Genomic DNA, 68,152 nt, shown 5'->3' on the forward strand with positions numbered 1-68,152 from the left:
GGAATGTAAGAGGAAGAATTTAATAGCATTCTCCAAGATATACATGCTCAGACTACAACAAAAAGAGGTCTTGAGGAACCTCTTAAATGGCTAAAGTGTCTGTGCAATCTTGCTAACTGGCTACTGCAACAGTGCATGTTTTGTGCTCTTTGGCCCATTAATGGAAAAGGTGAGCACATGTTGTATAGAGGAATGTACATCAGACATGATTTATGACAACATTTCTATATGCCATGAAATTAAACATATTTCAAATCAAATCAAATTGTATTTGTCACATCCACCGAATACAACACATTACAAGCCCTTAACTAACAATGCAGTTTTAAGAAAAATACCACAAAAAAATAAAAAAAATAAAAGTAACAAATAATTAAAGAGCCGCAGTAAAAGAGAAGTATCTTAAAGTAGACATGAAATCAGATCCATATTACTGCACAAACTTTCCATCTACACGTCACTGCCGGATGATTTCATTACAATCAAAGGTGATTTTGTGCAATTACTAATCAGCTTCAACCTGGAGAACAACACGGTCCTTGGAGTGTCTGCTGCTGCCGTTCATGGTGACATGACAAAGGACACTGCACAGAGTAAGATCCAACAATACATCTGTATCGATCTATGTATCGATCACATCTACTTGTTTTGTCTATTCTTTGGGCAGGAATTCCTGATGGTCCGGTGCAGCTGATCTTTATCTCTCCTGAAAGCCTATTCATCGACCAGTGGTGGTCCTGGCTGAGGACCATCAAGGACAGGATATGCCTCCTGGCCGTGGACAAGGTGCACTGCATGACATTTAGAGTAAAAAAATAAATAAATGTATTGATGTCATTTGTCTCTTGCAAGCACATCATGCAACTCAAGTACATGCAGTATCTGTAAACACTTAACACATTCTTTGACACCATAATTCCCACCCCTGCAGAGAACTATACCTAAGCGTGTGACATCTTTCAATAACATACCATTCTTTATTACTATTAATGCAATGAGTTTCACCAAAGTAACTCTGGTTTCAGATAAACGGTAATACTGTATGTACGCACACAAACATAAAAAGGAGAGCCCAACAGCTAAATCATACATCACACTTAAAAACAACATTGGAGAGATGTAATTGTTAAACTATTTAACTGCATCACAGGGGCAAATCCTTAAGGGAGACATATTTGAAGGTGCCTGCCGTCAGGGTCATCTTAATAGCTTGTTGCCCAATTCTGATGCTTACTGTCTCAGCCACAGAGGCAATGGTGGATGACATGATAGAGAAGATTCATCTCACCGTGTAGTCTGGCTGGATTGTCTCGGTTCTTTCCAATTTCCATGAAGAAATGCAATGGCAAAATAAGGAATGCAGTTGTTTAATTGAATGATCATCTCTACAAAGTGTTCCTGCACATAGCCAAAGTCCAGTTTGTAACATGCTCCTTAAAATCTGTGTTTTTATTCGATTTTCTTACATTTGGTGGCCTTTTTCATTTTACTGACATGTACAGGAGTGGCAGATGGCCATATACGCTTCCTCTCACATGGCACCGTTTTACTGTGTAGGAGTGCGAGGCACTCAGGACAAATGAATGTCCCATGGGTAGGGGACACATTTGGAAAAACTAGTTTAGCAGTCCAGGGACTGGCTACTGAACCAAGACTGCACCTTTTAAAAAGCCTGTTTCTTCTCAAATTCTCTGCTTTGGTTGCAGCAATTATTTGAGGAAGACATTGAAGAACACAAAAATACGTATACAACAAGAAATTAAAACACGTGTAAATAAATAGAAATGAGAAAATATGTTATGAGAAAAACTAAAAAAATACTATAATAAATTACGATATCAGTTTGAGTTTGGTCTAGGATGCTATAGGGATGCTAGGATACTCTAATATGCACTAGAATTTAATAGGGACAGGTGCTGCATTTTCTTTTGCCTTTTGTACAGAGTGGTGCAACGTGATGATGTCATTGGAGAAGTTTGCTTCACAAATATCTGGAGGCACCAGGTAGGCACACACGTGTGGATCTGTGCAAAATTGCACAGTAAGTGTATATTTTAAATTTGAAAGATTATTTCTCGCTGATATTAAAGATAAAGGGCATGGGTGACCAATAAAAATGAATTGGTACAATTTAAGGCCAAGTGGCAAACAATAATGCAGGCGCTAGGGATAGGGATATGAGCATGCAGATCTGGGCAGATGAGATGTTATTTTTTGTGTGTCTGTAAGTTGTTGTTCGTATGTATACGTTTGTATCTGGAGTGAAACCTTTTTTTAAGGGGCATATCAGCATATTTTTTGAAAACCAGTTTGAAATGGATGATTATTGACGTTTCTAAACATTAAAACACAGTGTCGGGATTGTAGTTCACATGAAGCCAATAGTGGGTGAATGTAAGGGCTGAAAACCCTACAAACAGAGAAGGGTTTTCAAGAGATAAATCGAACCATTTTTGCGTTCAAACCCCAGTGCAGCTCAGTGTAAACAAGCATAATGATAGGGTCTGTATCTTCTGGTAAGTCCTACAGTACATTATGAAGTTCAATTAATTGTACAGACAGGGTTTCTGTCACAAGCTGCATAAGCGAATAAGTGTTACTGACCAATTATTCCAGGTGTACATAGGTGGCCCTGGCTATAAAAAAAAATACATTTTTGTATCAAAGACTGTCGAATCGATCGCTTGTTGTGAATGTCAATAACCCCAAGAGGACGAAACACGCGCGTCTGCGCAGTTGTCTCTCACGACCACAGAGGAGAGCGACTACAGCAACGCCGAATATCACGTGACCTTGTGCTGGCTGAGTGAATCGTGTTAGCAGGTAATAAAAAGCAAATCTCGTTCAGGCGCTCAATGTTTTTCTTTATACTTGAGCCAATTTGAACCCTTTCATAGTCTTGTCCCTCTTGAAGTGTAATGTCACCGATTCATTTGTCTGTTTACACCAGCTTTTCAGTCTTTATTTCGTTATTTTCTTTTGGCTTTTTCCCGACAAGTAATGTCGGGGGTTGGATTGTGTGCTGTGTGGCCATTTTCGTTAGAATTGATAAAGCTTTGTGGTTAGCTAGCATGTTATGATACCAGAAGAACGGCTGTTTATGATTGACCCTTGGGAAGAACCCCCGTTAGTAACGTTAAACATTCAACGTGTGAGCAGGAATGTCAGCCCGTCGTGTTTTGGTATCTTATCTGCCGTAGATTGCCTAAACTGCATCGCTAACTAGCTAACGTTAGCTAGATACTTCGCTAGCTAGGACAAAGGGGTCCCACTGTCGGTCACTTTTGTGTATTATTTGTCATTTACAGTAGGACTAAAATCCACGCCAGTGGTGTATTTGAAACGCGCGCCGTTACATTTCAGTTAAAAACATTATCAAAAGTGTCAAGACAATTAAACAGTTGAGTAATTGTAAATGTCATATAAAGGCATGCGTTCTTTATCATTAATTATAACTTAGCTAAATATTATGGCAAGCTATCCATAACACCTAAGTCTATTGTTTGCACACATTTGACGGATTCTATACCAGTGTTATATAAACATTTATGCATGTTTACTATTCGAGTGTGTTTGTCATATATTGTGTAGATGAAAAAGGTTTTATGAGTAACCATGCCAAACTCCGTAGCTGCGGTAACTTGTATTATTGGACAACAGCAGGGAAATCTCTGTCGAGTTGACACTATCTCATTACATTGTCTTGCATGGGAATGCGCTCGAATGAGAGTTGTAAACAAAAAAAATACAGGCCCTCGCTGTCTCTTCGGTAGTGTATTGCCTTCGCAAAGTCAACCTGATGTTGATGTTGCTGTCATCTCAGCTACAGATCAATAATCGAGCCCGTGTTTGTTGCATTACTGGAAGTTGCCAATGGCAGCTATGGTCACTTCTCCACTGACCTGCAGCTGCATTGTCCTCAGATATGAACCAGGCAGAGTAATATGTGATCTTCTCAGTTTATATATTGTAGTTTTGGACGTGTGCATACAGTGCATTCGAAAAGTATTCAGACCCCTTGACTTTTTCCACATTTTGGTACATTACAACCTTATCCAAAATTGATTTAAATACTTTTTTCCCCTCATCAATTTACACACTACCACCCCATAATGATTTTTGCAAATGTGTGTGTATATATGTATTTACATAAGTATTCAGACCCTTTGCTATGAGACTTGAAATTGAGCACATGCGCATCCTGTTTCCATTGATCTACAACTTGATTGGAGTCAGCCTGTGGTAAATTCAATTGATTGGACATGATTTGGAAAGGCACACACCTCTCTATATAAGGTCCCACAGTTGACAGTGCATGTCAGAGCAAAAACCAAGCCATGAGGTCAAAGGAATTGTCTGTATAGCTCAGAGACAGGATTGTTTCAAGGCTCAGATCTGGGGAAGGGTATCAAAACATTTCTGCGGCATTGATTGTCCCCAAGAACACAGTGGCCTCCATCATTCTTCAATTGAAGAAGTTTGGAACCACCAAGACTCTTCCTAGAGCTGGCCACTTGACCAAACTGAGCAATTGGGGGAGAAGGGCCTTGGTCAGAGATGGTCACTCTGACAGATCTCCAGAGTTTCTCTGTGGCGATGGGAGAACTTTCCAGAAGGACAACCAACTCTGCAGCACACCAATCAAGCCTTTATGGTAGAGTGGCCAGACAGAAGCCACTCCTCAGTAAAAGGCACATGACAGCCCACATGGAGTTTGCCAAAAGGTCACCTAAAGGACTCTCAAACCGTGAGAAACAAGATTCTCTGGTCTGACGAAACCAAGATTGAACTCTTTGGCCTGAATGCCTAGCGTCACGTCTGGAGGAAGCCAGGCACTGCTCATCACCTAGCCAATACCATCCCTATGGTGAAGCATGGTGGTGACAGCATCATGCCGTGGGGATGTTTTTCAGGGACTGGGAGACTAGTCAGGTTCGAGGGAAAGATGAATGGCGCAAAGTACAAAGAGATCCTCTATTAAAACCTACTTCAGAGTGCTCAGGACCTCAGACTGGGGCGAAGGTTCACCTTACAACAGAACAACGACCCTAAGCACACAGCCAAGAATACCTAGGAGTTGCTTCGGGGCAAGTCTCTGAATGTCCTTGATTGGCCCAGCCAGAGCCCAGACTTGAACCCGATCGATCGAACATCTCTGGAGAGACCTGAAAATAGCTGTGCAGCAATGCTCCCCATCCAACCTGACAGAGCTTGAGGCTCAGCAGAGAAGAATGGGAGAAACTCTCCAAATACAGTTGTGTAAACACTGGTCCAACTAATCGGAAGCCACATTTCAAGATTGTTTTGATCACGCAGACTGAAATATGTTCCAGTCAGCCTCAGAGAACAACATTGACCTACACGCTGACTCGCTGAGTGCATTTATAAAGAAGTGCATTGGAGATGTTGTACCCACTGTGACTATTAACACCTACCATAACCAGAAACCGTGGATGGATGGCGGCATTCGCGCAAAACTGAAAGTGTGACCCACCACATTTAACCATGGAAAGAGGTCGGGAATATGTCTGAATATAAACCGTGTAGTTATTCCCTCCGCAAGGGAATCAAACAAGCAAAATGCCAGTACTGGGCTAAGGTGGAGTCGCAATTCAACGGCACAGACACGAGACGTATGTGGCAGGGTCTACAGGAAATCACAGACTACAAAAAGAAATCCAGACACGTCACGGACACGGACACTGACGTCACGGTTCCAGACAAACTAAACACCTTCTTTGCCTGCTTTGAGGATAATACAGTGCCACCGTCGTTGCCCGCTAATAAGGACTGTGCCCCTCTCCTTCTCTGTGGCTTATGTGAGTAAAACATTCAAACATGTTAACCCTCGCAAGGCTGCTGTCTCAGACGGCATCCGTAGCCGCGTCCTCAAAGCATGTGCAGACCAGCTGGCTGGTGTGTTTACGGACATATTCAATCGCTCCCTATCCCAGTCTGTTGTCCCCACATGCTTCAAGATGGCTACCATTGTTCCTGTACCCAAGAAGGCAAAAACAACTGAACTAAATGACTACTGCCCCGTAGCCCTCACTTCCGTCATCATGAAGTGCTTTGAGAGACTAGTCAAGGATCATATCACCTCCACCTTACCGGCCACCCTAGACCCACTTCAATTTGCATACCGCCCAACAGGTCCACAGACGATCGCCATCACACTGCACACTGCCCTATCCCATCTGGACAAAATTAATTCCTATGTAAGAATGCTGTTCATTGACTACAGCTCAGCATTCAACACCATAGTACCCTCCAAGCTCATCATCAAGCTGGAGGCCCTGGGTCTCAACCCCACCCTGTGCAATTGAGTCCTTGACTTTCTGACGGGTCGTCCCCTAGGTGGTGAAGGTAGGAAACAACGTCTCCACTTTGCTGACCCTCAACACAGGGGTCCTACAAGGGTACGTGCTCAGCCCCCTCCTGTACTCCCTGTTCACCCACGACTGCGAGGCCATGCTTGCCTCCAAGTCAATCATCGAGTTTGCAGGTGACACGACAGTAGTGGGCTTGATTACCAACAACGACGAGGGCACTTGGAGTGTGGTGTCAGGAAAAGGAGATGATCGTGGACTTCAGGAAACAGCAGAGGGAGCACCCCCCTATCCACATCGATGGGACAGCAGTGGAGAAGGTGGAAAGTTTTAAATTCCTCGGCGTACACATCACAGACAAACTGACATGGTCCACTCACACAGGCAGTGTGCTGAAGAAGGCGCAACAGCGCCTCTTCAACCTATTCAATAAAAGACACCTCAGGAGGCTGAAGAAATTCACCCAAAACCCCTGTCGGGCTGTATCACCGCCTGGTACTGCATCTGCACCGCCCTCAATCACAAGGCTCTCCAGAGGGTGGTGCGGTCTACACAACGCATTACCGGGGACAATCTACCTGCCCTCCATGACACCTACAGCACCCGATGTCACAGGAGGCCAAAAAGATCTTCAAGGACATCAACCACCCGAGCTATTGCCTGTTCACACCGCTACCATCCAGAAGGCGAGGTCAGTACAGGTGCATCAAAGCTGGGACTGAGAGACTGAAAAACAGCTTCTATCTCAAGGCCATCAGACTGCTAAACAGCAATCACTAACTCAGAGAGGCTGCTGCCAACATGGAACCCCAATCACTGGCCACTTTAATAAATGGATCACTAGTCACTTTATACAATGCACTCTAAGTAATGCCACTTTAATAATGTTTACATATCTTACATTACTCATATCACATGTATTTTATACCATCTATTGCACCTTGCTTTTGCTGTTCGGCCATCGCTCATCCATATACTTACATGTACATATTCTCATTCACCCCTTTAGATTTGTGTGTATTAGGTAGTTGTTGGGGAATTGTTAGATTACTTGTTAGATATTATTGCACTGTCGGAACTAGAAGCACAAGCATTTCGCTACACTTACATTAACATCTGCTAACCATGTGTATATGATTTGATTTAGCATCATACCCAAAACTAATTGAGGCTGTAATCGCTGCCAAAGGCACTTCAACAAAGTACTGAGTAAAGGGTCTGAATACTTATGTAAATGTTCTATTATATATATATCATTTTTTAAATTATTATTATAATATATATATTTTTTATACATTTGAAGAAAAAATCACCCAGTTTTTGCTTTGTCATTATGGGGTATTGTGTGTAGATTGGTGAGGGGGGGAAAACGATTTCATCCATTTTAGAATAAGGTTGTAACGTAACAAAATGTGGAAAAAGTCAAGGGGTTTGAGTACTTTACGAATGCACTAGAGCTAGCCCATTAATGGAATAAAGGAGCCTAACGTTATTCATTATAGTCAAGGACCCAACACGTTCTGTTTAAAGGCGACTTGTCTCTAAGCCAAAACAGTCAAATACTTAATCTAGCTAAATGTGAATTGATTCTCAATTATGGTAAGGTTCTAGAAACATAGATAAATCCCTCTACTTTCATATCACGTCAAAATAATTTCACCAATGCAAAATACACATTTACTATACACTGTTTCAACAGTTGCAACCGACACTCAGGATTGCACAATCCCTCCAACCGTGTTGATGTGGGGACGTGTTTGATACAGGCTACACATGAGTATACACACACACACACACACCAACACACACACACACACCAGGGAATGCATTTCAGCTCAGAAGAAACTACGAAGGGAATCGGGACTATTTGAACAACCCAGGCCTAACGTATAACAACAGACCTATTTGTCTTATCTTATACCTGCCTGCAGTGAATAGGGCAAATACTGTAAGTGACATTCATTTTTATCCACCCCCCCCCCCCCCCCCCCCCTCTGTCTTCCAGATTTTTCTATTTTGTACATACATTGTTTTGTATATACTGTATATGATGACATCGTTGGGCGGTGACAAAGCCCGGGGCACTCGGGACAAAGCGCTGCCTGCTGCCACACACGCAACTCAACCACAGAAACAGCTCCAGGTGAGTGACACACACGCAACCAGTATTTTCCACTAGCGCCGGTTGTCAGCTATACAAATGATTTGCAGACTCATATTCAGCCGTGTACATTTTCCACTTAACTTAACTAGGCTACTTTTCAATTTGCTTCTTAAAAATAAGTCTGCAGAGCCCTCCCCTGCTAGATCAAATCATACGTTATTTGTCACACGCGCCAAATACAACAGTGAAATGCTTACTTACAAACCCTTAACCAACAATGCCGTTTTAAATACGTGTTAAAATAAAAGTAACAAATTATTAAAGAGCAGCAGTAAAATAACAACAGCGAGGCTATATACAGGGGGTACCGGTACAGCGTCAATGTGAGGGGGCACCGGTCGAGGTAATTGAGGTACAATGTACATGTAGGTAGAGTTAGAGTGACCGTGACTGAATATGCATCTTCTAGCGATCTATTAATAGGATAGGCGCCTGTCAGTCACAAAGTGAGCGATGACAGGGAAACACTGCCTCTCGGCATCTGGGTGTGTGCGCTGTGGTTGCGGTCATATTTATTTACACTGAGGGAGAGGGCGTGAACTTACAGGTCCCATATAATGTGGTGACAATGAGTCAATCCACTTAGACTATTGTTTTTCTGGCACATTAATTTATTGTCTTTCGCGTGCAGGGTCCAAAATTAACAACGCTGGCCAGTAAAAACGTTGGGCCAGTGGATCTCGTCAGTCACTGCCCGACAGGACCAGTAACATTTCAGCACAGTTTTGCATTCCGGTTCAATATTTACCTGCGATGTCGCAGTCTTTCATTGAAGACTACACACACAAATGTCATGCTACACTGAACAAAAATAGAAACGCAACATGTAAAGTGGTCCCATGTTTCATGAGCTGAAATAAGATCCCAGAAATTTTCCATACGCACAAAAGCTTATTTCTCTCATTTTGTGCTCAAATGTGTTTACATCGCTGTTAGTGACCATTACTCCTTTGCCAAGATTATCCATCCACCTGACTACCCCTAACCCTACCAACAGCTCTGCACCCCCTGCAGCAACTTGCCCCCCCCCCCCCCCCCACACTTCTCCTTCACCCAAATCCAGAAGGCTGATGTTCTGAAAGAGCTGCAAAATCTTGATCCCTACAAATCAGCTGGGTTAGACAATCTGGACCCTCTCTTTCTAAAAATTATCCGCCAAAATTGTTGCAACCCCTATTACTAGCCTCTTCGACCTCTCTTTCGTATCGTCTGAGATCCCCAAAGATTGGAAAGCTGCCGCGGTCATCCCCCTCTTCAAAGGGGGAGACACTCTAGACCCAAACTGTTATAGACCCAAACTGCTAAATTGTAATTATTTTGCCTCTGTGGCCTATTTATTGCCTTACCTCCCTACTCTTCTACATTTGCACACACGGTACATATATTTTTTTATTGTGTTATTGACTATACATTTGTTTATGTGTAACTGTGCTGTTGTTTTTGTCACACTGCTTTGCTTTATCTTGGCCAGGTTGCAGTTGAAAATGAGAACTTGTTCTCAATTGGCCTACCTGGTTAAATAAAGGTGAAAAAAAAGGTGTGGCATATCAAGAAGCTGATTAAACAGCATGATCATTACACAGGTACACCTTGTGTTGGGGACAATAAAAGGCTACTCTAAAATGTGCAGTTGTGTCACACAACACAATGCCACAGATGTCTCAAGTTGAGGGAGCATGCAATTGGCATGCTAGCTGCAGGAATGTCCACCGGAGCTGTTGCCAGAGAATTGAATGATCATTCTTTTACCATAAGCCTTCTCCAAGTTTTAGAGAATTTGGCAGTACGTCCAACCGGCAGTGGTGTAAAGTACTTAAGTAAAAATACTTTAAAGTACTACTTAAGTTGTTTTTTCGTGGTATTTGTACTTTATTTTACTATTTATATTTAACTACTTTTACTTTCACTTCACTACATTCCCAAAGAATACGATTGACTTTTTACTCCATACATTTTCCCTGACACCCAAAAGTACACGTTTAATTTCAATGCTTAGCAGGTCAGGAAAATGGTCCAATTCACGCACTTATCAAGAGAACATATCTGGTCATCCCTACTGCCTCTGATCTGGCGGATTAATTAAACACACATACTTAATTTAAGAATTTGTGTTTGAATGTGCCCCTGGCTATCTGTAAATTAAACATTTAAATAAAATGATGCTGTCTAGTTTGCTTAATATAAGCAATTTGAAATGATTTATACTTTTACTTTTGATACTTAGGTATATTTTAAACCAAATACTTTTACACTTTTACTCAAGTAGTATTTTACTGGGTGACTTTCACTTTTACTTGAGTCATTTTCTATTAAGGTTTCTTTACTTTTACTCAAGTATGACAATTTGATACTTTTTCCACCACTGCCAACCAGCCTCACAACTGCACACTACATGTAACCACGCCAGCCCAGGACCTCCACATCCGGTATTTTCTATTTGAAGTCTATCAGGACTTGCCAGACGTTATAGTGAGTTACTCGTCAGTAGCCTACCGAATTGCATCGGTACGAGAACTGTTAATTTAGCAACCTAATTTGCATACTGATAGACTTTTTTGTGATTTTTCTGCAGATAAATTGTGAAAACATTTGATGAAGATGGTGAATCCTAGACTAGTGGAGAGAGAGCATCAGTTTGGATTGATTTAAAAAAAAGCTAATGGTACTTAGTTGTGGCCAAATATATTGGCACCCTGGCACTTTTATTAAATAATTCCCTATTTTTTCTGAAACAAGTTAAAATTGAAAAACACTGAAAAATTGGTCTCCACACCTTGTTATTGGAGTTAAAACATTGCACAACACATTTTATTTTTGGAAACTTAAGTTGGCTATTTTTAATTTAGAAAGTAAGGCATGGACAAGGCTCTCTAGAGGGTGGTGCGGTCTGGTGCGTTCAAGGCCCCCAGTACCAGAGGTAGCAAACAACCCTACAGCATTATCAAACCTCCCCGTGTTTGATTGTAGGGGAGGGGGGGGGGGGGGGGGGGGGGTGTTATTTTGAGGGTATGCTTAATTTGGTCATCAGTAGAACGGTGCAGCAAGCTCATTTGAGGCTACAAGAAGCATTTGTCGGCAGTTAGTACTAGCTCCGAGGTGCCAATAATTTTATCCATGCCATTTGTCTTTATTTTCTAAATGAAACATTTAAGCTGAAGGTTACAGAAATAAAAAATGTATTCTGTAAAATGTAGAAAATCCAATAAAGTGTGGAGACTTTTTTTCTTCAGTTTAAACTTCATTTATAAATAAGAAATTATTTAAGAAAAGTGCAAGGGTGACTATATTTGGCTGCAGTTGTATATGGTATTTTGAAGGTTATTGATATATACAGTGCCTTCAGAAAGTATTCACACCCCTGGCTACTTTGAATAATCTCAAATATTTATTTGATTTGTTTAACACTATTTTGGTTACTACATGATTCCATATGTTTTATTTCATAGTTTTGATGTCTTCACTATTCTTCAATGTAGAAAATAGTCAAAACAAATAACCCTTGAATGAGTAGGTGTATCCATACTTTTGACTGGTACTGTATATGTTTTGTGCTCTATCACTCCCCTATTACTAACTACAAATGATCTATAACTGGGATAATAACTCACTAACCAGCAAAGGATGTGAACAAAGCTCCTACTGGAGCTCTGATTGTTTATGCCGCACCGGTCTGTGTATAGTATGGGCGGAGTAGTACATGTCAATGCAGTAGAATCCTACTCCGATGCGTTCTGCATTCATCAAAATCTCTTGCATAGTTTTGTTTCGCATTGAAAGTGGCTAATATTGTGCTGATTCGATCACAATTGCCACAATAAAGGGAAGCGTTGATAACTCAAAGTGGTCAAGGCGAGATCTACCGCTCAGATTTTTTTTGAACATGACTTAAATACACGTAAGCCTATGCAAAATTAACCAATTAAAAACAGTACTGTAACAATGAGGTTTGTGCAGTAAGCTATAGGCCCAATACATTATCACCGCATATTAGCTTTTCTTGAATTGCCCTGCCAGTGCATTGTTGTTCGGGCCATTTTTTTATTATATGTTTAACCGATCACACCGGTAATAGATCTGTTGTTGTATTACCCTTTTAGCACAGCTGAGTGAGCATACATTTAAATAGTTTTATTTTATTGGACTGATGGTGCCTGCATTTGATGGTCAGTCTCAGCGGAGGGAGAGCGCAGCAGACTGAGGGCCCGCGTCTCAACATCCATCTGTTCTCTCTAACCAAAAAGGGACACCATCTTCCAGATAAGGGCAAAACTCAAGTTGGTGCCCACCACTAGATAGTTGAGCAGTGCTTCTCTCTATGGGCTAATATTTCTACGCGACAGTCTCAGGGCTACTACGCGCGCAGCTTAGAGGGAACATTGACTGTAGGTCTACTGATTTACTCAAAGTGTTGACAATGGAGCAGTTAACTGCTGCTTTCTCTTTAGCAAAGCCCATGTTTAACACCTGCTTCATTCTTCAATCATACCTGTCTTGCAGTTAGCTGAGAAAATACCTCTCAAAAGGAAGGTTGAAGCCGATGGAAGTCAGGACGTAAAGGATTCTTTGAAGGCCCAGTGCAGTCAAAATGACGTTTTCCTGTTTTTGTATCATATTGTACGAGAGCTGATGAAACTAACACTCGAAAAGTGTGAAAATGTGATCAGTGTTATTTCCTGATAGTTTCTGGTTGAAAATGCAATATAGCATTAGAATGTACCAGAGGCCACCAAAATAGAGCTTGTTTGTCAAACATTTCTTAACCCGGGGGACAAGCCCCTCTGGACCCAGCCCGGCTGGCTACTTTTTCTTTGACATGCACACAGTACAACTTGCTCAATGCATGGGTCTTCAAGTGGTAAATCATATCTCCAAAACAATTATTCTCCCTCTCCTTCTCTCCTCCCTCTGTACCTTTCCTTCTTCATATCCTCCCTCACTTCCTTCTCATCCATTTTGCAGGCGACTGCAGAGCAGATCCGACTCGCCCAGATGATCTATGACAAGAATGATGCTGAGTTTGAGGACAAAGTGAACCAGGTGAGTGGGCGGGAATTGCAGAGGCCATTGTGACAGCTCTGAATGATGGCCTGTGTGTGTTGGGGTGTGTTTCACATTAAGAGAGAATACCTGTGACTGCATGTGCTGGGAAAAGGCAAGACCACACTCATAATTTAGGAAAAAAACAAAATATTTTGTCAATTTTAGACAACTTCGGGGTTTTCACCTCAAATCTAAGACCCTCTCTTTTTCTAATACTGACTGTTAGGCTATGACAGATTCCCCCTCCCCTTCTGTGACTATGTACACAGCTTATTGATGTGTGTGTGTGTGTGCTTGTGTGCGTGGCTCAGTGTGTGTAGTGTATTTGTATCAACGGTCTGTATAGACAGTGTCATTGTACACTGATTATACAAAACATTAAGAACAGACAGACCACATGAATCCAGGTGAAAGCTATGATCCCATATTGATGTCACTTGTTAAGTCCACTTCAATCAGTGTAGATGAAGGGGAGGAGACAGGTTAATGGAGGATTTCTAAGCCTTGAGACAATTGAGACATGGATTGTGTGTGTGCGCCATTCAGAGGTTGAATGGGCAAGACAAAAGTGCCTTTGAATGGGGTATGGTAGTAGGCCCACCGGTTCGTGTCAAAAACTGCAACACTGCTGGGTGTTTTACACTCAACAGTTTCCCGTGTGTATCAATAATGGTACACCACACAAAGGACGTCCAGCCAACTTGACACAACTGTGGGAAGCGTTGGAGTCAACATGGGCCAGCATCCCTGTGGAACGCTTTCGACACCTTGTGTATTCCATGTGCCGATGAATTCAGGCTGTTCTGAGGGCAGGGGGTGCAAGTCAATATTAGCAAGATGTTCTTAATATTCTATTATGTTTCATTGGATTTAAATAAAGCACTCAGAGTTATATGTATGTCCACAGCTGATGGAGGTGACAGGAAAGATCCAGGATGAATGCATGGTAGCGCTCCACGACTGCAACGAGGATGTCAACAGAGCCATCAACTTCCTCCTTGAGAGCACCTCTGATACGGTAGGGCAGAGGGGACTGACGTTAACGCTACCTTTTCAATTTCCTTCAGCCACTTTCCTTCGGGTGGCTAGTCATCGCTAGCTTAGCGTCGCTCAGTCACCTCAACTTCCCTGAGACCTGGGTCGTATTCATTAGGCACCAAATGGAAGAAAACTGACTGAAAAAGGGAGGGACTAGCCTACCTGAACTTTTCTGCCTTTGTTTTCTGGTTTAGTGATGCTCATTGTTGACTCATAAGAGTGGAGTGGCTGGTGGTAGCATGGTATGGAATCTAACCAGTTGCTACATAGCTTTTTTGCACTGACTCTCTTGCACAGACTCGATGTACACTCGCTGGACTCTCACACATACTAAGCTGACACTCCAACACACAGACACACACACAAAACACACACACATGCATATTGACGCACATGTACAGTGCATTCGGAAAGTATTCAGAGCCCTTGACTTTTTCCACATTTTGCTATGTTACAGCCTTATTCAGAAATTGATGAGAAAAACAGTTATTTAATCCATCTACATACAATAACCCATAATGACAAAGCGATAACAGGTATTTAGAATTTTTAGCAAATTTATAAAAAATAAACATAACTTATTTACTTAAGTATTCAGACCCTTTGATATAAGACTCGAAATTAAGCTCAGGTGCATCCTGTTTCCATTGATCATCCTTGATGTTTCTACAACTTGACTGGAGTCCAGCTGTGGTAAATTCAATTAATTGGACAAGATTTGGAAAGACACACACCTGTCTATGTAAGATCCCACAGTTGATAGTGCATGTCAGAGCAAAAACCAAGCCATGAGGTCGAAGGGATTGTCCGTGCCAGCATTGTGTCAAGGCACAGATCTGGGGAAGGGTACCAAAAAATTTCTACAGCGTTGAAGGTCCCCAAGAACACCGTGGCCTCCATCATTCTTAAATGAAAGAAGTTAGGAACCACCAAGTCTCTTCCTAGAGATGTCCTCCCTTCTAAACTAAATAATCATGGAAGAAAGGCCTTGGTCAGGGAGGTGACCAAGAACCCGATGGTCACTCTGGCAGATCTCTAGAGTTCCTCTGTGGAGATGGGAGAACCTTCCAGAAGGACTGCAGCACTCTCTGCAGCACTCCACCAATCAGGCCTTTATGGTAGAGCGGGCAGATGGAAGCCACTCCTCAGTAAATGGCACATGACAGCCTAAAAGCACCTAAAGGACTCTCAGACCATGAGAAACAAGATTCTCTGGTCTGATGAAACCAATATCAAACTCTTTAGGCCAAAATGCCAAGCGTCACATCTGGAGGAAACCTGGCACCATCCCTAAGGTGAAGCATGGTTATGGCAGCATCATGCTGTGGGGATGTTTTTTCAGCTGCAGGTACTGGGAGGCTAGTCAGAATTGAGGGAAAGATGAACAGAGCAAAGTTTATTATTTATTTATTTCACCATTATTTAACCAGGTAGGTCAGTTGAGAACAAGTTCTCATTTAAGTACAGTAGGGTCCTTGATGAAAGCCTTCTCCAGAGTGCTCAGGACCTCAGACTGGGGAGAAGGTTCACCTTCCAACAGGAGAACGACCCTAAGCACACAGCCAAGACAACGCAGGATTGGCTTCGGGACAAGTCTCTGAATGTCCTTGAGGGGCCCAGCCAGAGTCCAGACTTGAACCTGATGGACCATCTCTGGAGAGACCTGAAAAAAGGTGTGCAGCGACTTTTCCCATCGAACCTGACAGGGCTTGAGAGGATCTGCAGAGAATAATGGGAGAAACTCCCCAAATACAGGTGTGCCTAGCTTGTCGCGTCATACCCAAGAAGACTTGAGGCTGTAATTGCTGCCAAAGGTGCTCCAGAAAAGTACTGAGTAAAGAGCCTGAAAACTTATGTAAATGTGGAATTTCAGTTTTTTTCTTTTTGCTTTGTCATTATGGGGTATTGTGTGTAGATTGATGAGGACAAAAACAATTGGATTAATTTTAGAATAAGGCTGTAACGCAACTAAATGTGGAAAAAGTGAAGGGGTCTGAATACTTTCCGAATACACTGTACATTCATATTCCTTCACACATTTCACATACGCTGCTACTACTCTCTGTTTATTATCTAGGCATAGTCACTTTATCCATACCTAAATGTGCGCATTACTTCAATTACCTCGACTAACCCCGTAACCCTGCAAGTTGACTTGGGAACGAACGGGTACCCCTTGTATATAGCCTCGTTAATGTTATTTTATAGTGTTAATATTTTTCCTTTAGGTTATTAGTAAATTGTTCATAACCTTTTTTTAAAACTCTGCATTGTTGGTTACGGGCTCGTAAAGTAAGCATTTCACGTTAAGGTCTTCGGAGCGTGTGACAAATAACTGGATTTGATCTACATCTGTTAGAGTTGGAGCACAGATCTGATAGGACGGAAATATGTTCTCACGTTTTGTAATGGACAGATGACATAATGTACCTAATACAATACTTCTATCTACAGTGGATTGAGTCAGCTTTAGGCAATGGATCTCTTAATGACCCTTGCCACATCCCCTTCCAATCAAGCCCAAGGGTGCTGTGCACATTGCTATATCTATCCAAGGAAACGGAAAATAGGGGCTTGTGCCAACTGTGCCAGGGGGACTTGTCCAGTTGGGTGATTGAATAAAGGCATATTGTGATTATTATTATTATTTATTTATTTAACAGAAGGACAATGTGAAAAGTATTATGGCCTCTAAATCTAGGATGTACAACACTTGTCACTTGTTCTGTCAGCACCTGAGTCAGTAGTAAAATAATCGAGGCGTTTCAGAGGAGAGCACCGCAGCACAGAGAGATCTCCACCCCACCACAGTTACGCTGTTGTTGTTTCTTGGAAGTCCTGAAATAGAAAGTGGGTCATTTTGCTCCTATGTATGTAATCCTCCAATGATATAATCAGCTACTGCTGCCTGCCTGCCCTGTGGTCATTCATCCTTTGATATGTCAATGACATTGTGACACTGCAGTAGGAGGAGTACATATCCATTATTAATTTGACGTTGACTAGTTCAAGCAGTTGTAGGATCTGACTTTTACTCCTGCAATCTGTAGGTATTTTCCACTCTTTCCTCTCCTCTCCTTGCGCATCTCCCCTCCCGTTCGCTCACCTCCATTTCCCTTTTCCTCCCCCCCTCTCTCTCAAAGCCAATTAGGATCAATAAGGAGACATCAAAAGTCAGTCGCTCTCCCTCGCAAGCTCTCGCTCTCGCTCTCCCTCGCTCGCTCTCGCTCTCTAGCTCTCGCTCTCTCTCTAAATTTTTAATTCAATTTCAATTTAAGGGCTTTATTGGCATGGGAAACAAATGTTTACATTGCCAAAGCAAGTGAAATAGATAATAAACAAAAGTGAAACAAACAAAACAAAAAAATTATAGGGAACATTACACTCACAAAAGATCCAAAAGAATAAAGACATTTCAGATGTCATATTATGTGCAAATAGTTTAAGTACAAAAGTGAAAATATATAAACATAAATATGGGTTGTATTTACAATGGTGTATGTTCTTTACTTTTCTTGTGTCAGGGCCATCTTGCTGCTGTGATGGCACGCTGTGGTATTTCACCCAATAGATATGGGAGTTTATCAAAATTGGGTTTGTTTTCAAATTATTTGTGGGTCTGTGTATTCTGAGGGAAATATGTGTCTCTATGGTTATACATATTCTCTCTCTCGCTGTCTTTCGCTCGCTCATTCTCTCTCTCGTCCTCTCGCTCTCTCTCGTTCTTTCTCTCTCTCATTCTCTCTCTCGTCCTCTGTCGTTTCTTTCCTCTCTCTATCTCTCTCTCTCTCTCAGACCTCATGGGAGACAGTTGGGAAGAAGAAACCCCTAGCGAAGGACGGCCCGACGGAGGGCAAGGAGAACCGGGAGAAGAGAGGAGGAGAGCGAGAGGGCAGCAGGGGCCGCGGAGGGAGCAATCGGAGAGGCAGGGGGGCCAGCAACCGCAGCCGCCAGGTTGAGAGAGGTTAGGGGGTCACGGAATAAAATTCTATGCATATGTTAATGAACAAGGCACTATAACACTAGGTCTAATTGATCACCTAAGAGCCAGGAAGAATGAGAAGTCAGTAAGCTGTCGAGGATTTGAGTTATTCAACCATGGTGTGGTTAGTACATTTACAGTTAGTGTGTTTATTCTCATTGGCGGTACTTTAGATTAGAGAACACTACATAGAGCACTTACTAAGAATGAATAGCCAGCCAATTTGTCATTAAGCAATTAGTTTGTCATCAATGCACTATTCAGCAGAATTGCTTACTAGGCAGCACATAGCTTTGTACTGACCTTAATCACTAAATCATCTCTCTGTTGATCTCTCCCCACTTCTCTCCTTCTCTATCGCTATCCCTCTCTCTCTGTCTCCCTCTTTGTCCCTCCCCACCTCGCTTTCTCGCTCCTTTGCTCTCTGTCTCCCTGTGCAGTGCGGCCAGAGGAAAATGGTGTGGAGGCGGTCCCTGGCCCTTTGGACAGAGTGTCAGAGCGAGGTCGCAGGGGGGGAAGAGGGGGTAGAGGTGAGTGTCAATTAGTGGCACTTTCTCATATGTTCCAGTCAACACTCCCAGGTAACTTAAGTGCTCTCTTAACTTCACACAATTTTTCTGGTGCCATGCCTACTATGTGTTGACGTTGTGCGGGTCTGTGTGCTTCAGTCGGATCTGGAGGCAGAGGAAGGGGCAGGGCACCAGCGGGTAGCAGGTTCTCAGCCCAGGGAATGGGGTGAGTTCTGTAATACACAAACAAACTCGTACACACACAACTGTCCTTTTCTGGTTCCTTGTACACCAGTTCTTCTTAAACCTAAACTTCACCTACCCTCATCCTCTCTCTCTCTCTTCAGGACCTTTAACCCAGCAGACTACACCCCAGAACAGGGGACAGGGACCACACAAGGTGACGCTTGGGAGTCAGGGGCCAACAAAAGCAACAGCACAGACGGGACAGGTGAGGCTTCACACAGAGAAGGATCATGAAATTCTCTGGGTTCTTCAAAAAGTAGTGGTGTTCTTCATTTTGCTCTACGACCCCCACAAGTCTGAAGTCGGTAATGCCGATCTGCCGACTTCTGTCTATAGCGTCCGAACAGTTTCGGCTACACACGAATATGACCCCTCTACGGAAAGATGAGACTCTCAGGAACACTTACATGTCAGTTGTTTTGCTCTAGGACGCTCACAAGACTAATCTGAAGGTAGCCCGGTACCAGTTTAAAAAGTGAATGGAAGTATACAACGAGTACACAAAACATTAAGAACACCGGCACTTTCCATGACATAGACTGACCAGGTGAAAGCTATGATCCCTTATTGATGTAACTTGTTAAATCCACTTCGATCCGTGTAGATGAAGGGGATGACACAAGTTCAAGGAGGATTTTTAAGCCTTGACAATTGAGACTTGGATTGTGTATGTCTGCCATTATGAATGGGCAAGGCAAAAGATTTAAGTGCCTTTGAATGGGGTATGGTAGTAGGTGCTAGGCGCTCCGGTTTGTGTCAAGAACTGCAACGCTGCTGGGTCTTTCACACTCAACAGTTTCCCGTGTGTATCAAGAATGGTCCACCACCCAAAGGACATCCAGCCAACCTGACACAACTGTGGGAAGCATTGGGAGTCAACATGGGCCAGCATCCCTGTGGAACGCTTTCGACATCTTGTAGAGTCCATGGCCTGATGAATTAAGTCTGTTCTGTGGGCAAAGGGGTGGGGGGTGCAACTCAATATTAGGAAGGTGTTCCTAATGTTTGGTGTACTCAGTGTATATGGAAGTACACTACAAAAGTATATGGACACCCCTTCAAATGAGTGGATTCGGCTATTTCAGCCACACCCGTTGCTGACAGGTGTATAAAATCAAGCACACAGCCATGCAATCTCCATAGACAAGCAGTGGCAGTAGAGTGGCCTGTACTGAAGAGCTCAGTGACTTTCAACCTGGGACTGTCATAGGATGCCACCTTTCCAACAAGTCAGTTCATCAAATTTCTGCCCTGCCTGAGCTGCCCCGGTCAACTGTAATTGCTGTTATTGTGAAGTGGAAACGTCTAGGAGCAACAATGGCTCAGCCTCGAAGTGGTAGGCCACATAAGCTCACAGAACGCGACCCCAGAGTGCTGAAGCGCCTAAAAAGCGTCTGTCCTCAGTTGCAACACTCACTACCGAGTTCCAAACTGCCTCTGGAAGCAACGTCAACACAAGAACTGTTCTTCGGGAGCATCATGAAATGAGTTTCCATGGCCAAGCAGCCACACACAAACCTAAGGTCACCATGCACAATGCCAAGAGTCGGCTGGAGTGGTTTAAAGCTTGCGCACATTGGACTCTAGAGCAGTGGAAACGCGTTCTCTGGAGTGATGAATCGCACTTCGTCTGGCAGTTCGACGGACGAATCTGGGTTTGCCGGATGCCAGGAGAACGCTACCTGCCCCAATGCATAGTGCCAAATGTAAAGTTTTGTAGAGGAGGAATAATGGTCTGAGGCTGTTTTTCATAGTTCGTGCTAGACCCCTTAGTTCCAGTGAAGGGAAATCTTAATGCTACAGCATACAGTGACATTCTAGGTGATTCTGTGCTTCCAACTCTGTGGAAACGTTTTGGTGAAGGCACTTTCCTGTTTCAGCATGGCAATGCCCCCGTGCACAAAGTGAGTGAAGGCTGTTATAGCAGCAAAGAGGGGACCAACTCGATATTAATGCCCATGATTTTGGAATGAGATGTTCGGCAAGCAGTTGTCCATATACTTTTGGCCATGTAGTTTAGTGCACCAAAAAAAGTGTGGGTAAATTTAAATAAATAAAAAATAATTCTTATCTCTCAGATATAGGACAGACACTTCAAAACAAACTTCCTTTTGATAATTGTTTTTGACTATCTGTTTTGCCATATATTAATCTGTTATTTAATGTGTTTCATTTGGCTAATAGCAGTAAGGCCAAATTCAATGGTTACTTATTTATTTTATACCTAAAGGGGTCCTAAAATTCTAAATCCTTGACATGGCCGTCTTAAAACAATTCCAGATGTTAGCTTAGTAGGAGGAAACAATCTCAATTGCATTTCCGTAATTTGTCGCATCCTCTCGTCTCTTTCTCAAAACCCATTAAATGAGAAGGTCAGAGGTCCCTCTAGGGCTGTGGGGGTCACAAAATGTTGTCAGCCGGGGATTGTCAAGCAAGTAACTGACAGTCTCACGGTAATTGACCATTAATCAACATAAACACATTTAGCATATCCTGGCTTCCACACACAGCCTACAAGCCACTGATGCAGACCTTTGGAACATCTACATTTTAAAAAGTCTAATAAATCCATATAATATAGCCTACACCTTCATATTAAATCCATTATTTATTTTAGACAGGTCTAAAGAAGCATGATATGAAGAAAGTGTAGTCTATTTCAGAAGAACAGAATAGCATTATCTGAGTTGTCCTTATGTTGAATAGAAAGGATATTTTCTCCACATGCAGCTATTTTGTATTGAGCTGTTAACAAATAAGTATTCCTATATGCTTAATTTAGAGTTACATTAATAACTTTAGTTGTTCTACAAACGTTGGCCTATATGTTCAGATTTTTAATATATTGTAAGGCCACTCTAATGATGATTTGAAAAAAGTTGCTTGAAAGGCATGAGTTCTACTTTGTTTTTTGTGCAGGCTGTACACACTACATCATTCACAATTTGACAAGCACTTGATAATGCCTAGAATTTCACTGCGGCATCCACTTTGTGTGGCCGTAATGCACCCTAAAAAAATCCATGCCTTTTGCGGCCAGTGGCCGTTGTCCCCTTCTCCCTGAGTGCTACGTGCTCCTAATCACCTCTCACTCACATGGCTCTCCATCACGTGATCGGGTCTTTCTCACAGGCTACAAGTGAAGACAGACACACATCGGGAATGCAACTGCGCACGTCCTTGTCCAATTCCGAGGTGCATATTGAAGATGTTGGAAGAACTGTCCACATTTACTTTTCGTCAGTCAACAAGATGAGTAGGCCTAACGAAGAGCAAAAGCACTAGCCTATGTCAATCTACTATCCCCAATAGTACAAATGTTGACCTATTCTAATCTGTGTGAGAAATAAATATTCCAAATATAGTCTGGGACAGTTATGGGATGTGATAGATCCCAAATTAATACAACCACTAGCATCAACAAAAAAAACTTTTTTTACGCAATGTGGCTTACCCAACAGAGTAAGTGCTAGAGGCGTCACTACAGATCCCGGGTTAGGGAAGGGTTTGGGGCATGTCCTTGTCCCATCATGCTCTAGCCACTCCTTGTGACGGCCGGGCACATGCACGCTGACTTCGATCGCCAGCTGTACTGTGTTTCCTCCGACACATTGGTGTGGCTGGTGTCCGGGTTAAGCGAGCCGTGTGTCAAAAAGCAGTGCAACCTTTGCCTATCCCGAGTCCGTATGGGAGTTGCAGCGACGGGACAAGACTGTAACTACCAATTTGGATATCATGAAATTTGGGGGGAAAGGGGGTAAAAAGTGCTTTAAAAAAATGTAAGAAAACATTGCAAATGGAGAACACTTTTCCAGTGGTTCATTTTCATGCCAGTCAGAGATGCTATTCTCCTGTTATAAATATAAGCAATGTGTTTAATATTAGGAAAAATGATAAATAAATATAGTAGGCCTACCCTATAGAAAGCTGATGGGGTCCTCCTCTTTTTAATAGTGGCCATCCCTCTGTTTTCTCACACAATTGCATAGCCTATACAAATGTTGTTGCAACATGAGCTCATGGGCTCTCATGAAGTTTTTGATTAGATTTGCATTGATGTCAGAGTGATTAGAGGGACAATAGAGTGCTGAGTGCCAGGCAGTTAGCAAGTATGGTGGGCTACTAATGACCATCAGAGCTTGGATAAACCTAAATACCGTGACTAAACGGTCATGTGGAATTTGACTGCCTTCGTAACCGCCAATGTGGCGGTAATACGGTCACCGCAACAGCCCTAGGTCCCTCCCCTCTCAACTTCTTATCCAATGGGTTTTGAGACAAGGAGAGAACGTGAAGATTCAAGAAAATGCAATTGAGATTCTCCAATTGTTTCCTCCATTTCTCACATCCACTCTTCTCCCCCAATGTGCTTTGAGAGGAAGGTTCATCCCTTTGGGCTCCAATGCACTTTTGAGGAGAGGCAAGGAGTGGAGGAATCAAGGACCGAGGAAGCAAGCATTTGCCGGCTAATTTTCAGACTCTGACATGCAGACCAACGCTTAGTGTTTACTGATTAATTTCATTATTGATTATTGTTAATATTGTCAATGATTTTCTTGACAAAACGCATTGTATTATGTTATTATATCAACCGAAATTAAGAAGCTGTTTGTTTAGCATGGCTATAAATGATAGAGAAGTTGACTAAATGCATAAACAGTCCTTGCTTCTAGGCAAGACAAAGAAACTTGCGGTGTCCATATTTCAAGTGACATTTTGAATCACATATAGATGTTTTGTTGTTGCTAGGTGGAGTTATGGTCTCATTGTGCCTATTTAAACGTTTATTTCTGTAACTACACGTGAAGCTGTATATCAAACTATTTTGAAATGTTTACCCTGATGTCACACATTGGCCCCTTTTTATTTATAGAAAGACCCATTTTCTCTTGTATAGTTTTCTGGAACGTTTTGACCGGTAGGTGTTCATTGGTCAGGATGTTTTATTGTTGTATTTCTAATGGGGCCCTGTAGACTGTTGCTAGGGAAATGTCCCTAGCAATGCCGCTGAATTACAGTCCATGTTCACAAACGCCTCTCCAAGAAGCCCTTGTGTTGTTTCCATTCATCTCTGTGCTCTGACCCCTCTCTGGTGTGCTCCCTGCAGTGGCCTGGAGGAGTACTCTGGAAGACTGGGCGGCTGAGGACTGGAGCGAAGAGATGAGTGTGAGTCTGGGTAATGGGGACTGGGAAGTAGTAGTGGTCAGGGGGTGGAAGGAGCTTTTTCTTATGTTCACATTTTGGACATTTATTTTCCAGATGGAACACATACATGACCAGGGCTGTGAAGTGCGACCACCATATGCGAACTCGAATTTTAGAATGGGAGCACCAGTTTTCCTAGAAAAATCACCCACATAATTTGTGTAACCTTTGTATTACCTCATTAGCTAGCTAACAACCTGGTAACATTATCAGTATATCCAAACATTTGAGGGCACAGGAAGGACGGGAAAGGGATAGCTTCTTCAGGAGATCAATGATCACAGCAATTAATGAATGACAGCTCTTGCATGTTGTCGTCACAAATGTTCTTAAAGAGATGGTGTACAATTTTCAATGTAATGCATCGCAATAGGAAAATTGTTATTTTACATAATGTAGAAATCAACTATTCCACAAATGACTTTTTCATTTGAATTACATTTGAGCTTTTTATAATAAAATGTATTTACAGAGTTACATATTCGTTTTTAGGGAACAACATGTGCTTCAGAAGTAGCTGGAATTCATATAGGCTGTATCTCAATCGATTTAACAAAAATGTATTTTTGGGTGCTCCTGAATTTTATGTTCTCTTTACCTTTTTAAAGTGGGGAGCACCAGTGATACCAATTAAATGTTTGAATTTAGAGTCCTGCACAACAGTGCACTAGTTCATACAGTGTGACTTCAAAAGGTTTAACAAAACTATAGTTGGCCTTATGTCTCACAACTTGGTCTATTACATTTGTCAATAACTCTCTGTCTCCCCTCAGCTCTCCGAGACCAAAGTGTTCACCGCCTCAAGTGCACCTGCACCTCAGAACCACCTCACACCTGGGCAAAGGTAACTCCCAGCTCACCATCCGCACGACTAGCTAGGGCACCCACCCGTTACATATCAACACTGCTTTTTAGGCCTCCCGAGTTTGCAGTGCTAGCTGTGCCACTAGAGATGCTGGTTCGAGTCCAGGCTCGTCCAGCTAGCTGCGACAAAGAGACCCACAGAGCAGCGCAAAATTGGCCCAGCGTCGTCCGGATTAGGGGAGGGTTTGGCCGGCAGGTATGTTCTTGTCCCATCACACACTAGCTACTCCTGTGGAGGGCCGGGCGCCGTTCACACTGAGACGGTCGCCAGGTGTACGGTGTTTCTTCCAACGCAATGGTTCGTCTGGCTTCCGGGTTAAACGGGCGTTGTGTCAAGAAGCAGTGCAGCTTGGTTGGGTTGTGTTTCGGAGGACGCCCTGCTCTTGACCTTTGTCTCTCCCGAGTCTGCACAGGAGTTGCAGCAATGGGACAAGACTGTAACTACCAATTGGATACCACAAAATTGGGGAGAAAAAGGGGTAAAAAAAAAAATATATATATATCAAAAATAAAATAAAAAACACTGCTTTTGGTGTTGTGTAGATATGGGGAAAATACCAGCCCAGTGGTACACAAAATAACAGCTTGACCTCTTTGCCAGTTTTATTCCATGGAGTGATATGTTTGGCCCAGCTGCTTTGGTAGATACTTTTGGATGTGCATAATAAGTAGGAAGGACGTATGGATCCTTCCCTTGAGACATGGTCCCCGTTATGACTGTGTTGATTTTAATCAGACTTTCTCCGTAGTGGGTATGTGTGCAATAGAAATAGTATCATGTGTTGTAATAATGATGTGTCTCCTGTAGTCTGGACCTGCCCTCTCTGCTGCAGAAGCCAGTGGGAGAAGGAAGAGGAGGAGGAGGGGATTCCCCCTCTACACAGAGCCTGGTTTTCACCAACTCCCACCATCACCCCCCCCGCAACGGGTCGGCCATTGGCACAGGCAGCACCAGCTATGCACACGCCGCCCTGGTGAGCCATACTCGTGCCCTTTAAAATCTTTCAGATACATACACCATATGACCAAAAGTATGTAGACACCTGCTCATCGAACATCTCATTCCAAAACCATGGGCATTAATATGGAGTTGGTCCCCCGTTTTGCTGCTATAACAGCCTCCTCTCTTCTAGGAAGGCTTTCAACTAGATGTTGGAATATTGCTGCGGGGACTTGCTTCCATTTAGCTAAAAGAGCAGTAGTTAGGTCGGGCACTGGTGTTGGGTGATTGGGCCTGGCTCGCAGTCAGCGTTCCAATTCATCCCAAAGGTTTTCGATGGGGTTGAAGTCAGGGCTCTGTGCAGGCCAGTCAAGTTCTTCCACACCGATCTCGACAAACCATTTCTGTATGGACCTTGCTTTGTGCATGGGGCATTGTCATGCTGAAACAGGAAAGGTCCTTACCCAAACTGTTGCCACAAAGTTGGAAGCACAAAATCGTCTAGAATGTCATTGTATGCAGTAGGGTTAATATTTCCCTTCACTGGAACTATGCATTGGGGCAGGTAGCGTTCTCCTGGAATGCGCTGAACCCATATTCGTCCGTCGGACTGACAGATGGTGAAGTGTGATTCATCACTCCAGAGAACGCGTTTTCACTGCTCCAGAGTCCAATGGCAGCGAGCTTTAGACCACTCCAGCTGACGCTTGGCATTGCGCATGGTGATCTTAGGCTTGCGTGCGGCTGGTCAGCCATGGAAACCCATTTCATGAAGCTTCCAATGAGCATTCTATGCTGGTGCCATGTTGAAAGTCATCTGAGCTCTTCAGTAAGGCCATTCAACTGCCAATGTTTGTCAATGGCGATTGCATGGCTGTGTGCTCAATTTTGTGGCTGAACTGGCCGAATCCACTACTTTGAAAGGGTGTCCACATACTTTTGTATATACATTGCCTTCGGAAAGTATTCAGACCCCTTGACTTTTTCCACATTTTGTTACGTTAAAGCCTTATTATAAAATTGATTAAATAAAAACTAATGACAAAGCGAAAACAAGTTTTTAGAAATGTTTGCAAATGTATTACAAATAAAAATCAGATACCTTATTTACATAAGTATTCAGACCTTTTGCTATGAGACTAGAAATTGAGCTCAGGTGCTTCTTGTTTCCATTGATCATCCTTGAGATGTTTCTACAACTTCATTGGAGTCCACCTGTGGTAAATTCAATTGATTGGACATGATTTGGAAAGGCGCACACCTGTCTATATAAGGTCCCACAGTTGACAGTGCATGCCAGAGCAAAAACCGAACCATGAGGTCGAAGGAATTGTCCGTAGAGCTCCGAGACAGGATTGTGTCGCGGCACAGATCTGGGGAAGGGTACCAAAACATTTCTGCAGCATTCTAGGTCCCCAAGAACACAGTGGCCTCCATCATTCTTAAATGGAAGAAGTTTGGAACCACCAAGACTCTCCCTAGAACTGGCCGCCGGGCCAAACTGAGCAATCGGGGGAGAAGGGTCTTGGTCAGGGAGGTGACCAAGTACCCGATGGTCACTCTGAAGGAGCTCCAGAGGCCTTTTTGGTTGAGTGACCAGACGTAAGCCACTCCTCAGTAAAAGGCACATGACAGCCCGCTTGGAATTTGCCAAAAGGCCCCTAAAGACACTCAGACCATAAGAAACAAGATTCTCTGGTCTGATGAAACCAAGATCGAACTCTTTGGCCTGAATGCCAAGCGTCACATCTGGAGGAAACCTGGCACCATCCCTACATTGAAGCATGATGGTGGCAGCATCATGCTGTGGGGATGTTTTTCAGCGGCAGGGACTGGAAGACGAGTCAGGATCGAGGGAAAGATGAACGGAGCAAAGTACAGAGCGATCCTTGATGAAAACCTGCTCCAGGGTGCTGGGGCGAAGGTTCACCAAGTCTCTGAATGTCCTTGAGTGGCCCAGCCTGAGCCCCGACATGAACCCGATCGAACATCTCTGGAGAGACCTGAAAATAGCTTTGAAGCAATGCTCCCCATCCAAACTGACAGAGCTTGAGAGGATCTGCAGAGAAGAATGGGAGAAACTCCCCAAATACAGGTGGGCCAAGCATGTAGCGTCATACCCAAGAAGACTCGAGGCTGTAATCGCTGCCAAAGGTGTTTCAACAAAGTATTGAGTAAAGGGTCTGAATACTTATGTAAATGTGATATTTCTGTTTTTTTTTTTAATAAATTGCTATAAATTGCTTTTTTTGCTTTGTCATTATGGGTTATTGTGTGTAGATTGATAAGGGGAGGGGAAACAATTTTATCAATTTTAGAATAAGGCTGTAACCTAACAACATTTTGAAAAAGTCAAGTGGTATTTCCCTTACTTGGTTGCCATATTTTGCTTGTATTAACATAGGGCCCCATTCACTCAACTCTCTCCTTCTGTCTGCCAGTCGTCAGTGCTAGGGGCAGGTTTCGGGGACCTGGGCCAGTCTAAGAGGAGTCAGTCCAGTCCGGGGGCCCAGATCTTGGAGCAGCTAAAGGGCCCGGGCCTGGGTCCTCTCCCATCCTCCCAGGCAGCCCCCCCTCCCAGCACTCAGGGGGCCAGTAACACCTCTCTGGGGAGTAGACTCCCAGGGCTAGGAGGAACCGCCCCTGTTCTCCCACCGCCTTCCACTTCAAGCTGGGATATCAAGGTCCCAGAGCCCAGCGCCACATCCTCCTCACACACCTCCCACTTCAGCCGTGAGTAACACAGATTAACCAAAATAATCTATCATTTCAAATACCTGGCATATTTTTTTTGTTAAATGGCCAAGTGTCTGAATGTGGTGGTTGAGTTCGTATGCCTGACTGATCTGTATTTGTGTGTTCGCCCTCCAGGGGACTTTAAGCTGCAGCCTGAGCCATCCCTGGTGCTGAGCCAGCTGGCCCAGAGACACGGCGCCCCCTCTCTGCCCATTGCTCGCCAGCCAAGCCCAGCCCAATCTCCCTCCCCCATCCAGGGAACCCCCCTGGCCACCATCGGTGCCAAGCCTGCCCACAGCGCCGGGCCGGACACTCAAGGCAGCAACTCGCTGCAGCAGCACCGCGTTCCACAGCTAAAGGCCCAGAAACGAAGGATACCTCCCACCTCTAAGGTAAAAGGAACCACAGACAAATATTTCCTCGATTCCCTGTGTGAGGTCAAGGAATCAAGGACAGGAGGAATCAAGGAAAGAATTGGGCTTCACCCAGTGTGTAGGACAGGAATGGTCAACCTTGGCTATCAAGGTTCTTGTTTTAGGCCAGTACAAACACATCTGATTGATCTAATCAAGGTCTTGATTCTTAATTGGTCAATTCCCAGCGTTGAAGAGCACTGCTCTAAATGAAGAAGCTAAGGGTGTTTGAGGGGATTGGCAATCAAGATTAGTAATAATAAAGATGCTGTTTCCCTTCAATGAGTCCCCTCTGAGTAACAGCTTTCCCCTCCACTCCAGATCCCCTCGTCGGCGGTGGAAATGCCTGGCTCTGCCGACGTCCCCGGTCTTAACGTTCAGTTCGGAGCACTGGACTTTGGCTCGGAGGCAGCCCTGCCAGACTTTGGCCCCGTGGAGACGTGTGTCACCGGGGGCTCCAGGGAGTCCACCCCGGCCCCACAGAGCCAGACCAGCCTCTATTCCAATCCCCTCAGGTGGGTCACAATCTCCACCGCGGGTGTATTCTGGGAGGTGAAAGTTACAGACAGAAAAAATAACCAGTTTACATGATTCCACATTTCGCCTTAGACAGTCCGATCTCTTCAGCACAATTTCTTGTGTATATTCTGTTATTTTGCACTCCTGAACACACCCCAGGGGTGGTCAACAGATTGAAGACCATGCTAGCTCACCCTAGAAGTCCATACGAATTCTTCTTATTATACATTTTAAAGTGTCTCGACATAGTTTAACTAAAACCTCCTTCTCGGTTTGTCTCCAGTGAATCTATGAGCACCCCTCTTTCCGTCCCCCTCCCTCTCTCATCCTCTGAGCCTGTCTACCACTCCCCGTCGGTGCCCATGCCCAGCCTGACCCCCTCCTCTATGGGTACAGTCAGCTCCTCCACTCCATCCTCCTCCATCTCCTCCTCGGTGCCCTCCTCCTCTTCCACGTCTCCCTTTGTCTCAGTGGGGAGCGGTTATGACTGTGGGCCTGTGGCCCCTCACTCACACCTGGCCTTCTCCCAGAGTAAAGAGGCACCCGGGCCAATCATGGTGAGTCTAAGTTTGGCTAGTGTAAGCCATAACGAACACACCGCAGGCCAACAGTATTCATTAGGTACCAAATGGAAGAAAACGTCCAGAAACCGGGATAGACTACCTGAACTTGTCCTATAAGAATCGCTTGTTTTTGTGTTCTGTTGCAGAAGGTTTTGGCTATGGTGTGCCCTAATGAACAAGACTCAGGCCTCCCACACAGTGTCCTGGGTTGTGCAATAATGAGACACATCATTTGTTGTGTATGAAATATAAATGATAGATGCATTTCGCAATGTTGGGATAATCAAGTAAAGTTGACATGGGTGAAGAATCCAATGTTTAATTAGTCGTTTGCTCGTCTCAACAGAACGGTCTGAACGGTGTGAGGACGTCTGCTATGGACCGTAAGTTACACATTTCATTCATTCTGTGCTGCTCTTTTTGTCAGTTGACCTCAGGATTTGTGTTTTTTAATTGATTGTTTCCCTCTCTCTCACCAGCTTCGTCAGCCTCCTCTACGCCAAAGCCGGAGTCTCCCTCTCTGAGCATCAGTACCAGCAGTGCCCCTGCCCCCTCTGCCCTCATGCCCTCCTCCATACCCTCCCACAGCTCGGCACTCCTCAGTCTGCCACACGACATGCCCTCTGCCAGCCTGGCACCGCTCAGCAGGTAACACGCACTTGCCTTTACGCACTTGCCTTTACGCACTTGCCTTTACGTGCTTGCATTGACGTGAGTTAGAGACAATTTATACATACAGAATTCCAAGTTTTGCCATTATAGGCTAGAAATGCAGTTACTTTCTTCGGTCAATTTATAGATACTGGATTGTAAATATATCTAAATCAAGAGCAGAAGGCAAATGGGGATATTAAGGACATTCATTAATGTATCTTTCTCTCTCTCTCTCTCCCCCATTGTAGCCATGGCAGCAGTAGTCATTCCTCTCTCACTGTGAGTACTGTTCAACACACAGACACACGCCCGCACACACACGCTTCTTTTAAGAGATACCATACCGAGTACAACCTCCTCTGTAACTAACTCTCTCGGTTTCTCTCACTCTACCTCTCTCTGTGTAGTATACCAGTGTAGACAGTAGTGTGAGCTCTCTGGCACCCTCGTCTGGCTCCTACTCCTCTGCCCAGGCCCCAGCCCAGTCACTCCACCAGGTCAACAGCGGCATGGCTCACATCATGGGCACCATGAGCCACATGAACAGCATGGTCAGTAGCATGGGTGGCAGCGGGCATCACGCCAGCCAAGCACTGGGGCTCAGTGCCAATGGGACCACGGCCCAAGCGAACCTCTCCTCGGCCCCCAGGACCGCACCGCTGCTCTCCTCCTCAACTGGTACACACAAACATGCATGAATATACGCGCGCACGCATACATGTATACACACACCAATACAGTCACTTTCACCTACATATTAAAACACAAACGTAAAGACTATAAGTGAAACTGTAATTCTGTCTAGATAGCAGTGTGTTTTGTTCTTGTGTTTTTCAGGTAAAGCTCCTCCTAACCTGTCTCAGGGGGTTCCCCCACTACTGCCCAACCAGTACATCATGGGCCCAGGAGGCCTGCTGCCTGCCTACCCGGTAACTATTGTGTCTGTTTGTGTGTCACTGTCTCTCCTGGCCTAGTGGTTAGAGCGTTGGGCCAGTAACTGAAAGGTTGCTGGACCGAATCCCCGAGCTGACAAGGTAAAAATCGGTCTTTCTGCCCCTGAGCAAGGCAGTTAACCCACTGTTCCCCGGGTGCCGAAGACGTGGATGTTGATTATGGCAGCCCCGCGCACCTCTCTGGTTCAGAGGGGTTGGGTTAAATGTGGAAGACACATTTCAGTTGAATGCATTCAGTTGTACAACTGACTAGGTTATCCCGCTTTTCCTTTCCCTGCTTTCAAAGTAAAGAAACATATTTTGTTATTTGGGTGTATGATCCATTCAAGTGACTGTATTTGCCATGTGTTCCACAGCAGATCTACGGCTATGAGGACCTCCACATGCTACAGTCCAGACTGCCTATGGTGAGTCTCAATGATTTATATATGCACTGATGACTGACAGGGGGCGCTGTTTTGAAGCCACCTTGCCTCCATCTTGGCACTTGGCACTTCCCCACATATTGTTTTTGTGAGAAATCTATGAAAAAGGACAGGATTTTCATATTAATATGAAAAGTGTATACTAAACTATAAAAAATATTGTATGTCATGTCTCAAAATCGATATCTATCTCACCTCTATATTGTTTTATGTCCTCCGGATTCGAGAAGAAAGATGAGTTCAACAGTGAGCCTGTCAGTTGGCCTTAATTCTCGCACAGCATCCAGCCTAGCTGACGCAAATCTATTTTCCAGATTTGTATTTTTACCACTTTTTTTGTCTGATTTAGTCACCCAATTTTGGCCATCCTACACGGGTAAAAAAAATAAACATAACTTTTGAACGAATTATGATAGAGACATTTTGAACCATTGGTTTTCTTAGAGGATTATCTACACATCATTTTACCAATTGGTCAAAAGATGTGTTTTTGATTGAACACCCTACTCTACTAATTTGTGTACCAGTCTTTTTAGCTAACAGAATGGCCTTTCGACAATCTCAACGTTCAGTATACAGGGGGGGATTTACGGCGCAGTTTCTGATTGGCAGTTAAAAGCAATCTATTTTCCATGACAACGTTATGGAACATGGAGTGCGTGCAAATTTGGCACAATATAGAATTAGAATTTTAAGAAGAACAATTAACAATACCGTTATAACGGGGTGTGGTTATTACCTTGTGAGAAGGCGGTGTCAATGCAAAATCATGTTGTTCAAAGTGGCTAGAAAGGACTACGTATTGAGAGAGAGACAGCGAGAAATAATGATACAGAAAATACTGTATTAGCCCATAAGATTCAATCGAGCTACGTTTGCTTCGGTCGCATCCTATTCACGAGGAAAGAAACGCAAAACTGCCACTTGTCGTCATTCCTCGTGTTTCCTGATCGGGACTTGCTTACATTTTTACAATTGTGTTATGCTCACTTCAGCTATGTTATTTTTCTCTCCTCTAATTAAGAGATGGAATCCAGACAGGATACTTTAGGAAACTTTCTGAATGGACATTAGTTTTTCCAAACTTTCCCCCAGTAATTCAGATTTTTTTTGTTCTTCATTCAATTGAGTCAACGATGAAAGCTTGGTGGTTTTTAATCTATGCGTGAAGATAGTTCAACATGATGTCTGGACGATAAAAGGCTACACTGATCACTCGTGCTTGGCTGACAAACGTCTAGGAAATGTGATCCTAATCATTATTTTTGCGATCCACGTTAGACGTCTCTCCTAATGATAAGGCTACCTGCTGATGTGAGCTGCCGGACAGTGCGCGTGCACTTGAAAATGCGTTTATGGATGAGAACGCGAGTTTGCCATTTCCGATAAGTAGCTCCAGTCCCTGCTTGGCAATCCGTTGCCTAGGTCAACAGCCAGGGTCTCAAATAGGCCTAGGTACTACACTTTTTTATTATTGTACATTTAATTAAACTGACACATTTGGTGATGTTCGTCTTCAATTCATTGGCACATCAGACAGATCCTGTTTTTGTCTCTGGATGAATTGCACAGATGCTGATCGCTTTGATTCAGTGTAGTAGGCAAGGCCTAAAAAAAATATATAACTTACAGATCTGTTCCGTTCTTGCACAATTCAAACTCTGGCATCTTCATTGGCATCTCTCTCTTCCATCCTCTCTCTATTCCTCTTATAGATCCTGAACCAGTAGCCTATCACAATGCATGTCCCAGAAGTAGCAATATATACTGAACAAAAATATAAACGCAACATGTAAAGTGTTGATCCCATGAGCTGAAATAAAAGATCCCAGAGATTTTCAAAATGCACAAAAAGCTTATTTCTCTCAAATGTTGGTGCACAAGTTTGTTTACATCCCTGTTAGTGAGCATTTCTTTTTTGCCAAGATAATCCATCCACCTGACAGGTGTGGCATATCAAGAAGCTGATTAATAAACATGATCATTACAGAGGTGCACCTTGTGCCGGGGACAATAAAAGACCACTCTAAAATGTGCAGTTTTGTCACACAACACAGATGTCTCAAGTTTTTAGGGAGTGTGCAATTAGCATGCTGACTGCAGGAATGTCCACCAGAGCTGTTGCCAGAGAATTGAATGTTCATTCCTTCATTCCATAAGCCACCTCCAACGTCGTTTTAGATCCAACCTGTACTCACAACCGCAGACCATGTGTACCCACACCAGCCCAGGACCTCCACATCCGGCTTCTTCACCTGCGGGATTGTCTGTGGAGGGGTGCCGAGGAGTATTTCTGTCTGAGAGAATGCCAAGAGTGTGCAAAGCTGTCATCAAAGCAAAGGGTGGCTACTTTGAAGAATCTCAAATATAAAATCTATTTTGATTTGTTTAACACTTTTTTGGTTACTACATGATTCCATATGTGTTATTTCATAGTTTTGATGTCTTCACTATTATTCTACAATGTAGAAAATAGTAAAAGTAAAGAAAAACCCTTGAATGAGTAGATGTGTCCAAACTTTTGACTGGTACTGTATAGATTTGGAGGTTTTGCTTGCTGGATATAAAATAAGCTACAGTGTTCACACGGTGAACTGGCGGTGAAGTTTGAATGGCGAGAGCTTCTCTGTTGTGTTTTGATCACATTGGCTGGTGGTAAAAATGCAGTAAAGGGGAATCCGAATCCTTTTTCTCGCACCCAATGTTTATGTTTACAATGAAATGTATTAGGTTAGAATGCCCAATGTTAGAATGTTTCCAATGAAATTGATGAAATAAGTTAGAATGTTTTCCTATCAGTCTAATTTGCATAAACATTGTGATTGGATGATAGCTGTGAGGGTTATCGAATCAGAATCAAATCCTCCGATCTCCTCAAGTTCATTAATGATAAATGTTCATATTTAAAGATAACTGGAAGGCCAGTCTCTTTGGAAAAAAAGAGACAGGAGTGGCAAGCAGTGGAACGTAATAGCTGAACAGAGACTGCAACCAGGCTACTACTCTACTGCCATTCATTCCAATTAGACAGGTTTGGATTTCTATGTTTCTGATCTGGTCTCTCTCTGCGTAAAGCCCTCTTTGCAGGATTACTACGGAATCACATTCCCTGGTCCTGCAGCACTCTCTGGCAGAGATGGGAGCCTCGCCAATAACCCCTACTCAGGTAAGCAACTCTAGCAGCGCTACTGTCAAACCCTTTTTGTCAACTGTTTTGAAACTTTTGGAACTAGGTCCTGGAATTGTAAACTAGCTTGACAATAGTTCCATGACTATGGAGCTGAGGGGGATAAAAAAAAATGGAAAATCGTTCATGTTTATTCTGCTAAAATAGTAACAGGTACGATCACACACCCCTGGGGGACATCTTTACCATGTGTTACGTTTTCCGTAATCTTCCCTCCTCTCCCTTCCTCTGCAGGTGAAGTCACAAAGTTTGGCAGGGGTGACTCCACCTCCCCTGCGCCTAGCAGCTTGTCGGCCCAACAGCAGCCCCAACAGGGCCAGAGCCAAGGGCAGAACCAGGCCCAGCCACAACCCCCCCAGCCCCAGCCTCAAGGCCAACCCCAGGGCCACCACAACAGCCAGCAGCAGCAGGCCTTCCTCCCGCCAGGCTACAGCTACACAGGCCTGCCCTACTACCCCGGGATGCCTGGCGCTGCCTTCCAGTACGGCCACACCATGTTCATGCCCCAGGGACAGGGGCCAGCCAAGCAGCACGGTGTGGGTTTGGGAAACCCCTCAGCCAGCCCCTTCCAGCAGCAGCAGCCCAGCGGCTACGGCCAGCACACCTTCAGCTCAGGTTGGTTACCGTGAGAGAGGGAGACACACACACCAACAATCTAGTTGACCACTGTGGAAAAGAGAGTTATGTTGTTGTTTTGGTCTCAGGGTATGAGGACCTGACCCAGGGCCAAGCAGGAGTAGACTATAGCAAGGGCTATAGCAACTCCTCCCAGAGCCAGGCCAAATCTGCTACTACAGGCCCCGGTAAAGGTACTTCACCCTCCCATTAAATCCCGGTCATCTGACCCCATATCGTTACCATGCTTGAACGGTTCTAACTCTTGTGGTGTTTTTTTAAATGTATTTCTATTATTAAAAATGAGAACTTGCCTGGTGAAATAAATAAATATTGCCATTTCAATGACATCTGATACATTTTTTCATCAGTATTGGGCAAAAGTCATAAGCTGTCCTGATTTTAAGAGGCATTAAGTCATGCTTTTGACTGTGATACGAATGTTTGTCCAACTATTTAAATATTTTATCGTATGCTAGGCGGCATCTCTGTGACATCAGGCAACTCCGGGGTCCCAGAAATCAGTGGAAGTGTTTACAACAAGACCCAGGTGAGATGTTTGTGTTTCAGATTTGTATTTACACTGAACCAAAATATAAACGCAGCAGTTTCTAAGATTTTACTGAGTTACAGTCCATATAAGGAAATCAGTCAATTTAAATAAATTAATTAGGCACTAATCTATGGATTTCACGACTGGGAATATAGATACCCTAAAAAAGAAAAGTATGGATCGGAAAACCACTCAGTATCTGGTCTGACCACTATTTGCCTCATGCAGCGCATAGAGTTGATTGTGGCCTGTGGAATCTTGTCCCACTTCCTATTCAATGGCTGTGCGAAATTGCTGGATATTAGCGGGAACGGAAACGCGCTGTTGTACACATCGATCTAGAGCATCCCAAACATACACAATGGGTGACATGTCTGGTGAGTATACAGGCCATAGTAGAAATGGGACATTTTCAGCATCCAGGAATTGTGTACAGATCCTTGCGACATGGGGCTGTGCATTGTCATGCTGAAAAATGAGGTGATGGCGGATAAATGACGCTACAATGGGCCTCAGGTTCATTTATGTGATCTTTTATTTCAGCTCATGAAACATGGGACCAACACTTTACATGTTGCGTTATTTTTTCCATTGTACATCATTACGATACCCATTAGTCCATATCTCCCCGGGATCATACACTAACACAATACTCTATCAGTTATGATTTCAATTCTAGTCCTTTGCCAGAGCTTAACTGTGTTATGGTATTTTTTTTCCAGATAAATCTAATCACTGACCTTGACTTTGCTCTCCAATTGTCTGTTTCCAGTCCTTTGATAAGCAGGGTTTCCATGCGGGGACTCCCCCTCCTTTCAACCTGCCTTCGGCTATGGGGGGTCCTGGAGGGGCCCCGGGTGGCTACGCTCCCGCCCCCTTCCTCCACATCCTGCAGCCTGCCCACCAGCAACCCCACTCCCAGATGCTGCACCATCATCTGGCCCAGGACGGACAGGTAACACCTCCACCCAGTCTACAACCTTGTGTTAACATGCCACTGGTGGGCAATCCTACCCTGTGCTTGTAGGCTTTTGTTCCAGCCAAGCAGTAACACCTGATTCTACTCAAGACTGATTTGGTTAATCAGTTTTATTTCAACAAAAGCCTGCACCCACACTAGCCATCACTTTGCCTACCTCTGGTTTGCATGTCTATATCAGTGTGGTGACACTGTCCTCTGTCTCTGTATGCAGGGAGGTCCTAGCCAGCGAGGCCAGTCTAGCAGCATGCAGCAGAAGAGCCAGGTCAACAAGTCCAGCTACGGCAGCTCCCCATACTGGGGCAACTGACAGGGCTGTGTGTGTACACACTGCATCATGCCCAATCAGACCAGAGGGGGGGGGGGCAAAGTATTTTACAACACCAGGCTAAAACACACTAACACCCCCCTCCTCACTCATTATTCCCCTTTAAAAATGTATGGCTGTTGTATGTAAAATATATTTATGTATGTATTTGTAGGACATGAAATTTGGTTTAGATTTTTTTTGAAGGATGATAGGAATCAAATATCATGGAAGTAATTATGAAGTTGAATATACAGTACTTGAACAAGCGTGGTGTGGATGATTTTTGTATGCACACACAAACCTGATGTACATTACGGCTAAGCATAATTTTTCACACTTCTATTGAGGGTACTTTGATAGCTTGTAATTCCCACCTTTTATACAGCGAGCTCAAAGTATTGGCATAGAGGAATTGTCTCGTTACTTCAGATTTGAAATGACTACGATTAGTGCAAATTCTCAGATTTAATCTGAGGGTATTTTCCCCCATATTCCTAGCACACATTTACATCAAGCTTGTGATTGAAGCTGTCGTTGTATTGATCTCACTGCAATTGGTTTATAGAAAACATTCCAGTGTGGTGTCACAGGTGAAATCGTGCCCACTTAATGATCTGACCTTATTTTCACCCGAAAGGCATATTCTTGATACCACGTGTAGAACAATGTGCACAGAAATGCATAATTGATTTGCCACTAGATGGCAGCAACGAGCAGTTGACTGAACCATTGCACCAAGACTGCCCAAATGTTCATAAATTGTGCACTCAATAGCATGTTAATTTAAGCTTCCTGCCCATGTCTTGGGAAAATGTGAGGTTAGATGCTTTCATGTCATCATTAGCTGCATTCAGCGAGAGCTCGTTTACATACAGGGCAGCAAGCGGGATCTATTTCAGTGTTTCACCAGTTTCAAACCATTCAGATTGATAAAGTAAGGAACGCATAACTGGTTTAGACAACTATCCCCCTTTACATCAAATTGGCTGGAATTATTTCAGAGACGTGAGAAATGGTTGAAAGCACATTTATATTGAACAGATTTGATAGAAAATGTCCATGAAAGTATTTACATACAAGTGTGATGATTATTACATTAACATCAATGCACTGAGCTGAATATTCACCTCCTGTGTAGTACGTTGAGGCTAGGGAGCCGAAAGACTCAAATTGAGAAACTTGATTACACAAGCCAGTTGGCTTACAACCTCTTACATCCAAAGCTAAAAAATAAGATGGCAACAAAACTGTACAGAACTTTAAAAAAAAACAATAGAAGTTTAAGCCAAATATCGGCTATTCAGTCTTTTTTCTTCCTCTTCTTTTTCTTCTCAGTCTGGGGGGTTTCTGGAGCCTCCTCAGCCACTGGCTCCACCTCCATTGCCTCACACTTTCGCTTCTTTTTCTTCTTGGCCGGAGCATCTCCGTTCTCTGCTGCTGAAGCCTCTTCCTCCATTTGAATGGCCTCGGCTACCGGCTTCTTTTTCTTCTTCTTTGCCTCGCCGTTCTCAGTCGCCTAAAGACATAGATCATTACATTAGGATGTTTCAGAATTACTCCATGGTCTACGCTCATTTCCGTATGGAGAGTTGTAATGTCCGACTCACTTCAGTGATTTGGGCCACTGTAGGGGACCAGCCAATGGTTCGGAGTCAAGTTAGTTTAGCATGTCGTACACTGAGACAGAACCATGTGGAAGGGTCAAATCTCAAATCAAAACATGCCTTCAGTTAGACTGGACAGCTGAAGCAATAATTACCCCTGCCTCGCCATCACCCGCTTCCTCTTCGCCGTCACCAGTGGAGAGGGCTGCCAGCTTTTTCTCCCGCTTCCTGCGTTTCTTCTCCTTTTTTGCCAATTTGATCTTTATCTCAGCTGCCACCTCTCCGGCCTAGGAGGGGGGTAAGCAAAACAGCATGGTTATACTTCTAGGAGACTAGCCACTTAGGGCTGCTAGAAGCAGTGGAGATGTGCTTTAGTGCAGTGTCAGGCTCATTAAATCAGTAAACCCCCACATGTGAGTCAGGGAAAATGTTGTCATCACTCACAGCAAATAAGCTAAACATCTACGGGGAAAGTACTAAAATCATGCTCACAAAACGGATCCCATTTCAATGTCAGCGCACCTGTATAACAGCCTCTTTCATGACGTCCAGGTTCTTGCGAGGCGCTTCTCCGGTCTCGTAGAACGAAAGGCGCTCCTCCACCTGGTCACGCAATTTGTCACCAAACACACAGGTGGGCACATCTGTCAGATTGGAAAGAAATTCAATTACACCATTTGCCAGCAGGGGGAACCAGCAACAATACTCAAGACCTTGGATTTGCTCAGTAGTTAACTCATCACCATCATACACCCGGAGGTGGATTACTGTTGACGAAAAATAAGAACATCATCGCAAATAATGGCAGACGGGACATAGTGAACAGGCCATGAAACAACCCTTTTCCATCACTCACCAGAAAAGGCATCAATTCTTGAGGCGATTGTGCACTTATTGGCCAGGTAACGGGAGATACGCCCCTTGTTCTTGGCTGCAGCACGACCAATGAAGGTTGAGTGGAAGATGAGGCCATACTTGGGGGTGTTGCCACGCGTCTTCAGAGCCCTGTGTGCGGGAAATGGCTGTTGGGTTACCAGTTTAAGTTAACTTCGCTATGGAAACAAATGTTTCCCCAACAGGTAAGTGTTGATTACGCAGTTTGTATTTGGATTTCCTAATTCGAACGAAAGTACAGCCATAACCCATTTATCATGGCCCAAGACTAGAACAAAGTGCCAAGTAATCTACCTCTTAGTGCCCTGGGCGGCTGCTCAGACTGTGGGGGTGCGTAACGGAGAGAGAGATCACCCCGAGGCGGTCACACCCAGTCACCCTTCTCTGCTCCGCCCCAGCCCTGCCATCACAGCAGCCGCCAGTTTCCCCAGCAGGGAGGGGGTGCCCCAGTACCTGAACAGGGCCTTCTCAGCACCCAGGATCTGCACAGTTGAAGCTGGGTACTTGGCCAGGTTGGTTAAGCTGCCGGCGTGGGAGATCAGGCGTGCTCCCACCTAGGGGGAAGAGACGACATGTCAGAAGTTGGCCGGTGAACATGTCACTGGTCGCAGAGGTGTCAGGGACAGTCAGCACCGATGGAAGACTCAACATTACGAGTTCAGGGGATTGACAGATTTGGTATAAACATCATTTGGTCCCGTTAGTGTCAAGTGGACAGTCGTAAGGTCACTACATACCACATCTCCTATGAGTGCGGCCAAGTTGGGGGCCACCTGGCCCATCTTGGAGTGAAGGTACTCCTGGAGCTCCAGCCTGTAGGCAGCCAGTGAGACCACGCGGTTAGAGAACCGCTCAATGTTGATCAGGTCAATGGGAGAGATGTCCATGCCTACAGAAAAGACCGAGCGGCAACGTTGATACCAGGGACACGAGCGTTCATTGTACAAACACCAGTGAAGACTGAAATATACATTTTGTATCTCCCGACAGGATCCACAGGAAGGATTTGAGCCTTCACTACAGGTTTATGAGAGAACTACAATAATCTACCCCTCTGTGTTGGTCATATAGGACACCTCAAAGTCCTAGATGGGCAAAAAAGGGGTTGTTTTTAATACATGCATATAATAGACAGTGTGGGACATGGCTACTGACCCATGGAGCTGCGGGAGGCCTCCAGGATGGACTGGGCCTTGGCACTGTCCATCACCACCTCTTCCATGCTCTCCAGACTTTCTTCACTCAACTCCTTCCGGTTGCCAATCAGCTGGGTCATCTTGCAGTATGTAGAGTTGTCCGTCACTATCTTGATCAGCTCTGGGAAATGGTAGCCATACCACTCACTATAAACCAGAACGGGAATGAGGGAGCAGAAGTTGGGAATGTTTGGAAAATCAAAACCACCAGGTTGAGTGCATAATTTACATTTATACTGAGGGACCGTCAGCACCGATGGAAGACTCAACATTACGAGTTCAGGGGATTGACAGATTTGGTATAAACATCATTTGGTCCCATTAGCAAGTGTGTCAGTGGATGGTTGTTGGTCTACTACTACGTACCACATCTCCTTTGAGGGAGACTTAGTAATCAAAGCAGCTGTACCTACCGCACACGCATGGAGAAGGTGTTGATGTCCTTGTCCAGCTGGTCAAGAAGGGCAATGGACTGGATGATCATGTTGTCGGACCTGTTGACATTGAACTTGACCTTGGCCCTGGAGTAGCTGTGGCCCAGCCCCAGCTGGGCCTTGGAGGCAGCCTGGGCAGTCAGCCCCTTCACCAGGGAGTGGAAGTGGAGACGCACACCTTCAGGTGAGAACAGTAAGTGACTGTGAGTATGCACGGGGTGGTATTTTCACAACCTGGGTCATTGGCACTGGCGGCCGTTCAGATTTTCAGTATAAACCGTCACGAGGGTCAGGGATTGATAATCTTGACATCACCACAGGCCAGACATCCCCAGCTGCACACTGTCTACTGGTCAACATAAATGATGACCCCCCCCCCACCACAATAACTTGTACTGTAGCCCAGTTGAGTACTCACCTCTCAATATCTCTGCCACCACCCCTCCAGTCTGGATGGCCAAGCCCAGCTCTTCTTGCAGAGCTCCTCCTATCTTGGCATCACCTACCCCCAGCATTGCCTTCTTCTTGCCCCCTATTGGAAGGTTAGTCTCCAGGAACAGCTTCAGGTCAGCATGGACCACACCTGAAACAATTACAACAATTTGAATTATAGACTACAAATAAGAGTACTATTTTATAGACTACAAATAAGAGTATTATTAGTTGGGGGTGTGTTAACATACTGGCTAATGCCATCTGGTATAATTAATATAGCCAGGCCCAGAAGTTCAGGTTTGATGATTGGTGTCAGCACAGTCATTCAGAGGATTGACAGATTTTTGTATAACATCATTACATCTGAGCTTGGATTACAATTGAGTAAACGAAATAAAGCAACCAACTCACCTTCTGATATGGCATTAATATTATCTAGAGCAGCCTGGGCCGACTTGAACGGGAAAAAAGCAGCTAGGCTCACCATGCCATTGAATTTCCCAATGTTTAGAACGCAGTCTTCAACCTGGGGAGAGGGCGTAAAGATTAACTCCCCAACCGTCAACGAATATGGGTAAACCTGCGTCAAATGTCATCATATTTGTGGATGAATTGTTTATTCGTACCTGAGGCAAAAGCATGCCAATCTCTTCCACCTCCTTAACAACGAAGAGCGCATACCCTGCTGCATGTTCGAACAGCACATGCAACAGCACCTGTGGAAGAGATACGCATTAGGTTATTAAACTTTATATAAACTAGCTACATATTAAATACGACAGAGAAAGAAAAAAAATCATGACTGAAACCAAATTATTAAATCACTGTGGAGGTAGCGAAACGCGTTATTAACTTGCTTAAACACCAGACGTGGGCGATAAAGCGCTGCTGCACGCGTGTATGCAGCCATGATGGAATTATCCACGTGGTGCGTAAAATTACAGCAAATGGTCAAATTAAACAATGTTAGGCAAGAATAGTCATTCACAAGTGGACGACACAGCCGATGTGATATGATACAGGTAATTGATAGTATTTGCCAAAAAGTAGCGTGAGCCTCGTTTAACTCCCGTGCCAAATGCTTTACCAAGACGAGCGCCAAGCCACGTGTTGTATGGGACCAACACGCAGTAACCTTACGCACTTTGTAAAGGGAGCTAAATTAGACGCTTACCGTGTATCACAAACGTTCATAAACGTGTGTTGCGTTATCTATTTGCTTAATATGTTCATTAATTGATAGTCACCCATTTCCTTTCGCAAAATCAGAATTTTCACTGAGACAGAGGCCTACCATCGAGGCTGCCAACATCCATTTCCCCCACCTCTCTGCTGGGAGCACTAGCGAACGTTACCCACTGTAGTTCGCTAGTAATTACTGCATACAATAGTTACATGTTTTACTATGACACATTACGCAATCACTTAACTTGCTAGCTCGTCAACTTCCCACCCTGAAATTGAATCTATATGCCAAATAAGTTAGCTAGTTAGCTTAGCTAGTTCAGCGCTGAAAATTGTAGTTTTGCCACGAACATCATATTTTCCTAAGCATGTGTAACCACGAATAGTAGTTATTTCTTGGTGTTTAAATGGTTAAACATCCAAATGTCGTGCAAAAAGATCAAAATATTACCATGATTGCAAAATATCAGCTGCGACACGCTGGACGTGTCCTTTCCTCTGCTGCACGACTGTAGAAAGACTTCACTTGCTTTCCAACACCCAGCCACATGACTGAAGTACCGTGGGGTCGACTTTGTATCGCGAGATTAATGAATTTAGCATAATGTCGGGCACCACTTGTTGATTGATTTGTGAGTTGGGATTTATGTATACGGTCTGTGGTTGGGATGCTGCGAGGTTTACCATGGGCTTTATGCATGATTGCAATGGGTTGTTATATAATGTAGTATAGCCTATGTGTACTAAATGTACTAACCATTCTGATTACTGGCTTCCAAGTAGTCCTATATACCCTGTTTATTCCAGGCACTACAGACTTCCAGGTACAGTGCATTCGGAAAGTATTCAGACCCCCTTGACTTTTTCCACATTTTGTTACATTACAGCCTTATTCTAAAATTTATTAAATAAAAACATTTGTCTCATCAATCTACACACAATACCCCATAATGACAAAGCAAAAAACGTTTTTTATAAATTTTTGCAAATGTTTTAAAAATAAAAAACAGAAATGTCACATTTACATAAGTATTCAGACCCTTTACTCGGTATTTTGTTGAAGCACCTTTGGCAGCGATAACAGCCTTGAGTCTTCTTGGGTATGACTCTACAAGCTTGGCACACCTGTATTTGGGGAGTTTCTCCCATTCTCTGCAGGTCCTCTCAAGCTCTGTCAGGTTGGATGGGGAGCGTAGCTGCACACCTATTTTCAGGTTTGATCAGGTTCAAGTCTGGGCTCTATCTGGGTGACTCAAGGACATTCAGAGACTTGTCCCAAAGCCACTCTTGCGCTGTCTTGGCTGTGTGTTTAGGGTCGTTGTGCTGTTGGAAGGTGAACCTTTGCCCCAGTCTGAGGTCCTGAATGCTCTGGAACAGGTTTTCATCAAGTCTTTCTCTACTTTGCTCTGTTCATCTTTCCCCCGATCCTGACTAGGCCCAGCCCCTGCCACTGAAAAAATTCCCACAGCAAGATGCTGCTACCACCATGCTTCACTGTAGGGATGGTGCCAGGTTTCCTCCAGACGTGACACTTGGCATTCAGGCCAAAGAGTTCAATCTTGGTTTCATCAAATCAAATTTGATTTGTCACATGCACCGAATACAACAGGTGTAGACCTTACCGTGAAATGCATACTTACAAGCCCTTAACCAACAATGCAGTTTTAAGATGAGTCAAGAAAATATTTACAAAATAAACTAAAATAAAAAATTAAATATTAGAAAAGTAACACAATAAAATAACAATACTGAGGCAATATACAGGGGGTACCTCTACCGAGTCAATGTGCAGGGGTACAGGTTACTCGAGGTAATTTGTACATGTAGGTAGGGGTTATGTGACTATGCATAGATAATAAACAGTGAGTAGCAGCAGTGTAAAAACAATGGAGGGTTGGGTCAATGCAAATAGTCTGGTAGGCCATTTGATTAATTGTTCAAGCAGTCTTAAGGCTTGGGGGTAGAAGCTGTTAAGGAGCCTTTTGGACCTAGACTTGGCACTCCGGTATCGCTTGCCGTGCGGTAGCAAAGACAACAGTCTATGACTTGGGTGACTGGAGTTGTTGACAATCAGACCACATAATATTGTTTCTCATGGTCGCAGAGTCCTTTAAGTGCCTTTTGGCAAACTCCAAGCGGCCTGTCATGTGCCTTTTACTGAGTGGCTTCTGTCTGGCCTGAAGGGTGGAGTGCTGCAGAGATGGAGCTTTGTCAGAGTGACCATTGAGTTCTTGGTCATCTCCCTGACCAAGGCCCTTCTCCCCCTATTGCTCAGTTTGGCCGGGCATCCAGCTCTAGGAAGTCTTGGTGGTTCCACATTTCTTCATTTAACAATGATGAAGCCACTGTGTTCTTGGGGACCTTCAATGCTGCATACATTTTTTGGTACCCTTCCCCAGATCTGTGCCTCGACACAATCCTGTCTTGGAGCTATAGAGACAATTCCTTCGACCTGGTGGCTTGGTTTGCTCTGACATGCACTGTCAACTCCGGGACCTTATATAGACAGGTGTGTGCCTTTCCAAATCATGTCCAATTTATTGAATTTACCACAGCTGGACTCCAGTCAAGTTGTAGAAACATCTCAAGGATGATCAATGGAAAAAGGATGCACCTGAGCTAATTTTCGAGTCTCATAGCAAAGGGTCTGAATACTTATGTAAATAAGGTATTTCTGTGCTAAAATGTTTTTTTTTTTTTTGCTTTGGTTGTGTGTAGATTGATGAGGAAAATGTTTTATTTAATCCATTTTAGAATAAGATGGTAACGTAACAACATTTGGAAAGTGATAGGGTTGGAATACTTTCCAAATGCACTGTATATAACCCCCCAGGACAGCGACAAAAACTGTTGAATTTCAGCACCATGCTGGACACTGGGTTGGGTTAGTGGGAGCTAAAGATTCTGCGATTCTAACACTGTCTACTGATTGTCAACACTTGAAATGAAGTGGATAATTCAAATAGAAGCAAGTGTCTTTTAATCCATTAAAAAAAATCTTAATATGCATTTTGACAAACATGCAGAAAAGTTACCTAGTGCTTTACACTGTGCATATGCTATGAGATAACACAAATATTTATTTACAAACAGACATGGCCAAATCATGGGCAAATTAAAACCCTTGTCGCTGTCATATGAAAGAACTTTACACCACCGAATTACCATTTCATTCATTACATTTCTATGACTGCAACAACCAACAGTTGTTCTTTATTTTAAACCCAAAGTTACAAGCTAACTGTCAATGATGGAAAAAATAATGTCCCATTCAACTTTTCCATCATTCAAATTCAGTCATGAAAATGTAATAGAAAAGGCTGTGAAACAAAATACCCTCCAACATAAGGAATTGTACCTTATCCAAGACTATGCAGGATTTTCAGCTGGCACTGGACTACTAGTAACCGCAAGGGACACGGATGAGTCCATTAATGAGTCCATTACCCCAAAAGCTGGGTAGAGGGGCTCAGTGAATGTGGCCTGGAATGTGTACAGGTGGGTCATGGTGTCAGAGGAGACACTGTAGACGGACAGAGTGCCATCTGGCCAGTCCAGATACACTCCTACTCTTTGGGGATCAGGTCTGGTGGTTGGGTAAAGAATATGATTCTCTTTATTATTGTGGCGGGCAAGGTAACGGTTCTTTTCTTCGAAGAACATACACCAAGACCTGTCATTGGCTCCCAGCTTACAATCTGTTGCCTTTCCCCACCTGCTAATACATTTATATGCCACTCCTATGTCACAATTCCCAATGAAATCTGCCTCCCAGTAATGCCGTTTGGTCAGAGGCGCTCTACACAGCACCTGTGGCATTTCCTCAAATCTCTGTGGGTTATCAGGATATGTCTGTTCTTCATCCACCCATGTTAGCTTTCTGTTTTCTTCAATCAGTGAGAAAAAATTGTTTGCTGTGTTTGGGTCCAGAGTGACTTCAGTGGCATCTGGAGAAGCAAGAGAAGTCAAAGGAGAGAGAATCTTATCATAACCAGTGGGTCAATAGCAGTTGTATTGAATTGCAATATCATTAGCAAAGACACTTACACTTCTTAAGCAGCTCCGGTTTAAACCACAAATCTATTTCAAATATATTGTAATTCTAGGTAATATTTCATAGAAATCTGGAGAGAGTGGGACCCAAGACAAGTTTTGCACATTTAGCATACTTGAGTTTATCCAGCACACAGCCATGACAGCGCAGGGGTGGCTTCGGGACAAGTCTGAATGTCCTTGAGTGGGCCAGCCAGACCCCGGACTTGAACCCAAGCTAACATCTCTGGAGAGACCTGAAAATAGCTGTGCATCAACGCTCCCCATCCAACCTGACAAAGGTTGAGAGGATCTGCAGAGAAGAATGGGAGAAACTCCCCAAATACAGATGGGTCGAGCTTGTAGTGTCATACCCAGGCCCTTCTCCCCCTATTGCTCAGTTTATCCGGGCAGCCAGCTCTAGAAAGAGTCTTGGTGGTTCCAAACTTCTTCAATTGAAGAATGATGGAGGCCACTGTGTTCTTGGGGACCTTCAATGCTGCATACATTTTTTGGTACCCTTCCCCAGATCTATGCCTCAACACAATCCTGTCTCGGAGCTCTACGGACAATTCCTTCGATCTCATGGCTTGGTTTTTACTGTGGCATGCACAGTCAACTGGGGGACCTCATAGACAGGTGTGTGCCTTTCCAAATCATGTCCAATCAATTGAATTTACCAAAGGTGGACTCCAATCAAGTCGTAGAAATGTCTCAAGGATGATCAAGGGAAACGGGATGTACCTGAGCTCAATTTCGAGTCTCATAGCAAAGGGTCTGAATACTTATGTAAATAAGGCATTTCTGTTGTTTAAAAAAAACTTATTCTAAAAACCTGTTTTCGCTTTGTCATTATGGGGTATTGTGTGTAGATTTTTTATTTATTTAATACATTTTAGAATAAGGCTGTAACATAACAAAATGTGGAAAAAGTTAAGGGGTCTGAATACTTTCCGGAGGCACTGTATAACACAAGTTTTAAAAAGTATTATTGTGAATATTATATTTCTGTAAATGTAGGCATCTCTTCCTTTGTCCCCATGTATTTCCCACCTCAGTATCTCCAGTTTACAGTGTGGATTTCCCAGTCCAGCAGAGAGCATCTTCATTCCTGAATCCTGTAGATCATTGCTACTTACGTCCAGCTCTCTCAGGGGAGAGGAGTTTGAGCCGAGAACTGAGCCCAACGTGTAACAACATGTTTCTATCAGAGAACACCGACTCATCCTAAATGAGAAATGATGATACATAAAGACATAACACAAGATATAACAAGATATTAACAGGTTATGTAAAAAAAAGTGAGAACAAAATCACAATCATTCTGCAGACCTCAGTTTCTCCAGTTTACAGTGTGGATCCTCCAGCCTAGCAGAAAGCAACACAATGCCTGAATCATTCAGTCTGTTGAAACTCAGGTCCAGGTGTTTTAAGGCCCAACCGGTAACTTCTGTGCCCCCTGTGGTAATACAATAAAATACAAAAATGATTAAGGATGAAAACTAAACTACACAACGACACAAAAAGCAATCAAAGGCCAATGTATGGCAACCATTGCACAGTTCACAAGGCATGCATCAGGCAATACTTTCGACACAAAATTCAACTTACAGATTGCGGCTGTAGGTGGTGAGCTCACTGGCATTAGAGCAGTAATCATAGACGTACAAGACGTTTCTGTGAATTTACAGCTTGAGAGTCTACAAAGAAAGAGACATCAAGTGATTAAATACAGGTCGTCTTACTCTATTGTTGATTTATTTCAGCAAAGAAAGCATCTGTGTGAAGTGAACATGAACACAAAGCATGTACACATTTAATGACATGCTTTCATTACTGGGCGTGTCCATTACGGTTTGATTTCTCAAAACATGGTCTCAGGGTAACAATTTGAAACTTTGTTGAACAGTTTGTTAGTCACTCTTTGGGTTGTTATCATGATATCCTATCTGGACCTCTCCAAAATAACTGACCTTAGTGTTTACAGTGTGGAGGTTTCAATCCAGCAAAGAATAACATCTCTTTGTCATGAAACGCAATATTACTCAGGTCCAGGTCTCTCAGGGGTGAGTCTGCAAACTGGAGAATGGAGGCCAACAATTCAAAGCACTGACTTGTGAGTACAATGCCAGACAATCTGCAAGAATAGAGAAAATACAACTCATATAACCTGTGATGTTATGTTACGTCAGGGTCTCTTAAACACTGTATTGTGAATTATTTGGATTTTCCAGGTAAGCCATTGAGAAATTAAATCCCAGTGCTTCTAACTAAAAAGGTATACAAAAAAGGCCCTCAGCATTGCAAAAATGTCAATTTATGATAATACAAATCTGAACAAGTTGCATATCATAAAAATAGGATAAATACTTATTTATAAGGATGTGGTATGTGTGAATTCTGCATTAATACTTGCATTGCCTTTCTGCGGTTTCTCACAACTGGAAGCAGTCTCAGATGACCTGTGATACCTGTCTTGTAATTATTTATGTCCAACTCATCCAGCACCTCCTCTGACATTTGAAGCATATAAGCCAGTGCTGAGCAATGAGTAGCCGACAGTTTCCGACTGTTTCTGATCAATTTTCTGACTTACGATACTTTAGAATGTCTTCTTGTACTGAATTGTCTTTCATCTCAGTCAAACATTGGAGAATGTTGATGAATCTTTCAGGTGAGTAATCCCCTAATAAAACATCCTGATCCCTAAAATATTTTCTCATTTTCTCAACAGACTCCGAGCCATTCTCACTTTGTGGCAGGAGGCCTTGTAAGAGTTTCTGAGTAGCATCCAGTGAGATGCCAACAAGGAATCGGAGAAACAGGTCCAGGTGTCCATTCTTTCTCTGCAAGGCTTTAACAACTATCATCTGCAGAAGCCCGTGCAAGGAAAGCTCATCCAAGGGGCATAATTTTGGCTAATTTTTCAGGAAAGGCTCCAGCTCCTTGACGTTCTTTGTTACACAACAGTGGAACACGTACAGAGCAGCAAAGAACTCCTGGATACTCAGATGCACAACGCAATATACCTTCTTTTTGTACAACACAGACTCTTCTTTAAAGATTTCTGTGCACAACCCACAGTACACTGCAGCTTCACTGACATCAATGCCATACTCATTCAGGTCCTTCTCATAGAACATGAGATTGCCTTTGTTTAGGTGCTCAAATGCTAGCCTCCCCAGTTTTAGAATGAAGTCTTTACGTGATTCCAAGATCTTCTGTGCATCTGCCTCATTTCACCCCTGATACTTTTCATTTGCCAGGTTTGTCTGAATGAGTAGAAAGTGAGTGTACATCTCAGTCAGAGTTGTTGGGATATCTCCAATCTCATTTGTCATCATCATTTGTACAAGGACTTGGGAAGAAATCCAACAGAAGACTGGTATGTGGCACATGATGTAGCAACTCCTTGATGTTGTAAGGTGTGAGATTATTGTGCTGGCAAGGTTCTCATCACTTATTATTTTCCTGAAATATTCCCCTTTCTGTGGGTCATTGAAACCCCATACTTCGGTCACCTGGTTGATGCACTTACGGGGAATCTGATTGGCTGCTGCTGGTCGTGATGTTATCCAGAGGAGAGCTTTGGGAAGAAGATTCCCCTTGATAATGTTTGTAAGCAACACATCCACTGATGAGGTCTTTGTAACGTCAGTCAACCTCTTGTTTTTATGAAAATCCAATTCAAGTTGGCTTTCATCCAGACCATCACAGATGAACAGAACTTTACAAACAGCAAATGTCTTTGTGTCTTCTATCTCTGCAAGTTCAGGGTGGAAGTCATTCAGAAGTTCAGAAAGACTGTACTGGTCATCACTGGTCATCTTTGATCAAATTCAGCTCACGGAAAGGAAGAACAAAGACGAAATCCACATCCTGATTGGCTTTTCCTTCTGCCCAGTCTAGGATGAACTTATGCACCGAGACCGTTTTTCCGATTCCAGCGATGCCTTTGGTCATTACAGTTCTGATGGGTCGGTCTTTTCCTGGTAAGGGTTTGAAGAGGTCATTGCAGTTGATTGGAGTGTCTGTTGCTTTTTTCCCTGGGGATCTTTTTTCAATCTGCCACACTTCATGTTCATCATTCACCCCTCTCTACGTCATAAAATTCACAACATAATACTACATGTTCAACCGTTTATTTTACCATACGCCCATCTCACATACCAGTACCATGGTTCCCTATCAATTTCAGAATAATTCAATACCATATGTCCTAATCTCATCCTAGACAAGATAACGTCCTCTTTTCTGTTCCCATTACATTTTCTCGTACAGATTTCCTTGTTCTATAAAACTGTCTCCCCTTCACCACTTGCATCCCATTGCCTCTGACAACAATCCAACAGTGTTTGATATGAATGTTTTACTCTCCTCTCCCTAATTGCACCTGTAGGCCTATATCCACAAAATAATTTTTCATTGCTTTCTTTGCTATTTTATCTACTATATCATTCCCATTGACTCCTTTATGAGCAGGAATCCAACAAAACTGAACCTCTATCGCATTTCTTGTTAACACAAACGACATCATCATTATTTCTATCCATAAATCCTCACGTTCCATTTTCCCAGATCTTAGACTGCACAAAACTGATGTAGAACCTGAACATATTACTGTTCTTCTTGGTTGCCCCTCCTCTAGCCATTGCAATCCAACAATTATAGCAACCATTTCTGTTGCATATACAGATAAATAATTTGTTGCATGGATTAACATTGAACTCAGGAATACACCTGCTCCAGTCTTCCCATTCATGGAATCCTTTGAACCATCTGTGTATACTGCCAAGCAAGAATAAAACTGGTTACCAATATATTGATCCACTATTGTTCCTATATTTTCTTTAAACCACTGTTTATTTTCTTTGATCAGGCTAAGATTAACATATGGCTTTGTATAAAACCATGGTGGCACATTTCCTATTGCCACAGATGGCCCTATATCAAGGTACCTGAGTCCATATTCATCTACCCTTTTCCTAATCTCTGGGCCAAATCCCCTCTTTTGATATTGTTTATATACCGAGCAGTCTTCCAATACTACTAGTGTAGGATGATCTGCCTTGAACGTTTCTTTAACAATGTGCATTAGAAAGAGGCAATTATTTAACTAGAGTTTAGTAAACCGAGCAATGCATAAATAGTCGCCTCTTTACAAAGGCACATTTTTAAAACTGTTTCAAATGAAATCACGCTGCCAGATTACAATAAGATTAACGAGTTCTGCAATCTGCACAATGTTTTTGCACTATGAAAATGTTGCCCTCAATCTAGTACCTTCCAATTATCACAGTCAAACTAAATACTTATGATACTTCTTACTCATTAGCTACTCTACAAGGTAAAATGTTCATTGAAATGTCTTTCTTGTTTCCGTAGTTTTCATCATCAAAAAAAATAATAATTCAATTAAGTTTCATTTTTTGTTGATTTAAATGCATTATGAGTGGATGTGGGAGAAACACCATAAAGTGTCCTCCAAGTTTGTGTGGTAGTGCGCTTCAGAAAGGATGTGTTTTTAGGTCTCCGGACACTGAGGACTGGCATTGTGGATGACCTCCAACTCACTGCAGAGAGAGTGAGAGGGAGGAAGGGAGAGCGTTTTAACCACAATTGAGCACACACACACACACACACACACACATACACACACACACACACACACACACACACACACACACACACACACACACACACACACACACACACACACACGACAAGGGTAGCACTTTATGATAACACCTGGTAATAAAACATTTGATGGATTAGTAAATAGTTTATTCATCATTAATTAAGCTATTCCTACATTTAAAAATGTATTAAACTATTGTATTAAACTAACAATACGGACAAAACACAGAATGTTAAAGAAAATGTACTTTCTTTGCTACATCTGGAAAATGTAAATAAAATGTGAATATTTCCTTTAACATTCGGGCTGGGCTCTATTTTAACAAACCTAACGCAATGGTAATTTTATGTGCTATAGGTTTGGGGTGGGGGGGTGTCAGGAATATTTTAGCTATTTTCACAACCAAAATTATGCTCGCAGTAGCTGAGACAGGGATTTGCTCAGGGTGTACCCTATAACCTATGTACATGCTAAGAACGTCACAAGCTATAGAAGGCAGATATTAAATATTTTGGGTTGTGTCATGTGGGTTGCTTGTTGTTATGCAACATTTACTTATTTATGTTCTAGTTTCACCTATTTTCGTCATTTTTTTGAGGAAAGAGGTTTTTATGGCTCACATCTCTTCCTGGCAAAGAGTTTTTTAACTACTACTGTTATTGTACCCCTTATGAAAAAATATTACAGTCAGAGTCTAAGTTAGCAGCAAATACTGCGTCCAAAATAACACTTTTTTTTACTGCAGTCATTTTGCAGTGTAACTGTAGTATGAGTGCAGTATAACTGCAGTTATTCTGAAATTACTGCGTCCAAATTATCACAGTCGACTGCAGTTACTGCACTTTTACTGCCGTTTCTGCAATCTCTGTTTTAAGGGATCGGTCAGTAGGTTGGTCAAATGAGTCTGTCAAATGACAGATAACAGCTTTACATTTTCTACTTAATTTTTTCGGAGCACTTCTACTTAACGTTACATAGTTGAGGTATTACTACATTGTTTCGACGACAGTGATACGTGCTTCATAAAATAGTCCAGTAACCTCTTCAAAGGATACCTTCGGGTCCAACCCGCCATTTTAGAATGTGCCCACAACGTATTTTCCAAAAACAAAAAGGTAGCCTAGTGAGTCTTTATATAGAAAACATTTTTCAGTTTCAAGTAAGAAAACAATAACTCACCAATACGTGAACAGTTTGTTCAAACAATATTTGAAATTAAACAACGAAGACGGATAAACATTTCGACTGCTTGAATACAGTCCTGCAATTTGTTTGTTTTTGGGCGGTCAGACCAATGGAGTTGTTGTGATGGGTCGTTCGCGAACGACTCGGCTCTAAGAGTCGGCTCTTGTAGGTGAACATTGGGAGCCGGCACGCATATCAGAAGAGGCGAATCTATTTAGAAAAATATATATAAAAAAATAAAGATATGAATAATCAAAACATTTAAATGAATAGAATTAACTAATTCAAAGAACGAAAAAATAAATATTATGCTAGCGTGCCTCCTAGTGGTAGTGGTGGATCCAGCACTTCCACACGTGGAGATACATCCACTCAGTCAAGTAGGCCGACTCCGCGACCCACAGCAACGTAGTCTTCTATGGACCAGTTTATGCCAAAGTATATGTCTGTAGCAAAACAAGGCCAAATTGATATTGCATTGGCTAAAATGATTGCCACTGATTTCCAGCCATTTTCGATCGTGAAGGACAGGTTTTTAGAAAATATAGCAATAGTCTATATCCAATGTACACAATTCCAAGCAGGAAAACCCTTTCAAAATCACATATTCCATAACTGTATGAGATCACACAGGCTTCAGTGAGGGGAAGAGTCTTACCACTGACTGCTGGACATCAAGGGTAACCACTTCTTACATGTCGGTTACATGTCACTTCATTGAGGATTTTTCGATGCCTAGCTGTCTTCTGGACTGCTTTGAGTTCAGCGACAGACACACCTCAGAGAACTTGGCAGAGGAACTGTTGAGAGTGGCCAGAGAATGGCAAGTAGATGGAAAAGTGGTCTGTTGTGTTAGCAACAATGCAGTTAACATAACCAAAGCCATGACATTTTTTTTAAAGGCCCCGTCATCCATGTCTTGCCCACACAATCAACCTGATTGTAAGAAATGCTCTGAAGGCGATGAAGCCCACTGTGGACAAAGTGAAAGCAGCTGTGGAATACTTCCACAGGAGCTCAGTAGGTGCTAAAAAACGAAAGTCTACACAACGCCAGATGGGGATGCCTGAGCTGAGGCCTAAACACGACTGCAATACAAGGTGGAATTCAACATTTTATATGTTGAAGCGGTTTCTTGAGTCAAAGGATGCCATCATCTCCACCCTGGCCATTGTCAATGCACCTGTTGATGCTCTGAACCATGAGGAATGGGAGGTTACCACAGGACAAGACAGAGTTGATGGACACCCTTCTTTCATCAATGGACAGAAAGTTCCTCGAATAGAATAGAATCACTTGCTATCAGAAACCGCTGCACTTGACCTCAGGTTTAAGAAGTTAGCCTTCAGTGATGCCAGAGCGATTGATGATGCTCTTAAAAAAATAACCTCAGCAGCAGTGAGGGACAGCCCCAGCAGTCAGCTGGCTCAGGCACCAGGGCAACAAGGAAGCAGAGAGAGCAGATGGAGTAGAAGCACCAGCAGGAGTGCCACAAACGTCTGCTGTTTGGATGCTGTTTGACGAGAGAGAAACTGGGGATGCAGCACGAAGGAATCCCTCAGCTGATGCCATAATGGAGGTCCAATCCTATTTGGAGGAGCCCCTCCTGCAGATCCTCTGAGCTGGTGGAAGAACAAGGCCTCTCTCTACCCACGGCTTACTAAAGTCATGACAGGGAGACTGCATAGTGGCCACATTCGTTCCCTCTGAGAGGTTCTTCTTGAAAATGGGACAAATAATTACTGAGAAGAAACCGCACCAGCCCCTCTAAAGTTAGGCAGCTTGCATTTCTGAATGCAAATCTCTCATGAAAGCAAAATATGGTCAGCATTTCTGTGTGCTGCTGGTTATAACATGGCAATAAAGAAGAGAGAGAAAAGAGGAACCAGTTTAATATTTTAAGTGGGATGCTGCAGTTTTGCACATTGTTATTTATTTTTCCTTGATATGGTGCAATATTCTATTGTTATGTTGTTCAGATTGTATTAGTTTTGTATTGTTACATTTATATGCACTTTGTTTATATACATTAAAAAGTGATACTTTAAATGCAAATGTTTAAAAGCATTATTTTGAAATATGTTTTAAATACAATGTGTTTAAGGTAGAATATGATTTCATTTCATAATTTAATTCGAATTATTCTAACACCAATCATAGTCAAACTATGGCAAACTGTTTGACTTGAAAAAATACAAAACATTTATTTTTAAAGAGCTCACTGAAAAGAGCCGGAATGCCCATTACTAAATTAGTTAGGTCATTTTCATTGAAAGCAAGTCTACGCCGTATATCTATCTATCTGTACCATGTGCGGTATTTCAAATCAAATTTCAAATTTATTTATATAGCCCTTCGTACATCAGCTGATATCTCAAAGTGCTGTACAGAAACCCAGCCTAAAACCCCAAACAGCAAGCAGGTGTAGAAGCACGGTGGCTAGGAAAAACTCCCTAGAAAGGCCAAAACCTAGGAAGAAACCTAGAGAGGAACCAGGCTATGTGGGGTGGCCAGTCCTCTTCTGGCTATTTCTATACGTCCCGTTCTTAAATTTCGTGTTTGCATCTTTTACTTTGGTTTTGTACAACAGTTTTAAACAGTAGTGATGTTTGTGAGGGTTGATACCGGTGTGGTGAGATTATTGGTGAGGAGTCGACTCCAAAATAATCGATTCCTCGACTCCCTGCCCGTCGACTCCAGGTGTCGACTCACATTTCTGGGTGCCAAGTTTTTATTCCGCTAGCAATCGACTCCTAAGGTTCAATATTTTTCCACCGGGGGAAACTATTTTCCATAGTCTATTTCGAGAACACAAACTCTCGCATCTTTCACGGAAAAGAAAGAGCAAACTAGCGAGGGAGAGAGAGAGAGAGATGGAAGGGGTTCCGCCAGGTATAGGTAGGCATGTAGGCAGCAGAGCAAGTGAGCGGAGTTGAGCCGTTGGAAATCCCATTGCTCATGAAGCCTCCATGTCCGTTTCTACAATCTGCTATAAACATCTCCGTGTTCACAGGAAGAAAAAAAATCTGCTCCAAATTGGCTACATTCATTAAAATCACAATTTAACCAACACCCATCTATTTTTTGTGAATTCCTGGACCTACTGATTGGTTTTTATGTATTGAAACCAAACCATATGATTTTGAATGAAAAGTATTTAAATTAACATGAAAAGGTGAATGTAAGAAGCAAGCATAATTTCAAATAGGCTGCATGTATGTAGATCTTGGTGGGGGGGTGGGGGGAATGGGATGCATGCCAGCAAAGCCATTATACAACACAACACTAAACAATAAATTAATTGCACGATAACAGTGACAAACTGTTAGGGCCTACTTAAAGCTGTCCCAAAAACTGTCCCAACATATTACCACCACTACACCTGGCTATCAGCTGAGCCTTGTCTGGCAGCGAAACAGTTCAATCACAGCCTCATTTACTGCCTTTTAAGAAAACAGCTGATACGGCTGACATGCTTAAACAAATGTAGTTTCTAATGGCAATTGAGATGTACAGCTATGGCATAAGAGTGGATAAGTGGATAAGAGCCAATCCATAATTTCAATTAAGACATTCATGAGCGAGCTACGGACGTAGTCAATATAACTATTTGTTTGCACTTTTGAAATGTACAGTGACAGAATTCAGAACATGGGTTGTTCTTTCAGTGTTCTCCCTGTACCAAGTCAGAACCGTAGGATAAATAAAGGGGGTTAAATCAAACAAATTATTAGGGTGAGGCACATGGGTTACTAACATCTTACTACACAACATACACTTAGTATTACTTTCTTAGCTACAGTATACATATCTCCCTGGCATATTACATAATTTATGCAGCAGCGTACAACACATTTTTGGACTTGTTGTGCTGTGCTCACTTGAACAGGAAGATGGTATTTCACAACACCCGCAATAACATCTGCTAAATACAGTGGCAAGAAAAAGTATGTGAACCCTTTGGAAATACCTATATTTCTGCATAAATTGGTCATAAAAATAGATCTGATCTTCATCTAGGTCACAACAATAGACAAACACCGTCTGCTTAAACTAATAACACAGAAACAATTATATGTTTTCATGTCTTTATTGAACACACAGTGTAAACATTCACAGTGCAGGGTGGGAAAAGTATGTGAACCCTTGGATTTAACTGGTTGAACCTCCTTTGGCAGCAATAACCTTGACAAAATGTTTTCTGTAGTTGCGGACCTGCACAACGGTCAAGAGGAATTTTGGACCATTCCTCTTTACAAAACTGTTTCAGTTCAGCAATATTCTTGGACATGGTTATGTTTGATTTTACCATGTGTTGACCATGCTGCGTAGTTAATGTGTGGTCAGAGGGAGCTGGGGTGCAGAGTGTTGGCAAAAAAATAAATCTTCATTGATTGATTGATTGTAAAAGTAGAAGTGATGTCTATTTACCCATCAGGTAGGAAACCTGATGGGTAAATAGACATCACTTCTACTTTTACAATCAATCAATCAATGAAGATTTTTTTTTTTACATCAGCAGTTTCCCCAGTGCTTTTACAGTAACCTGGCCTACACCAGAGAAACCCGAACAATACAGGGCACCACTTCTACTGCCATCTATTTCTCCCTGTGTGATGTCATATCCTGTTCCTGTTTAGGCACCTGGCCAGCCGAGTGCAGGGGGGCTCTCCCGTCAACATGAGGCTCCTGCTGCTCCCGCCCCAAATACACACAGGTACACACACACACACACACACACACACACACACACACACACACACACACACACACACACACACACACACACACACACACACACACACACACACACACACACACACACACACACACACACACACACACACACACTATTAGGAATGTTTCCCTATTTACATGTTTGGTTGTATGTGTGTTTTGTGTCAGAATAGAGGGAGGATAAGCCAGTGTTTGAGAAGAGGCGTCTGATGTAGGGGTCTTCATGGGCCCAACAAGTTGGACTCATTCCAAAATGGACCTGGGGCTTTCCCACCCGGACCTGATATGCATAAATACATTTTTTTAAATATATAGAGACCCGTTCCAAACGGATCCGAGGACATCTAGACCCGTTCCGTATAGACCTGGCCGGATCCACACCCGGTCCGACCCGAGTGATGGAAGCAGCAGAAAAGTACTTTTTAAGCTACTTTACTAAGCAGAGTTGGTAAAGCTCTAGAGGAGGGAGAGAGGATTGCAGCTCTAGAGGGTGGGTGAGGGGCCGTAAATTACTGTGAGCAAGTGAAACGGGGAGCAGGGAGGAGGGAGGGAGAGACGAGAGACAGCAACCAACCAAACAACTCGTGTTATGGTAGGTTAATAGAGCCCCACTGTGGAGGTGTCATAATACCCATAAAACCTAGCGGTCAAACAGGGAAATGTTTTTTCCAACATTCATTTTTCCCATAGGGTAGGTATTCCCAAACTGGGGTATCCGCAATGTCGTTGGGGGTAAACCAAATAAAAATGTGATTGACATAAAGAAAAAAAATTCAAACAGTCCATTTATATTTTCCACAGGGCTATACATTTGGTTGAGGTTTTTTTCTTGCCTGACTAGCCTCGTTTCACTGCCAATAATAAAATTAAACCATCTAGTGTTCAGCGAAATCACAACACAATGTCAAATACAAGTAACCTAGTCAAATAATTAACATCCAATCACATTAACCGTTACTCTCTCGCTAACTACTGCTCATTCCGTTTACTCTAAAATTGATAAATGGTCAAAAAAAAGTAAGCCCCGCGTCAATAAAGACACAGACCAGCTCTACTGGTAGTACTGCTACTACCAGCAGTACTACACCTGCACCTGTCGACGACACAAGTTGTTCTGCTTCCACAAGCACATCCAATGCTAGCATCAGTAATTCTACATTTGTTGTTAGCCCAGCTAGCATGTAGCCTGACAGTTGTGAATCTGATGCAGCCGAAGAGCTACTGTCCCCTTACTCGGGAAGCACCGAACAACAGACAGGGATGTTGGACAATCGAAGAGGCGCAAATATGATGAGAACTACATTGATTAGGAGTTCACTTATATTGGGAGTAGTGCCTTTCCTCAGCCACAGTGTGTTATACACTGCCATTAAAACGTTTGGGGTCACTTAGAAATGTCCTTGTTTTTTGTCCATTAAAATAACATCAAATTGATCAGAAATACAGTGTAGACATTGTTAATGTTGTAAATGACTATGGAAACATCTGATTTTTTATGGAATATCTACATAGGCGTACAGAGGCCCATTATCAGGAACCACCAGTCTATTCTTGTTCTGAGAAATTAAGGCTATTCCATGCAATAAATTACCAAGAAACTGAAGATCTCGTACAATGCTGTGTACTACTCCCTTCAAAGAACAAACAGGCTCTTACCAGAATAGAAAGAGGAGTGGGAGGCCCTAGTGCACAACTGAGCACGAGGAGAAGTACATTAGAGTGTCTAGTTTGAGAAACAGACGCCTCAGAAGTCCTCAACTGGCAGCTTCATTAAATAGTACCCGCAAAACACCCGTCTCAACGTCAACAGTGAAGAGGCGACTCCGGGATGCTGGCCTCCTAGGCAGAGTTGCAAAGAAAAAGCCATATCTCAGACTGGCCTATAAAAATAAAATATTTAGATAGGCAAAAGAACACAAACACTGGACAGAGGAAGATTTGAAAAAAGTGTTATGGACAGACTAATCTAAGTTTGAGGTGTTTGGATCACAAAGAAGAACATTCGTGAGATGCAGACAAAATGTAAGGATGCTGGAGAAGTGCTTGACGCCGTCTGTCAAGAATGGTCGAGGCAATGTGATGGTCTGTGGGTGCTTTGGTGGTGGTAAAGTGGGAGATTTGTACAGGGTAAAAGGGATCTTGAAGAAGGAAGTCTATCACTCCATTTTGTAACGCCATGCCATACCCTGTGGACGACGCTTAATTGGAGCCAATTTCCTCCTACAACAGGACAATGACTCAAAGCACAGCTCCAAACTATGCAAGAGCTATTTAGGGAAGAAGCAGTCAGCTGGTATTCTGTCTATAATGGAGTGGCCAGCACAGTCACCAGATCTCAACCCTATTGAGCTGTTGTGGGAGCAGCTTGACGATATGGTATGTAAGAAGTGCCCATCAAGCTAATCCAACTTGTGTGAGGTGATTCAGGAAGCATGGGGTGAAATCTCTTCAGATTACCTCAAGAAATTGACAACTAGAATGCCGAAGGTCTTTAAGGATGTAATTTCTGCAAATGGAGGATTCCTTGACGAAAACAAAGTTTGAAGGACACAATTATTATTTTAATTAAAAATCATTATTGTCAATGTCTTGACTATATTTCCTATTAATTTTGCAACTAATTTCATGTATGTTTTCATGGAAAACAAGAACATTTCTTTTTTTGTGTGGATTTTACCCCCTTTTTTCTCCCCAATTTCGTGGTATCCAATTGTTACTACTCTTTTGTCTCATCACTACAACTCCCGTACGGGCTCGGGAGAGACGAAGGTTGAAAGTCATGCGTCCTCCGATACACAACCCAACCAAGCCGCACTGCTTCTTAACACAGCGCCGGAGGAAACACCGTGCACCTGACATCCTTGGTTAGCGTACACTGCGCCCTGTCCGCCACAGAAAGTATTCAGACCCCTTGACCTGATTCAGAGGGGTTGGGTTGAATGCGAAAGACACATTTCAGTTGAATGCATTCAGTTGTACAACTGACTAGGTATACCCCTTTCCATTTTTCCACATTTTGTTATGTTACAGCCTTATTCTATAATTGATCAAATAATTGTTCTACTCATCAATCTACACACAGTACCGCATAATGACAAAGCAAAAATGGGTTTTGAGATTTTAGAAAACAGAAATACCTTATTTACGTAAGTATTCAGACCCTTTGCTATGAGACTCGAAATTGAGCTCAGGTGCATCCTGTTTTTATTGATCATCCTTGAGATGTTTCTACAACTTGATTGGAGTCCACCTGTGGAAAATTCAATTGATTGGACATGATTTGGAAAGGCACAAACCTGTCTTTATAAGATCCCACAGTTGATAGTGATGTCAGAGCAAAAACCAAGCCGTGAAGTCGAGGGAATTATCCGTAGGGCTCCGAGACATGATTGTGTCGAGGCACAGATTTGGGGAAGGGTATCAAAAAATGTCTGCAGCATTGAAGGTCCCCAAGAACGCAGTGGCCTCCATCATTCTTAAATGGAAGAAGTTTGGAATCACCAAGATTCTTCTTGGAGCTGGCCACCGGGCTAAACTGAGCAATCGGGGAGAAGAGCCTTGGTCAGGGAGGTGACCAAGAACCAGATGGTCACTCTGATGGAGCTCCAGAGTTCCTCTGTGGAGATGGGAGAACCTTCTAGAAAGACAACCATCTCTGCAGTACTCCACCAGACAGAAGCCACTCCTCAGTAAAAGGCACGCTCGCTTGGAGTTTGACAAAAGGCACCTGAAGTCTCTCAGACCATGAGAAACAAGATCCACTGTTCTGATGAAACCAAGATTGAACTCTTTGGCCTGAATGCAAAGTGTCACGTCTAGAGAACCTGCCAGCGTCCCTGCGGTAAAGCATGGTGGTGGCAGCATCATGGTGTGGGGATGTTTTTCAGTGGCAGGGACTGGGAGACTAATCAGGATCGAGGGAAAGATGAACGGAGAAAAGTACAGAGAGATCCTTGATGAAAACCTGTTCCAGAGCACCCAGGACCTCAGACTGGGGCGAAGGTTCACCTTCTAACAGGACAACGACCCTAAGCACACAGCCAAGACAACGCAAGAGTGGCTTCGGGACAAGTCTGTGAATGTCCATGAGTGGCCCAGCCAGAGCCTGGACTTGAACCCAAATGAACATATCTGGATCTTCAGAGAAGAGTGGGGGAAACTCCCCAAATACAGGTTTGCCTAGCTTGTAGCGTCATACCCAAGAAGACTCAAGGCTGTAATCATAGGGGGAAATCCCAGGGGGGACGGGGGGGACATGACCCCCCCATCCTGGGAAAAATAGGATTTGTCCCCCCCAATATATCACTGTAAACATAACTATGTAATTTCAATAATATTAATAATACGCAATGAAAGCACTTGTGCTGATTATAGACACTTAATAGTGTGTTTTTAAGTTTCAAAAGATTGCTACCCCCCCGCCCTTTGCCTCACAATGGTTTGATCCACTGCCAGTTCCTTATCTGGCAGGTAACAGAGGGTTCATATCTACTGTCTGAAAGACACTCAATGCACATAAGTGATGTGAGGTTAATCCAGTCAATCGCGCCATAGCAATGTTTTTTGTTTTATGTTGGCAGGGTTTACACACACACTATCTGAATTTGCAGAGCTAGTGTGCAAACATTAACTATTAAACTAGCTAGTACCTATTCCATTCATGTGGCGTCGTCAAAGATGGAATCATTGCTGTCGTCAGTTTATTCCAGGATCAGCATGCAGCTGTAGTGCTTCAAAGTCACTGTGATAAGGTTAGCGATAAACTGAACAGAACTACACTCTCTTCTACCATTGTCTTAAATATATTTAATGGTCTCGTTGCAAAAACGAAATTGTCGCTTTGGGACTTTGAAGCACGAGTGCAGATCTTGGAGTAAACAATAGCAAAGATTATAGCAAACACCACAGAAACGGAATTGGTGCTCGCTAGCTTTGCAAATTCAGCTATTGTTGGAAGCCAGCCAATATGAAACAAACTATATTAAAATTACAAAAGGTTGCAGCATATGTTGTGTAAACGGTGAACTCATACAGCTGTCAATTCTTGTCACTGCAATCCGTTTCACATTTGCTAGCTATCTTTTAGATCGAAGCCCATATAGAATGATAGAAGATAAGATGATAGAAGCCCATCTCCTACTGTAAACAACCTACACACTGTATGTGTGTGTGTGTGTTTGTGCAGCTAGCCAGCCTGCCAGGTATAAATATTTCAGAGAAAAGTAAAAAGACAGACATCAGAGTATTATTTTTCAGTACACCAAAACTCAAAGCAAAGAACCCTAGTAGCCTAAGACTAGTTGATAAAATGTCCATTAGAAAGAAGTGAAATGCCAATGGAAAAGTTTCACAATGATGTCATTAGGCAGATCAGGCAACAGAGGGCACACAGACAGCAGAGCTGGGGACAGATGGGCAGGGACAGACTGGCAGAGACAGGGAGTCTCAGGTAAGTTTGTTGAGTCTTTGTTTGGCAACATTATGAAAGGTTTTAATTTTTTTTGACTTGTAAAATAGGGACATAATTGGAAAATGCCATGGATACCCCCACTCTCAACTTAAACTGGTGACTGAACTGGGGCCTCCCGGGTGGCGCAGTGGTTAAGGGCGCTGTACTGCAGCGCCAGCTGTGCCATCAGAGTCCTGGGTTCGCGCCCAGGCTCTGTCGTAACCGGCCGCGACCGGGAGGTCCGTGGGGCGACGCACAATTGGCCTAGCGTCGCCCGGGTTAGGGAGGGCTTGGTCGGTAGGGGTGTCCTTGTCTCATCGCGCACCAGCGACTCCTGTGGCGGGCTGGGCGCAGTGTACGCTAGCCAAGGTTGCCAGGTGCACAGTGTTTCCTCCGGCGCATTGGTGCGGCTGGCTTCCGGGTTGGATGTGCGCTGTGTTAAAGAAGCAGCGGCTTGGTTGGTTGTGTATCGGAGGACGCATGACTTTCAACCTTCGTCTCTCCCGAGCCCGTACGGGAGTTGTAGCGATGAGACAAGATAGTAGCTACTACAACAATTGGATACTACGAAATTGGGGAGAAAAAGGGGTAAAATTCAAATAAAAAAAAAAACTGGTGACTGAACTAAGATTTGTTTAAGGCAATGGTATTGCTGTTGTGATTAATTGTGTCGTTTTGGGTACTGGTAGTTAGGAGTACGGCAAACACCTTATTTCTTTTCTAGGAGACAAACTGTGAGGCAGTGAGGGTGGTGAAAGGGAAAGAGCCAAGGAGAGAGACTTCAGAGGACAGTGTCACAGCCACGGCAGGACCAGGTGTCAACCTTGTTGCCAGCAGCACCAGTATAGGGGACAGTGTCACAGCCACGGCAGGACCAGGTGTTAACCTTGTTGCCAGCAGCACCAGTATAGGGGACAGTGTCACAGCCACGGCAGGACCAGGTGTCAACCTTGTTGCCAGCAGCACCAGTATAGGGGACAGTGGCACAGCATTGTCCAGTTACCTCAGTGATGGCACGAAACCATATCAGCCACACCCACAATTTATAGAACCGCAAACTCTTGCCAACAGAGTGTTGACGGTTCAAGAGAGATGGTTTGGCGATTTCCCCTGGCTACATTATAATCCATCAATAAAAGGAGTGTTTTTTTCACTGTAGCCAAGGGTTTTGAAGCCAGCCATCCATCTTTTGGCCAAAGAGCGGATGCTGCCTTCATTAGTGCAGGATTTAGGAACTGGAGAAAAGCCATTGTAAAATTCACAGCACATCAAAACTGCCAAACCCACCGCCACTGCGTAACTGTAACAGCACACCAGCTAAATCCAATCAGTGTCCAGTTATCCAGCGTGTGGGGTAAACAGCAGAAATTACGAAAGTTACCTTGCACTGTATGAGAAAGCAACAACATTGATTGAATTCATTGAGACACTCAATACGATTTGCTGGCAAAGCAGTGGATCAATATAGGACAGAATTTTTTAAAGTGTTGGATTGTGTGGAGGTTCAGTTTGGCGACTGTTTTGACCAGGACAGTCTAAACATTCTGTAAAATTTGGAAAGAGTGCTTCTCATGGGGGAGTTGGATGAGTCTCTAGATCAGTACCCTGAGCTGAACATAGATTCTCTTTCAGTGCAGTTGCCTCTCTTTCGCAACAAATACCCGTGTAGCAGCAGTTGAGAGGCAGTAGAGGTCCTCAGGAGGCTTCCAGTGGAGGTGCGGGGGTTGGTTGACCAAGTTAAGGTGCTGATCAGAATTGTCTGTAATGTACATAAAGACAGTCTGGACAGTCTTGAGGGAAAATATCTGCCAGCAATTTGTTGGATCCATTGAAACCCTCAAACATAGGTTTGGTTCTTTTGTTCGATAGTGTGTATAGCAGTGGTTCTCAACCTTTTTTAGTACTGGAACCCCTGCATATTTTGAGGAAAGTCAGGCAAGGTTTTGAGTGGTCCTCAGGGACTTCCACACCCTCTATATTATATGTAAAGTTAGTGGAATCCTTGTTCTGCTGAATACGTTCATTACACTTTTTTATTTCATGGACCCCTTGCCATTACACCAGGGACCCCTATCAATTATCCAGTAGTAGTAGTAATTATGGTTCCTCAATATACATTTAACATATTACTACGTAGGCTATGTGTTACAGCACTACTTTTGGTGTCCCCCTCAGGAATTACTCTTGAGAAAATTTAATGTAATTGTCCCCTCCAAAGTTGATTTCAGATTTTCGCCCCTGGCTGTAATCACTGCCGAAGGTGCTTCAACAAAGTACTGAGTTAAGTGTCTGACTACTTCTGTAAATGTGATATTTCAGGTTTTATTTTTTATAATTTTGCAAAAATGTCCTTATCTGGCAGAGCCAATGGCATAGTCCCAAAAGTGCAAACTCTAGCCACGGTTGGAACTTTTTTTTAGACTAGCTTAAATGTCTTAATAATTCATTTATTTTCTTTTGACCATTTTAATATATATATAATACGCTGAGTCTAAAAATAATTTGGAACACCTTGCGAATATTGAGTTGTACCCCCTTTATCCCTCAGAACAGCCTCAATTCGTCAGGGCATGGACTCTACAAGGTGTCGAAAGCATTCCACAGGGATGCTGGCCCATGTTGACTCCAATGCTTCTCACAGTTGGCTGGATGTCCTTTGGTTGGTGGAACATTCTTGATACACACAGGAATCTGAGTGTGAAAAACCCAGCAGCTTTGCAGTTCTTGCCACACTCAAACCGTTGCGGCTTGCACTTACTACCATACCCTGTTCAAAGGCACTTAAATCTTTTGTCTTTCCCATTCACCCTCTGAATGTCCCACATACACAATCCATGTCTCAAGAAGGCTTAAAAACCCTTCTTTAATCTGTCTCCTCCCCTTCATCTACACTGATTGAACTGGATTTAACAAGTGACAATATGGGATCCTAGCTTTCACTCGGTCAGTTTGTGTTCCTAATGTACACTCAGTGTATGTATAGTGTGCAACGTATGTACAAACTTGTTACTACTGCAACTGTGTACTACTGTAGGTAAAAACACAAAGCAGGTACAGTGCTTAAAGGTATTGAGGCTGTAACATGTTTGTGCTTTCTGTTCCTCAGCCAAATGACAGAAGACCAACGGAGACATCAAAG

At 43.2% G+C, this 68,152-nt stretch overlaps 3 protein-coding genes, 2 non-coding genes and 1 pseudogene across 6 annotated transcripts; 1 reads left to right on the top strand and 5 right to left on the bottom strand.

Annotated features, from left to right (window-relative positions):
• Positions 1-2,761: 2,761 nt before the first annotated feature.
• Positions 2,762-38,489, top strand: LOC139370780 (ubiquitin associated protein 2a). 2 transcript variants are annotated; one of them, XM_071110540.1, is made up of 27 exons: positions 2,762-2,823; positions 8,335-8,472; positions 13,453-13,530; positions 14,441-14,551; positions 18,367-18,535; positions 18,994-19,134; positions 19,222-19,288; positions 19,410-19,513; positions 24,416-24,474; positions 25,287-25,357; positions 26,186-26,351; positions 28,759-29,050; positions 29,189-29,445; positions 29,788-29,981; positions 30,269-30,542; positions 30,895-30,931; positions 31,028-31,196; positions 31,451-31,481; positions 31,610-31,880; positions 32,040-32,131; positions 32,512-32,562; positions 35,656-35,746; positions 36,002-36,382; positions 36,472-36,576; positions 36,862-36,932; positions 37,708-37,890; positions 38,129-38,489. In XM_071110540.1, exons 2-27 carry the CDS (start codon positions 8,377-8,379, stop codon positions 38,222-38,224), a joined length of 3,657 nt encoding a protein of 1,218 aa, XP_070966641.1. In that variant the 5' UTR covers positions 2,762-2,823; positions 8,335-8,376; the 3' UTR covers positions 38,225-38,489. The 2 variants fall into 2 exon arrangements, with proteins under 2 accessions (XP_070966641.1, XP_070966642.1); XM_071110541.1 differs by having other exon boundaries at positions 18,994-19,083; positions 38,129-38,258.
• Positions 38,490-39,235: 746 nt separating this feature from the next.
• Positions 39,236-44,526, bottom strand: LOC139370781 (NOP56 ribonucleoprotein homolog). Its single transcript, XM_071110543.1, has 12 exons — positions 44,424-44,526; positions 43,414-43,503; positions 43,199-43,313; positions 42,771-42,935; positions 42,332-42,530; positions 41,878-42,065; positions 41,460-41,611; positions 41,176-41,276; positions 40,685-40,833; positions 40,351-40,472; positions 39,984-40,115; positions 39,236-39,740 (listed from the first exon to the last, which is right to left on the bottom strand). The coding sequence occupies exons 1-12, from the start codon at positions 44,424-44,426 to the stop codon at positions 39,525-39,527; spliced, it is 1,632 nt and encodes a 543-aa protein (XP_070966644.1). The 5' UTR covers positions 44,427-44,526; the 3' UTR covers positions 39,236-39,524.
• LOC139371736 (small nucleolar RNA SNORD57) lies at positions 40,208-40,273 on the bottom strand. Its single transcript, XR_011627414.1, has one exon. It is a non-coding gene; the product is annotated as a small nucleolar RNA SNORD57 (small nucleolar RNA).
• LOC139371747 (small nucleolar RNA SNORA26) lies at positions 41,695-41,819 on the bottom strand. Its single transcript, XR_011627425.1, has one exon. It is a non-coding gene; the product is annotated as a small nucleolar RNA SNORA26 (small nucleolar RNA).
• Positions 44,527-47,104: 2,578 nt separating the features above from the next.
• Positions 47,105-49,664, bottom strand: LOC139369427 (neoverrucotoxin subunit alpha-like). Its single transcript, XM_071108697.1, has 5 exons — positions 49,616-49,664; positions 49,337-49,463; positions 49,144-49,231; positions 48,020-48,074; positions 47,105-47,919 (listed from the first exon to the last, which is right to left on the bottom strand). The coding sequence occupies exons 1-5, from the start codon at positions 49,662-49,664 to the stop codon at positions 47,342-47,344; spliced, it is 897 nt and encodes a 298-aa protein (XP_070964798.1). The 3' UTR covers positions 47,105-47,341.
• A 1,029-nt stretch (positions 49,665-50,693) lies between these two features.
• Positions 50,694-51,992, bottom strand: LOC139370782 (protein NLRC3-like; annotated as a pseudogene).
• Positions 51,993-68,152: the final 16,160 nt, after the last annotated feature.

Source organism: Oncorhynchus clarkii, chromosome 17 (genome assembly GCF_045791955.1).
Source record: "Oncorhynchus clarkii lewisi isolate Uvic-CL-2024 chromosome 17, UVic_Ocla_1.0, whole genome shotgun sequence".
Classification (NCBI taxonomy): Eukaryota; Metazoa; Chordata; class Actinopteri; order Salmoniformes; family Salmonidae; genus Oncorhynchus; species Oncorhynchus clarkii.

Bases quoted from the DNA above. Each gene is read 5' to 3' on its own strand.
- LOC139370780 (XM_071110540.1), top strand. From the start codon at position 8,377: ATGATGACATCGTTGGGCGGTGACAAAGCCCGGGGCACTCGGGACAAA. The intron at 29,982-30,268 runs GTGGGTCACAAT...GTTTGTCTCCAG, and splicing joins CTCTATTCCAATCCCCTCAG to TGAATCTATGAGCACCCCTC. The intron at 31,881-32,039 runs GTACACACAAAC...TGTGTTTTTCAG, and splicing joins GCTGCTCTCCTCCTCAACTG to GTAAAGCTCCTCCTAACCTG.
- LOC139369427 (XM_071108697.1), bottom strand. From the start codon at position 49,664: ATGATTACTGCTCTAATGCCAGTGAGCTCACCACCTACAGCCGCAATC. The intron at 48,075-49,143 runs GTAAGTAGCAAT...AATATTACCTAG, and splicing joins CTCCCCTGAGAGAGCTGGAC to AATTACAATATATTTGAAAT. The intron at 47,920-48,019 runs GTAAGTGTCTTT...TTGCTTCTCCAG, and splicing joins ACCGGAGCTGCTTAAGAAGT to ATGCCACTGAAGTCACTCTG.
- LOC139370781 (XM_071110543.1), bottom strand. The intron at 43,314-43,413 runs GTACGAATAAAC...CCCTCTCCCCAG, and splicing joins TTGGCATGCTTTTGCCTCAG to GTTGAAGACTGCGTTCTAAA. The intron at 42,066-42,331 runs GTAGGTACAGCT...TCTGGTTTATAG, and splicing joins ACCTTCTCCATGCGTGTGCG to TGAGTGGTATGGCTACCATT.